The 72,089-nt window shown below is 35.8% G+C and overlaps 2 protein-coding genes across 4 annotated transcripts; both read right to left on the reverse strand.

Annotated features, from left to right (window-relative positions):
- Positions 1-6,670: 6,670 nt before the first annotated feature.
- On the reverse strand, positions 6,671-32,219 carry LOC140867702 (exocyst complex component SEC8). 3 transcript variants are annotated; one of them, XM_073272747.1, is made up of 27 exons: positions 32,150-32,219; positions 31,958-32,015; positions 30,256-30,468; positions 28,200-28,373; positions 26,612-26,716; positions 25,960-26,069; positions 25,346-25,525; positions 23,730-23,904; positions 23,535-23,641; positions 21,664-21,971; positions 21,401-21,564; positions 21,164-21,279; positions 20,526-20,596; positions 19,475-19,605; positions 19,321-19,370; positions 16,594-16,694; positions 12,914-13,026; positions 12,705-12,812; positions 11,954-12,151; positions 11,722-11,807; positions 11,065-11,260; positions 10,877-10,954; positions 9,490-9,591; positions 9,313-9,387; positions 7,419-7,514; positions 7,260-7,309; positions 6,671-7,181 (listed from the first exon to the last, which is right to left on the reverse strand). In XM_073272747.1, exons 2-27 carry the CDS (start codon positions 31,997-31,999, stop codon positions 7,094-7,096), a joined length of 3,237 nt encoding a protein of 1,078 aa, XP_073128848.1. In that variant the 5' UTR covers positions 32,000-32,015; positions 32,150-32,219; the 3' UTR covers positions 6,671-7,093. The 3 variants fall into 3 exon arrangements, with proteins under 3 accessions (XP_073128848.1, XP_073128850.1, XP_073128849.1); XM_073272749.1 differs by lacking the exon at positions 25,346-25,525; XM_073272748.1 differs by lacking the exon at positions 32,150-32,219 and having other exon boundaries at positions 31,958-32,143.
- Positions 32,220-34,569: 2,350 nt separating this feature from the next.
- On the reverse strand, positions 34,570-39,660 carry LOC140863456 (serine carboxypeptidase-like). The gene is made up of 9 exons (XM_073266905.1): positions 39,284-39,660; positions 38,635-38,803; positions 37,774-37,893; positions 36,755-36,898; positions 36,531-36,681; positions 36,187-36,275; positions 35,420-35,678; positions 34,972-35,105; positions 34,570-34,876 (listed from the first exon to the last, which is right to left on the reverse strand). The coding sequence occupies exons 1-9, from the start codon at positions 39,598-39,600 to the stop codon at positions 34,748-34,750; spliced, it is 1,512 nt and encodes a 503-aa protein (XP_073123006.1). The 5' UTR covers positions 39,601-39,660; the 3' UTR covers positions 34,570-34,747.
- Positions 39,661-72,089: the final 32,429 nt, after the last annotated feature.

The raw sequence follows: 72,089 nt of genomic DNA on the forward strand, positions 1-72,089 counted from the left end.
TCAAAGTGAATTTTTTAGCAAGTAAAAATAATGGCCATTTTTCGAAAGCCCTTTTAACTGCATAAAATTCCTTCTCGTTGATATGCCATCTGATAGCTTCATAATCTGAAAAAAGACTGCTACAGTATCTGCATGGTATTTCTCCATCCGGAGTGATCTTAGTAAGCACTGCTGCCCACCATTCGTCACTAGCATCCGTAAATAACACCAAATCATCTTCATCCACGGGTATAGCCATTTTTGGGAGATTCTTACATATCTCCTTTAATTGGTTCACCCCTTTAGTATGGTCATCGGTCCATATAAACCTTGCATCTTTTTTTAACAAAGGGTTGAACACCTTTCTGTACATTGTCAGATTGTTTATGAACATCCCTGCAAAATTAACTACTCCTAGAAAACTTTGGAGTTGTTTTACATCTTTGAGTTTATCTGGAAATTTTTTTACCTTTTCTACAATATGGGGTTGTAGAATTATTCCAGTTTCATCAATCTCAATCCCAAGGAATTCAATTTTCCTTGTTGCTATGACTGCTTTCTTTTTAGATAAAACCAGTCCTTCTTGTTTACAAATTTTAGAGAAAATCTCTAAATGTTTAACATGTTCATCTATGTTTTTTGATGCTATCAGAATATCATCAATATAAACAAACATGAAGTTGAAATAATCTTTAAAAATATTATCCATTTTTCTTTGAAATATTTGGGGTGCATTAGCCAATCTCATAGGCATAACTTCCCAGATATAATGTCCTTGTGGTGTAGAGAAGGCTGTGAATTTCTTACTGCCTTCTTCCATTCGAATCTGGTAAAATCCAGACTTACAATCAAATTTTGAGAACACTTTAGCATTTCGTACACAGCTAATTAGATGTTCTCTATTGGGTATGAAGTACCCATCAAACTTCAGAATTTTATTAATACCTTGGTAGTTAATAACTAACCTGGATTTCCCTCTTTTTATTTCACCATGATTTTTGACCAGAAAACCTGGGCCGCTATATGGTGAAACTCCTTCTTTGATTAGACCAAGGTCCAAATGTTTCTTGATAATCATTCTCATATCCCTTTGATTTGTTATGTTCATTGGGATAGACTTATATCTGACGAATTCATACTCTTTGCCTTCCTTTAGAGTAAGACTGGCTTTGAGTTGATTTCTATCTCACCATGCCAAAGGATGCTCATTGTAACTTTCTTTGAGCCTCTTTTTGACATCTTCAAGGGATACCTTATTTTCTAACTCTATATCTCTGTGATTTAGAGTTACTTTGAGAAGCTCCATATCCTCTGTTTGGAGTTCTTGTTATGTTGTTATTTTCAACATGGTTTCTCCAAACCTTCTTAAATCTTTCATTTTTGGGTGAAAAAGTTGTCCTTTATCACCACGCTGGCTGCGAAATATTATCGGCAATTGTCGATAAAAAGCAACCTTGAGTCGTTGAACGATAATTTTATGATCACAAATTGTAGTGAACATAAGTCTTCTTGACTCGTTGTCTTGTGTGTACTTCTTAAACATTTGTAAGAAGTTATTTTCTAACAGGATATCTGCTCCTGTATCATGGAAATAGATTGGTGGTGTCTTTACCTTGTACCAGGGTGTTTGACCTGCTCCTCCCATAAGGATCTCTGCTTGTTTTATTCCTTTGCAAAGAATTAAAATTCTTCGATAGAAATCTCGTCCATCAATTTTTAGCAATTCTTCTTTATATTCTTCAGGGAAGACTCCTCTTTTTGCTGTACAAATTCCTGCTCCCGAGTCAATATAAGCTGCAAAGTATTCAGCCTTATATTGTTCATACAACATACCTATCGGAATGTATATGGAGAAAGGACTTGTCGTCATTTTTTAAAGGGATTACTAAATGGCCCCGCCATTTTTAACAGACTATGTTGTAACTCAGTAATCCGATTAAGACTATTCACCTTTAGTTTTTCTAAGGCTTCAGAAGGTAGAGTATGGTTACTCCTTTCCACTTCTTCAATGCGTTTTAGTAAATCATGTTCATGACTTACTAATTTCAACAGTTGCTTCTTTCTCTGTTTATAAACAGAATTTTCGAATCTGATTAAGGGATTGTCCCTTGTCCAATTCTCTTGGATTTCCATCTTGTAGAGTTCTTATTGAATCCTCCAAGTCTTTTCTTTTGCCATAAACTCTATTCATTTTTCAAGGCGTTTCCATGGTTTATGGTCCTCCAGAAACTCTAGGCCAAGAATGAGCTGATCCACTTCTTTTCCTGAAATTCCACAAATTTGAACTTCCAATTCTCCAATATTTATTAATGCTTGGTAAGTTCCTGTTACCTGCTGCTCTAAATAGTAAATCGAGTTACAAGGAAATTGGTTCATGTGACTTGTAATTTCGAATACTATTTTGACTTCTTTCCATCCTTCTGGAGATCTAAGTTTTCCTATTATTGAAAACTCCTTTTCTTCTGGTGGAATTTCCTGAATAAGAGATTTTTCCCACCTTCGACTTGTCATTCAGTCACCTTGGAAAGATAACCTTCGGGGTTTTATTTTAAGATCTCTGTATAGAACCGGTTTATCTTGTATTTGAATGTCTGTTTCTTGAATTAAAGGAAACTCGATTCTTTCCGGGTATATTGCTTGAGCAATTTTCCCAAAGATTTCTGGAATTTCGATAAACTCATTTCTAATAAATAATTCAGAATGATGAGTATTAGAAAAAGCATATGAAATTTGATAAGTAATAGAATATGGTCTATTACCTTCCTCCATTAATCTTTTTTCCTTGAAGTTTTGATGCAAAGTCAAGGCTCGACTAAAGTTTCTGTCAGCTAAATTGTAGGCTATTCTTGGATAAATAACTCCTACAATTTTCCCTGCACATAGATTTTCTGAGATCGTACCTAGAACAACATCTTGGATATTCCCCATTCTTTTATCACATACTACGATATCTATGGGTGAATATATTCCCTCTTTAAAAGTTGCCTTGATCATTATTTGGATTGCTCCAATATGAATCCAAGATATCGTTCTTGCTACCTCACTTTTCAGCTTCTGCAATTCCTCTCTTACTTCTTCAAAAGGAATTAACTGCATCTCTATTTGATTACTAGTTAACTCCATAGGGATTGCCATTTCCCTTCTGGATACTTTGTAAATCAAATGATGTCTTCTTTGTCTAAGCCCTAGGTTGCCTAAGATTCTTTCTACTTGTCCTGCCAAAAATCCTTGGTACTTTTGTAATGTTGGATTTTCTCTCATAATCCTTTGGACCATATTATGAGATATCGTGGTTTGACTAAAAAATCCAGCCAAACTCTCATGTGTTTCGTGTCGAAACACTTCTTCTTTATTCTGATTCTGATTCTGATTCATCTTCAGATTCATCTTGGTTAAAAAATATCTCTTCTTCGTATATACTTTCATCTGAGGGGATATCCTCAAATTGATATATTTGGACTAGATCTTGAAAGAAGACCGCATCATCCATATCTGGTGTTGCTTCAAAGAGTTTAACTCCCTTTTTCTCATTTTCTGGACAGTTTGTAGATATATGGCCTCTAGTTCCACATGTCCAGCAATTGCAATACTTGAAACTTTCACTTGCTCTCGTATGAGTTCTTCTGAAAGTTCTTCTAGATGGTGTTCTTCCCACGCTTTGTAATGAGTTTGTTGTTGGGGATGCTCGTGTAGGTCCACTTCTTCTACCTGGTCTATAGGATCTGGCCTTTTGTTTGGAACAAAATATTCTTGGTTTCCAAGAACTTTTCATTCGTTTATTGTAGGGATTATTTCTGAATTTTTTCCTCTTAAATCCCTGTGATCTATTCCCTATAACCGTAGGGAGATCATTTTCTCTACAACATAGAGGAGTATGCTTATTAATACCCCTTATTTTCTTGTAGTTCTTCTGTAATGCTGCCATATGGCACTATTCCGCCAATTTACCTTTCAAAAAGGAGGCGCGTCTTGCCAATGTATCAAGATTACCTGGAACGTATTTTTTATCAGCATTTCTCTCCACGGGCTTGGCATTTTTTGCGAAAAATAGCTGAATGGCTACATTTTCTTCAACTCCCGAATTCCATCTGTATTTGGTGAATAACATAATATATTCATCAACTAAACAGATATCATGTAACTCGAGGCTATACAGAGCTTGAGTATATCTTCTCCTTTTCTCTGTATCTTGATTATTGAAATAGTCTACCCCTATGAATTGTGCTTTAAAAAGGGTGGTCATTCTTCCTCCAATCTCGCTAAGTGATTCTCCTGCTAAGATTGATTCCTTGGTTTCTGGCAAGGTCATTTCCCAAGCTATCTTGACAGATCCCATTAGACTCATTTCCAGAAGTTTGATAAATCCTTCTTTATTGAGATCTAAAGTTCCTGCTGCTATTCTCATAGCTGATGTCCAATCATCTATGAGATCTTCTCTGTTTTTTAAGTCCAGAACATCCAGGTTTAACATAACCCCATAAGGATGTATCGGGTCTAAAACAGTTTTTCCATAATGAGTTTGATGTATTGGTATATTACTCCTTCTTGATCTGGTTTCGGCTGGATGTGAATTTTCTCCAACATGGAACTCACTATGTGGTTCTTCTGTTTTAACCACATATCTAGGGGGATTTCCTATGGGTTGTTCACCCTCAGGAAAATTCATTTTTAGATCTACTACTTTGAGATTCGCAAAAGAATCCGCAAGATCTTGTAGATCCTCGAGATTTAATCTTTCTAAAGTAGTCATCAGATAGTGTTTTTCTCTTATACTTCTTTTATAAGATTAATCATCATTTCATCATCAGTTAAAGGTTTTTGAACCATTTTGGTTTTACCTTTCTGATGTAACAGAGGTTCGGTACCAAACGAGAGTGGTAACATTCCTCCTGTATTTCCCTTTCTAGAACCAGACGTGTGTTCTAGATTTACGATTTTGGTTTGAAGATCCTTTAGAGTTACAAGAATTTCTTCTTGTTTCTTAAGGATTTTTCCAATCTGCCGAGGTATTTCATACAGCTGATTACTGTAATATTGTACCGTCTTTTGAATTTCTCTAAGATCTCCGAAGAGTTTAGAGGAATCCGGTGTGATCTCTAAAAATTGAGAATTAAAAATCATATTTCTTAATCCTTTCAGAGAGTATATAAGACTTAATTCTCTTTAAGTTTTGTAAAGAATCTATTTTAAATAGATTCACTTGTTTATGGGATTTCATATAAATGAAACCTTTCTGGTTCAAACTCTCGTTTGAATCCATGGTTTGTTGAAAATCTCTTCCTCAACAAAGAAAAATATGATTTAATGAATAATATAAAGTCTGAATAAAATTACCTAGGCTCTGATACCATTTTGAGACAAAGGAAAATTTTTATACAAAATATTAATATAAGGGTAGTATAGAAAATTTTTAGTTTGGAGGACATATCTGGGAAATTTTTTTTAAAAGAGGGACGTAATTGGCCACGAAAAAAGTGTTAGTATATTTTTGAAAAAGTTAAAAAACTTTAGGAACATAATCATTAATTATCCCTCCAAGTGAACTTTCTGTCTGTCATGCATTCATAGAACTCTCCAACATGCACCTTGGTTCCCAGCTCCTTCGCTCTATTAATGTTCAGATGCACGTCTTGCGATTGGACCACATGCATGATCCCTCCCTCGTCTTATATATCATCACAGGTTTGTTTGATAAAGCTTAATTTGCATGGTCATACTTCAACTCATCAACTCTAAAATGAATATTATGAAAATATTCCCTATTATTTTATTTATGACAATGATATTATTTCACAAATGACTCAATCATACATTAAATTTAAATTTTATTTATTTAAGAAAAAACTTTAAATAATTCTGTGCAGCATTGTAGAATAGCTCCAATTTAAAGCAGCATTTGTTTTAAGGCTTTCAATTTCATTTAAATAATGTACCACCACCAGCCACCAAGTTAAGGATATTAATTTGGTTTAAAAACTTGCATAAAAATACAGTAAATAAATATCTAATCTAACTATTAAATGCCCTTTTCTTTTGGCCTTAATTCTCATCCCCTGCTTTTTCATTGCCCTTTGGCCACCAACATGAAGACATGAACAAGGAACGGCAACAAAATAAGCTCTAAGTTCATGATGCTCAAATGCTTGAGGAACAAAAACAAAGCAAGGATATAATAATAAAATACCAACTATTAATCATAAAGTATATAAAATATTTTAATACAAAGAACATCCGTCTATGTCTAAACTGGATGGTTGACAAGAATCCGCAGCAATACAGTTATACAGTGAATAAAACCACAACCCCTTATTGATGCGATCAAAATACACCAGAAAAAATTACAATTATGTTTATCACCAAAGTAAAGTTTTTACAACTATAATATTATCCTTATTTTATAAGATATATCAAACTCATCGAGCTTTTCACCCAAAAAATAAAAAGGGAAAGGAAAGAAAAGAAAAGAAAAGAAAAGGGAAAACTAAAAACAAGAGGAAGATTAGTTCCATCTTAATAACAAGAAGTTCAATCATATCTAATGCACAAATTTTAGATAAATTTTGAATCTTTTGTATGTTTGACAAATGCCAGATTAATCTGAACATCTATAACCATGGTTCCTTCTCAGCAATGAGAATATTGAACCGCATTTATTTTATGATTTAACTTCTAATTAACTCAAAGTAATGAGTAGAGGAAAAGATTTAATTCATCTCCATAGAATTAAACGCCAATACAAGAAAGCCCTTAGAATCACAACAATATTCTGTCGTCCAAATCGTGCGTACTACACAACTCAAAAAGAAAAATAATCAAACCAACAAAAGCCTCATTGTTTCCAAACACAATACCAGGTATGAAAAAATGAATCTACATATAAAAAAAAAGGTAAAATAAATAAAGATATGAGTGGTTCAATGATTGTCATCTCCAAGGGCAATACTCACAAAAACAATACCCGGATTTCCCAACTATAATGCCGATAAGTTATAGGCGGTGAGGATTTTAATTCTTCTCATCTCTTCCACTGCATATTTCGTTTCATGCGCATCGAGCGATTCAGAGACATTAAAAGTTCACCAAAGAGATTGATATACTGGTCTGCTTTGAATTTTTAACGAGGCAAAATCTCTGCCACACGATCCTGAGCATCGTCCGGAATTTCCCTCCCTGGAACCTGGACCTTCAAAAGATTTGCATATCTGAAAGGAAGCACATTCAGTAAAATATGACCGACGATATAATTACCCAAATGAAAACCAGTTATCGAGATAACTCACTCCGCAGCTGTGAAAAAGTGTTCATGCTCTGATATAAATGCCAGCAGTGCCTAGAACAGGTGATGAGCTCATATTGTTAGTGATGGCAACATGGAAGAGGGATAGGAAATAAAAGTACAACCAACAGCAATTAGAAACTGACAGTTTAACACGATTTACCTCAAAGGGCATGTTTAGCAGTTCATAGTATGTCCGAACACGATCTAATCTCATCTGTACTGATTCACTGTCAACTGAAGAGATGGCAGCCAAGGCCTGAAAAGCTCAGAACAAAGTATCAATCACAGAATAGATTGTAACCACAAAGAAAATATTACACAAATGACATGACTTCACTTTTAGCAGTCAAATTACAGCAATAAAAGACGTGAGAGCACTATTCTATATGTCATCTAACTGGTGTCATCGGTGCAAAGATCCAGGTCCACCAAAAAAACTCCACGGAAAAAGACACGTGAACACCGTTATATAGGGGCAAAAGATTTCGGTGATGGAGATGCCTACCAGATTGGTTCAAGATATGCTTATGCATAATGGGAGAACTTCTATGTGACATGGAATTCTTAAAAGTTGTTGGAGTATGTTAGAAATTGACTTGGACCTAACTCACCTCAAGAGCTAGCTTTTGAATTGAGTTAGGTCCAAGTCTCAATTTCTAACATGGTATCAGAGCCCGGGTTCCACCGATATGTGTTGGACGGCCCATAGTTGGCCTCACCCGTTAATATCTCCACGCTCCAGTCGTTTCATTCATGGGCGTGAGAGAAGTGTGTTGGTGTCTTAGTTTGTGTCCCACATCGGTTGGCTAAATAACCTGAGAGCCCTTTATATAGACAAGGGCAACCCTCACCTTTTGAGCTAGCTTTTGAGGTGAGTTAGGTCCAAGTCAATTTCTAACATATTACATATCATTCTATTTTGGAAAAATTTGTTATTATGATCCACTAACTCCTAGTTGGATCTTCCTAATTATATTTAGATTTCTTACCTGGTAAATTGAGTATTTCAGATCATGAAAAGTCTTGCATCTTTGACAATTTACAAAGGAAATATCAACAAGAAGCACTTCCTAAATTATCTATTTTCCAGATGGTATTGGAGCCGAAAGTGTTGAGAAAAATTGTTTAGAATTGAAAATGATAGTGACGTAGTATAAAGAGGTAGAGGAATAAACAGATCAAAAACTTTTAAAAGAACCCATCTACTTAATGTTTACAGTACCTTTCGGAATAGAGTAATAATAACTCAATGTTCAAGTTTAATTCTTTAGAATAAGCGAAAAACATATGAAAATTAAGTGCAAAACTGAAATGCAGGAAGTAACAACCATAGAGATTTTTATATAATTGCAAAACTTAATTTTTACTCCTCCCTTTTCTGTTTTTAGAGGGGTCCACTACCAATCAATTTTCTAGTAAAACGTGGATGCAGCGGGATTGCTTTACATATCACTCTTCCCAGCTCGAAATAGCCAACATCAGTTCAGAGAACCGAATAGCTTTTACATGATAGTTTATGGCACTGGATAACCTTGTATAAGAAAACATTGTCGAGTTAAAGATATTTTGCTTGCTTTACTGTTGAATTCCAAGTCAAAATTATCACCGAGGTTTTCAATATGAGTAACATGTGCAGCAACTTGAGGGGAAGCATTAGAAAGAGTATCACCCCAATTTGAAAAAATATATTCCTCTATTTGCAAAACTAGGCTAGAATAGTTGTAATCATGATAAGATTGTTAGATATATTTATTTCTTAAGAATTAGATTTTTTCAGCCTATAAAAATGATAGTATTATTTTTATTTACATTTTGAAGGAAATATAAAAAAGATACACGTCACCGTACTCTCTCTTTTTTACTAGTGATTCCATTTATATTTATGATTAGCTATTCCTTTTTTCATGTGAATTAGAAATTATCTGCATCAATATGCGGAATGAGAAAACCAATGCAAACAGTTCCGATCTACAGGAATGCATATCAAAAGAAGTCGAGAGAGAGCATATTGAGGAAGAGAAAGGAGAAAGGAGGAGAACACACGAGTTAAATACCTGTTCCAGTGCAATTGAGTTACGACATATCTGCTGAACGCCAAAGAGGTTGATAGATTTCATATCAGCCAAAGCCTAACAAGAGACAATGTAAATTCCATAAACGAAAATTAAACTGACCACATTTTGGTGTCTAAATTTTACATGATTTGAACACAAGACAAGTGACAAGCAAACCTTTATGGATGCATTGGCTGCTACACAACATATTCCTCCAAATATATAATTTCGTTTTGTATCAGCAACAAATGGTAACATTTCCTCATCTCTACGTGTTATCTGTCTTGCATTAACAAACATTAGAAAAACCTTGGTTCTTCAGATACAAGTGACAAGGAAAAGCTAAAGACAAATAGCAATGCATAAGTTGGGTAAAACCTTTTTCCAATGAACACACACACCACACCAAAAAAGGAAAACAAATCAAAACAAGCATCGAGAAACACCAATTAGGTTTCATTGTCACTATTTTCGGAGGCTCAAGCCAACATGTTTAGTCTCAATTATCACAAGTCACTCAGCCACCAGGGACCCTTCAAACATTATACTTATACTTCATTTTTTTTTGTTTTTCTGATTTTGTTTTCCTGTTAATTTTGGTTTTTGTTTTCATGTGTACGTGTCTGTTATAGAAGAGGAAGAGAAAGGTACTATTGCCACCACAAAAATAAATTGAACTTGCAGCTTCACCACAAGATCTCCAATTCCAGGCATTTTTCGCACAACCGATCCCTCACAAGCCAATTCCTCCAAACCGTCTCATGTGACAACCATCAAAATCTTAAAAGGGAAAAGCTGCTGCACAATGATAACTGGAATTTTCAACATCACTATGCAAAACTCCCAACAAACAGGCTGCTTCTCGTAGAGGTCATTGATTTCAAAGTAAATCAAAGGATGTGGACAAATAAAGGCATTTAGTATGATTTTGCTCTGTGTTTTACTTCTTCAAATAATTGTAAAATAATTAACCTCTGAAACATAAGTAACTCTCAACGGTAAACAGGAGCTCTTGGTGAAAAATATCAAACTGGAAATTAGATATAGTATTGCTCCACCTATTTGGCAACTGAAGTGAGCACTAGTGTGCTACAGTCGTATAGTACTTCCAAAAATTTCTGGATGCTCCACGGAAAATGGCAGTCGAGACTGCTAGCTACTTTCATTATGGGAAATGCCAATGAACAAAGTTTCTTCAAGGAATGAGAAATTGGCTTTGATTTAGTTTGATAACTGGGGTTGTTTGCTTTGGATAATAGTTAGCCTCGGTGAACCACTAGTCCACTTTTTGTAAATCTTCTAATCTAATTTTATATATAAAATTATAGTTTCCTATCAAAAAAATATTGCATGATTATCAAAACAGAGCGATAAATAGCCTTTATCATTTTTTTCCTGAATTAAGTAACATGAACAACTGCATGTCCCCTCTTCAGATCCAGTCGCAACGCCCTAGATTCACGCATTTTTCTGCGACTGTTTTTATCCTTTTTTCCCCTAAATCTCATGTATCTGCATAAATAAACTTCATGTAACGGCCAACAAACTCAATATGAAGACTTGCCTGGGAAGTCAATGAAATAATAAAATCATCAGGCTCCTCAGCATCTTGGTCGTCCAAATACTCCCTATTTGTCATTTCCTACACATTTCAAGATTTTGACAGCAGGAACTATTAGTGAGCAACAATTTTATTTCGCAAAAAGGTCAAAGACGCATGTCCTTTCCTTTTGGGACAAGCTACTTACATACCTGGATGTGAAAAATAGTCTCCAACTGCATCTCCATGCGTAGAACCTTGAGGCAATCAATTGCTAATTTTCTATATTCTTCAGCAAATGTTACAAGGTTCTTTGGAGGCGCACTGTTTGTTCTTGAATGATGCAAGGTTTTTTCCCTTCCATTCTCTTCTACTTGATTATAAGAACTTGAAGATGATTTCCCAAGCCTAAAAGTAGAAAGAAAGTTCAATATCAGTTACTTGTAACCCTATACCCATACCTTGATAATTTTGGTTTAAAACAATGCAAAATTATAATATCAAAAGGACTTCCCCTTTGTTAATCATCAACACAACAAACTACAAGCTTGGAAATAGATACAAGCTATCGTATGAGAACACTGCTCCTGTTTATTTGTTAAATTGCTGCATCGTTATGCAATTCGATATAAAAGTCTTAGCAAAATCACCCAATGCTACGCAAGAATACAAGCGTGGACCAGCTGAGAAAGGCACGAAACAAATGTATTTGAAATCACAGCATACCATACAGTTTCCTATTATAGTGCCAAAGCTATTATCCACTACTATAATTTGATTGGACCAGGATTTAACAAAAATCATATCCTAATGTGCGATGACTAGTCAAGCTCATGAGTCATGAGTACAAGAAGACAAAATGAACTTGCCTTTCTATTGAATCTGCAACATATTCCAATGAATCACTCAATGAGGCCAATAATATAAGTTTGTTATCGTCACGAATCAGGTTCTCCTGCAAAACATTCACCAAATTTTTTTTTTACATAATAAGATTATCACGAGATTTCTGATCTGCGAATTTAACATGAAATTTTGTGTTCAGAAACGTAATATAAAAAAAGAAAAGAAGAAGACTATAGCCAACAAGGGCACAGATACCTGCTTGATAGGCCTCAAGTTTAATAATTTATCACATAATTCCATTTCAATTTCAACAGACTCAGCGTCTGAAGCATTTGTATCTCTGATAGCTTGATCTATTGAACTTGATAAGCGTGTGATATCCGGACCAAGCCGCAAGAGTTTATCAATATCATGTCTACCAATGAGCATATAACTTTGCTTCTCAAGAACTGCCTGACATTCCAAACAAAAAGAAGTGAGATATTATAGTAATGAATGCATCAGGAGCATATTCGAAGATTCAGAAACAGAAAAGGGCTATTCAGAACCTTTCATATGAATCTTCTATTCTTATCCCATTTCCGATCTTACTTGGTCATAACAATTTCATGAAATGCATGTGCAATTGAACTCAGGCTGGAAACGTACAGCATAATGTATCATAAAATATGAACATCTAGTCTATCCCAAGAAATATCACCAGCAAGCCATCACACAAATCCATAAATTTTATTCAGTCGATTCTCTCAACCTTGTATAGACCTATACAGTTGTATTTTGCCTCTCACCCAGTTAATTTCATATCCTAGTCAAACAAGATCATCCAGACGCCACACATAATCACCTTGCTTTTATCAGTCCATGTATTAAAAGATATAAACCACAAAGTATCAGATTAAAGATGACAGCAAAGGAGGAGAAAAATATGGCACAGCAGAATTATAAATAATACTCGCTACATGTTAACCAAACTTAAACAGGGACAAAAAAGATTAAGTTTCCATGCCTCCATGTATGATGTCCGACACCTTTCATATGTTCTTTCCAGGAAAGTTTGCATATAGGTGATTATATCGCCAGAAAATTTGGGCATTGCTTGCGCCCATCCAAGTACCTAAACAAATGGCAATGACCACTAAGAGAAATAACTGATTGAAATGAACTATTTACTCTAATTATGACAATGAAAAAAAATTGTGGTTATATCAAAAGAACCTCTTTAGCTAATAAATCTATAGCCAACAATCCTTGCAATACAGGCCTCCCCTTCTCAATTGATGGAGTGTAAGAAGTAGCAGTGTGTGCTCGAGGGCGAAATGCAGCTGGACCTGGTTAGAGAAGAAAGAAAAAATCAGAATAAAGAAGAATGGATTCAAATTATTCAGAGAGACATTACATGTCTGCAGAGCCTGGATTCATCATTCAACTTTGTGTTTAAGACCAGCACCCAGATCACAATCCAGTTAAAACTACAATATTATTTATGCTTTTAACATATCTTCTGCAGCATTTAACATATCCAATATTCTTGCATAAAGAGCATAGAGCATCATGAGCACAGCGCTCTCCTCCTTATGCTGGAAATTCTTACAGTGAGATGCAGAAAATAATCGAGGGAAACGACACCTTACTTTATGGCAGAATAAGAAAGAACTTGGAATGAGTAAAGCTTGATATAAATGGATGATAGGATGAGATATGATAATGTTGGTGTGTTAGTTGTGTTCCACATCGATTGGGTAAATATCCGGAGAGTCCAATATATAGACAAAGACAAACCTCCCCCCTTGAGCTAGCTTTTGGGGTGAGTTAGGTCCAAGTCTCATTTCTTAACATGATATCAGAGACCAGGTTCCACCATTATGTGTTGGACGGCTCATAATTGGGTCCACCCGTCCCATAGTTGGACCACCCGTTAATATCTCCATGCTCCAGTCGTTCATTCCTGGGCGTGAGAGGGGTGTGTTGGTGTATTAAGTTTGTCCCACATCGGTTGGGTAAATAGCATGGGAGCCTTTAATATAGACAAGGACAAATCATCCCAAAAGCTAGTTCAAGAGGGAAGGTTTGCCCTTGTCTATATTAAGGGCTCCTAGGCTATTTACCCGACCGATGTGGGACAGACTTAACACACCAACACACCCCTCTCACGCCGAAGAATGAAACGACTCGAGCATAGAGACATTAACAGGTGGCCCAACTATGGGACGAGTGGACCCAATTATGGGCAGTCCAACACATAACGGTGGAACCTGGGCTTTGGTACCATGTTAAGAAATTAGGCTTGAACCTAACTCACCCCAAAAGCTAGCTCAAGAGGGGAGGTTTGCCCTTGTCTATATATTAAACTCTCAGGTTATTTACCCAACCGATGTGGGACAACCTTAACACACCAAAGCACCTGTCTCACGCCCAGGAATGAAATGACTGAAGCTTGGAGATATTAACGGATGACCCAAATATAGGACGGGTAGACCCAATTATGGGCAGTCCAACACATAACAGTGGAACCTGGTCTTTGATACAATGTTAAGAAATGAGACTCAAACCTAACTCACCCCAAAAACTAGCTCAAGGGGGGAGGTTTGTCTTTATCTATTGGACTCCCAGGATATTTACCCAACCGATATGGAACACAACTAACACACCAACACACCCCTCTCACGCTCAGGAATGAAGCGTGAAGACATTAACGAGTGACCCAACTATGGGATGGATGACCCAATTATGGGTGGTCCAACACATACGGCGACCCAGACTCTGATACCATATTAAGAAATGAGACTTGGACCTAACTCACCCCAAAAGCTAGCTCAAGAAAGGAGGTTTGCCATTGTCTATATATTAAACTCTCAGGTTATTTACCCAACCGATGTGAGACAAACTTAACACAACAACAGATACCAGTCATACCTTCTCCACTTTCCTTTTTATAAGGAATACATTTTCAAAAGTACATTGAAAATAAAATACATGTCTATTGCACGTAGTTGCTTTTATGATTGCATCAATTTAACTACTTTCCTGACATGAACAAGAATAATATAACATTGACAGAATTGCAAAATTAAGCTATCATGAGGCACAGGGTGAACTGGGAGGTACACTGGAGAATGCTAATCAGAAATGACAATAATTCAAAGAGATTAACTATATGTTTTCCATGATTCTCTTTCTACTCCGCAAAAACAGGGATCAAGCCCCGCTGAGATAGCTTGGAACCCCAAGAATACCCCATGCTATGATACATAATTTAATGCCAGTTCCGGGAATCACCAGGTGCACTAGGATCAGGAACACAAATTTCAATAAGCCCCAAACTACTTTTAGCAACTTTGTAATGTCCAAACATTTTTTTATATAAGAAATGAGATCATATATATATATATATATAGAGGACTTCTCAGCTGTCCAACAATATTTCCTCACCTCGTCCCCGTTTTAGTTGTTTTTTTTTATTTTTCGCATCACTAAAACACGGTACCGGGTTTTAGTGGTTGAGGACGAGTTGGGCATCATTGGTTGGGCAGCTGAAACTTTCTCTCTCTCTCTCTCTCTCTATATATATATATATAGTTTTGATACCACGCACTCTAATGTGGCATATTTTCGTGAACGACCACTAAAACCGTGCGTGGTATCCTGCAACTAGGGTGCGTGATATCAAAACTATACATATGCAAAGAGGTCATGTAATAATTACAAAAAGCAGATAATTAGTGTCCACTAAATATCAACACGATACAACACTCCAATCTCTGACTAGATCTATAATCGAGAACATAGCAAACTCTTTATGAAAAAGAGAAGGATAAAGGTCCTTGAAATTGGAATCCCCCCACCACGTCTTCCCAAAATCTTAAAATGTTAACCCCCCTTTTAGCACTGCTCTCAGCGACCGGAGAAAAACAGAGTAAACTCTGGACAACACTTCAAAGGGCTTCTAATGTGACGATGTTATCAAGCCCCGCATCCCATCCATTATCCTGCATACCGTACTTGCTTACAATAAATTTTTTGAACAATGTCCAAACTACGTAACTAAAAATCTTAAGATGGTTAGAACTTTTCATTAAAATCTGTTGAGACTGAATTATGAACTTCCAAAAAAAGTATGAACTTTCAACCATAAATATAGGTGTACATTTGTGAGGCCTATTATGCATGCACAAATAGGTGTGCACAATGAACACTTCAAGCTCTGGGGCAGAAAGGTGGTAAGATAATGTGAATGTGTCATTTTAATAATGATATAGCATAGATAGTAAGGTATTTGTTTCTGGGTCCACCAAACCTCCCGCCACTCTGGCGGTGTTTTCCAAAAAAAAAAAAAATAGGTGTGCACAACACCCTTATCAGAATGCGGCATTTGGGCAATTAGCCACCTTGAAGAGTACAGACTGTCAATTTTTACGTATGCAGAGCAAAGCTTAGCCTCTAGCTGCTACTGCCGAAACTAACAGTTGGTACATCGATGTTCTCATATTCACAGTCTGATTATTCAAGCCTATGTGCATAGAATCTAACATCAATTTTGTGGGAGAAGTTTGAAATATTTTTAAGGCAGTACAATGAATATTTTTGTCACTTTCATTTAATTATAAATGAAAAGAAGAGCATGAAAACAATATGGTTTCTGGTAAAGCTGCAGACTATATTCCATGGCTTGTAGTACAACAATACCCACAAAAAATAGCAGTTCTACAGGTCTCAGACAAGGTGTCACATCGGTGATAGCCACCAGGAAAAGGAGCATATTGATTTATGAAAAACTGATCAAATGTAATCGTATATCATTTAATGCAGCATATTAATAGAAACATATATATAAAAGAAACTCACTCAAGTACTTGAACTAATGACAAACAGAAAAGAAAATAGTTTGTAAGACTTGCTTGATATGGCTTGTTGCACAGCTTTCCTATAATCCACAAACATTGTAGGTAAAAAGTGATCCTTCACAAAGTTCTCCACAAATGCGAACAATCCATCATTGCTGCGAAATTTGTTCAAAGGTCAGGTATATGATTAGCATTCAACTGGAGGTCAGAAACTCAATGGATAAGGAATCAGAAATTCGACTTGCTTCACACATTTTCCATTTTAAAACTCAAGTGCAAAAAATGACAATTGAGAGAACATTAAGTACCAGTTACGCTTTTGGCACAATTAGGCAGTGACTTTAAAGGAACAATATCAGAACCTTAAAAATCGGATGTCAACATATATTAAACTATTAGTGAACAAATGTGTAATGATTTGGAAGACAAGTTGGATTGACAATTTAGATATCTTAAAGTTGTTGAGAAATAGAAAGAGAAAATTTTAATTTATATCGAAATATGAGGAAATACTTTATTGCTAATCTTTATATCGGAAATAAGGATAGGCAATAATTAGTCTATAAAATTAGGGTAGCTAATCAAGTGTATAACGAGGTATGTTATGTAACTCGCACATTTTCCATTTTTAGTCATGTTGCCGATTAATTTACGGTATTAGTCCACTAATTTGTATTTTTAAAATCTTAATCCTTTTCCATCATAGAGCTGACATAACACGGGAAAATGACGGTGTGACACTAAAAGTTGCTGACATTGCGCCGGTCATTGATGCGTTAGCACTTTGGTAAAAAAAAACTAAAATTGAAAAAAAAAAAAATTAGTACAAATTAGTGTACAGAAACCATGAACTGACAAATAATAGGATAAAAAAACGGAAAATGTGCAAGTTACAAGGTCATCCACCTAAATCCGCTAATTTCACTTATCTAATCACTAATCCTAAAATCTCAATCATTGTGCCCTATATATAATTTTCACTTTATTTTGAGATGCATCTCTAATAAGCAACACAATATAACATAAACAAAAAAGACTGAAAATATTTTAGTGTGAAAAGAAAAAGAAAAGGTAAAAGTACCCTTGAAATAAACCTCTGAAAAATGTTTGGAGAGTTTCAACCTAGTAATGACAGAAATTATTTATTTTTACAAATAATTTGTCTCGACGCATACACAGCATGCTATTCTATTAAGATAATTTATTCCACACAAGACTTTGTGTCCTAGAGCTGTTAACTCCTTATTGAAGGTAACTAAAACTACCAGTGTTGTGCCGACCATTTTTTCCATCCAGTCTCGTAATTACATACCTCCGGTAAACCGATTACTCATAGTCTAAGCAGATTTCTACCATGCTTTCAATTTCATGCCATTATGGTCATACTTTTGCCACACTAAGATAATGACAACAAAATTTTACCCGTCATACTTAGCAAAAAATAGACACAACAGGGGATGTTAGGTGTCTAAACATACTGAATCAAAATTAATATCAACTTATATTTCATAGTCGCCCTCAAACTTATACAGTATTCAACTTAAAAATGATCTACTCTGGGCTTGGTTTTGAGTTTGAGTTCAAACTCACTTCTTTCTGTTGGAGCTGGATCAAGCAAAAACTCAATACACTAGAGTTCTAAATTAAATTTCACATATCTACAAAATATTAATAAATATCAAATTCATGGTGCACAGAACCTATGGATGAATATAATTTTTGCTTGAAGTTATAAGGCTCATATATTTTGATCTTCAAGACAAATTAAACAGTCTAAAAACTGGTTTTTGAAACCAGTCCAGTTCATTTGCATCTTTGGGATTATGCCTTGCCTCTAACATTAATTTAAAAAAAAAACCCAAAAGATGTTTCAGCTCTGGAATATCCATTGATTAAACCCTGATAGTTTTTTGCACACATAATGTAAAAGATTTTTTAGACATATGCCTCATCTTCAAATCTTATATTGTAAATACCATCACCAAATAAGTTAACCAGTCCAGTTCATTTGCATCTTTGGGATTATGCCTTGCCTCTAACATTAATTTAAAAAAAAACCCAAAAGATGTTTCAGCTCTGGAATATCCATTGATTAAACCCTGATAGTTTTTTGCACACATAATGTAAAAGATTTTTTAGACATATCCTCACTTCAAATCTTATATTTTAAATACCATCACCAAATAAGTTACCTCATCTTCAAATCTTATATTTTAAATATCATCACCAAATAATTTACGTTTCTAAAGAAAAAATGTAAATCACATAAAGTACGCATCACCTAGGCTTCTCAAGCTTTCCAAATTTTAGTTCTTATAAAATTAAAATGATGCAAAGCTGCTATTTTTCTCACTTGGAGGTTGTCACTAGAATACCAGACTTAATTGGAAGAGAGTTTATCAAAACAAACTCAATGAGGTATGGCATAATTCTTTTGCAGGATTTATTTAACTAAATAATCTCTGTTTGACCATGATTTGGAAATATAACCTTCTCATTTTTTTCCCTTGTTTTGTTTTTGCATTTCCTATGTATTTGAAGGTCATTTTGCAAAAATTTTTTGAAGGAAGGTCATAAATCAAAAAATTTAGTTGACCAAGGTCATTTTTCAAACTCTCTCTTCTTTTGCATTCCCTTTAGAGAAGCATTAAATCTATGAAAATAGCAACGATGATAAAGATTAAACACAGAAATACTTTCCTAAAAGTTGAGAAGATTAATTAAATCAAATTTATGCAATCATTACCCTGATAGTGTCAAAATGATACACTAAGCACTCACCCAAGCTGAGAATTTTTTTGAGGAAGCATCGATGCAACTTTGTCTGTAAACTGCAGAAGGGGAAACACAAGGAGAATTAAGTGATGTGTTGCTTGGAATTATAATGACCAGAAAACAGACCCGCACACTCTTCTTTCCCTCTATTCTTATATACCTGAAGAACTGGCCTGTACACTGATGCTGCTAAATATATCCCTTGTTCAGGTAACAAAACTCCAGTTCCATAACCTTCTTTGAGTACATTTGTACCCTTTTTACTCCATCCTTGGCGAACAAGTTCAGAACCTGGGTAAAACTTAATTGTACGTCAATTTATTCTCAGCATAAAATGACTGCTGGCTGATAAATATTAAATTAAAACAAATTAAAAGCAAGAACTTGAATGTGCACATCCTTACAAATAAAAATAATCTGCCAGATGTCAATAATACATGCAATTGACAATTAACAACTCCCATCAGCTTGTTCAACAAACTTCTTGAAGGTAAATGCATTGTGAACCCGGATGAACCTTGTGCCATTGGCAGTTTAACACTCCTTGCTTAATATTGTACATTATTGCCAACTGGCCCAAGTGCTTAAGCGCACTTAGACATATAGACATATAGACATAAACCAAGGTCTCATACCACAACAAAATATTCTTACGCAATAAATGCGGGAAAAGATGTTATAAGGTCCCACCTAATACGCAATGTTAGGTCATGTCTAGTTCATGGACAAGCCCACTCCACAGATCAAGGATCAGGCAAGCATGTAATACCAACAGGACATCTTTGATGCCCATCTACAATTGCCCAGCTTCAACTACCAACCCTATAAAAAGCATTTGAATATAAACCAACACCAGCCAACAGTTTCAAAATTTTAACCCATGTTTCGAGCTGTTCTTAGCATCTCATACTCCATTTTTCATTTTGCAAAACTCTTACGCTACAATAAGATAATCAGTTCACGGATACTCCATGTTACAGCATTTCACATTGAGCTAAAAAGCATTCTCTTAGTAGAGAACAAATTTCAATTATCCCATTCACACACAGGACAATGATTCTTAAGACAATGGTTTATAACTACATCATATCATCAAAAACACTAGGTACATCAAGTCCAGAGCAAGTGCCGTTTGGCTGCTCAAAGAGGAAACAAATAAAAACAATCATAATACCGACTCTAGAGATTGCATCATTATAGTTAACTCATACCCTGGTTAGGAATGGACATAGATACATCCGTAAAACGAAATGCAAATGTAAGACCATCTTCTGAACCATCTCTGCAAGCAATATTGATAATAATATATCATTGCACAGTAAAACAAGAGAAATTTCACTTTTAAAAACAACAAATAAGACCACTACAATTTCAAAAGCAAGATACGAACACAAAAATGAGTTGATGGTGGATGGGGAAGGATGATAATGTTAAAAAACATCGGAGTCCAAAAAAAACAGCTTCAGGTATCAATAAAAAAATCAAACAATAGCACATCATCTCTGCAAATAATAACTTAGTCAACTGATGAGTATTCTTAATCAATCACATTTCAACACAATGAATGCTAATCACCAGACCATATTCATGGAGTGTCCAGTAAAAGCAGAGATGGGATTGGAACCGAAAAAATGAAGGGACTGGAACAAAGCCATATGCCAAAATTGAAGGGACTGGACAAAAGCCATATCATAGGATCAATCGATAGCCATAACACAGGATACATCTCTGGCCGCAGAAAAATAAGAAGGGATTGGAACCGAAAATGTAAAAATTACATAAAGAAATAAAGGAGTCTATGGTGCGCAAGAACAAAGCCATATGCAAAAATATGACCACATCCACTTGCCTCTTCTCTTTAGTGGGGACTTTGCCGGCAAGTCTAGCTGTTTGTACAGTAGCATCTGCAGATGCAGCTTCAGGGGTTGCACGTAGGATCTCACATATAAGTTGTTGGCATTCACTCTACCATCACATTTAGGGAATATACCATCAATTATAAATGTATACATGTACCTGATCTCTAAATAACATGGAGTTGAAACAGTAAAAGCAAATTACAAATGGAAAAACAGAAATGGAAAACCTGCAAAACAGTTAAAGAAAAGGCAATACTATAGCCTCCCGTATCATGAGAAGCATCAGAATCATGACTCCAATGGATCTCAGCAGCCATCGCCTTTGGTGTGTTCAAGCCAACTTGTTGTGAAGCTTTTGATTCAATAAGCTCTCCCACAATGACATGGTTTTCTGCAAAACAAATTCTGTTTTAATGATATCAATTATAAAACAAGAAAAATACAGAAATAAAGATGCATATCATCTGAAAACTTATTTGATAGATCATACCAAGCACCCTAACAACAGTGTCCAGAATAGAATCAAGAAGTTCTTTTGCTGCAAACTGTGCTGTTCCTGCTGGAGACATCACGTAGGAAACAGGACTTACTGCAACTAAAGCTCCTGTCAATGATATATTATTCTGATGTTTATGTCTTGGTACTCGACGACCCTCCAACCGCCCTTTTAGATATTGTAGACCCGTAGTTGTAAGGAAGACATCTTGACTAAGGCCAGGCTTTGAACCATTCATGTGTTCTGCCAGAGTTTTGATCTTGGTAGTAATAATCTCATGGACGGTAGGACGTAATCTTTGACTGTAGGGGAAAAAGTAGAAATGGCATCAGAAAACTTACAGTATATTAATCCAGCAAAGAATACCACACATATTGGTCATTCTTTTTTTTTTTTTGATTGATAAGAAATGATATTATATTATTACGTAAAGGCTATTAATTACAGTAGGCGGACAAGTGATCCGCTAACGACAACCCTACTCATATCAACAATAGACAAAAGCCAATCTCTTGATAAATATGAGATTGAGACATTATCAAACTCTACATGAGACCCAATCCAAGTAGATTTTCGAATTGTGATATTTTCCCAGCACTCTACATATTGATCATTCAAGATGGTCTATCATCTCCATGTTCAAACTATTTGAGCCAGAAAGTGGAAATTCACTATTCTTAACCAAACCCCAAAAGAAAATATCCAAAACTTATGTCTTTTTCAAATCTAAAATAATGTTGGTATTCATAACGTGAAGGCCCATTATCTCTATGCCTCCTCATCAATATTCGAGTCAATAGTTATAGTTCCTCAAACTCTGATGTATCACTCTGAGCAATCACATGCTGTCAAGATAATCCACAGTTTGGACATTACGGAGCAACACTGCTGCTGAGGACAAAATCTTGATTAAAGACCATTAATATCCTGCTTATACAGGCTAAATGACAGCTTAAACCCAACCTCTAAAAATTAAATGTCACAGGAACAAAGCATCCTTGCAGGAAAAAAATAAAGAACAAAGAAACATAAGCCATTGCCTTTACAATTCATATTGATGAGGTACTGGCTAGGGTAACTGGCAGAGGCCTAACAAACTCTTGCAATGTCTTTTTATCATCAATCAAAAAATTGACATTACACAAGATAAGATAGAGATAACAGATGTTATACTCTCCCAACTCCAGCCAATAGTTTTATTTGGTTTTGGGCTAACAAAATGTCTTTGTAGCCATATGTGGGTGGCCAGAGATGAGGTGTCGAAGGAAATGTTCCTTGCGGAATAGTTGGACTAGGAGTGATTGGAGAGGGAATTCTTGGAACCTCCTAGATGCTATGTTTTCTTGGACAAACCAATATTATCCAGGTAAAATAATTCCCCGTGGCATTGATTAGTGAAAGTCTCATGGAATTTAACAAAACAATCTAAGTTTGAAAGCCAAAGAATCATTCATTCAATAATGTATTAAATAATTTAAAATGCATCATAATAAAAGCAACAAAATAACAAAAGCATCTCAAATATCATATTTGTTAGTTTAGTCTTAATCTTTCCAAATTTAGTAAAGAGGTTTAAAAAACTAAAAACAATGGTTGACTTGACCCAATCTGCATATTGACACATAATCAGTAAATTCATGGAAATAACAGGAAACTGAAAGATGGAAAAGACAAGGAGGCAGAGGTGTACTATAGATTTCACAAATAATCTAATATTAAATAGTGCTGTTTCTTTTGGTAACGTGGATAATACTTGAAAGTATAACTTTGCTGTTACTTAATGAGTAACAAAGCTGAAAATAGTAAAATACTAAAGCATTAGAAGAGGCACACAAATCATTGAACGAATATCATCAGTAGCATACCATATAATAGCACCTGCAGCAGCTACTTTTCCAAGCATGCAGAGACACTCAACCAAGGTCCGCAAATACTTTACACAAAGTGGAGCATCACCCTTTCTCATTGCTTCCTACAGAAAATTTTGCAAATGGTATTCAGCCATGGAACAACATGGACCATTCGAATTCAGAAAATGTGATACGATATGCGCATCATACAACAAACTCGTCAGGAGTGGAATCTGACAACCAGATGGGAACTTGACGAGCAACAATTTTCATCTCTCTTGTACCACTATCACCACCATTTACTCTGGCTGAAGGAGTATATCCCTCAGATGCAGCATCATTCATGTCCACTGCACCATCCTCATTGTGGCCATCGACTGACGAACTAAGAACGCAAATGTAAAGAGCAAAAAAACCTCAGAGGAAGCATAAATTTTACATCATGTTACTTTTGCCATATGATAGCATAAGTAGATCTCCTATGTTAAACACCACTTGATGCGCAATTTTTTAATTCAGAAACAAAGAATACACCTGAACCAAAAAGGAGACAACAAAGAAGTGAGGGAGGATTAACTTTTGGTGATTGTCTGACACACGGAGATGGAGGAAGACCACTCAGTTGTAAAATTTTATTCTAATTAAGATAAGCAGGCAAACAGGAGTTAGACAGAAATAAAGAGCCAGGGAAAGACCTTCCTTCTCAAATGTCAAATACAGAGAGTTGGAAAAACACCATCACTATCCGTTCCACAATAGCACATTGATATTAGATATCCATTTCACTACTTGTTCAAACTAAACACCAGCCCTTTGAGCATCCGTTTCTTAACACAAGAACGAGATCTAAAATGAGAATGTATTTATTTGAGTTTAGAACCGGAGAACAAAAATCACAAGTTGAGATAGATCTAGAACCCAGTAGGTTCTCAACGTCAAAGAGGTGGCGTGCTCATACCGATTGTTTAGCAAATTGAGGCATGAATCAATCATAACAAAATTTAAATTTTTGGATATCTGAAGAATGTAAATATGTAAAAAAGACAGTCAAAAAATCTTCGGACAGCAAAGTTCGAATTGCAAGATCACCAGCCACAGAAGGAGAAAACCATGGGATGCAGTTGTATTGAGATTAAGGCATTGGTTTGATGGGCATGGAGGGTTCAAGGGGTCATATGAATTCTTTCTTCAAGCTCGTGGACTGTGGCCTTGGAAACCAATTGTTTGGAAGACTTGCACTCTACCTAAGCACCGGATTATTTTATGGTTAGTTGCTCATGGCAGATTACTAACCAGAGATCGCCTTCCTTTTATTGAAGATAAGAGATGTGGTTTTTGTGAGGATGTGGAGAATCAGTTAACCACTTATTTTTCAAATGTGGGGTTACCGAACAAGTCTGGGATCGGGTTAAACGGTGGTTGGGCATGAGAAAGAACATGAAGACGGTGCACACCATACTTCTGGCCTTTCGAAGGGTGTACAGGGGATCTAGGACTAGCAGCTTGGCAAAAATGAGAAATTGCGCTCTTGCGGCCACGATATTTCAGATTTGGACCTCAAGGAATCGACTCCTTTTGACGGAGTCAAGCTTGACATAGATGATGCGGTTAGAAAAATCAAATTGGTAGTATTTAGAAGTGTACCAAATACATGTAATCTTCTTTCTTAAGTGTAATGTGTTAGTACTTTGAGTTGGATTTGGTGGTTTGTATTGCCTGGGGATGCCCAGTGTAGTTGTCTTTTTACCCACTTTTAATGAAATTCATTTCATTAAAAAAAAAACATCAGTTGAATAGATTCATTGAAAAATAAGATTTAATCTCACCCTCCATCAACTGAACTAGGTCTGTATAATCCATCCCCAGTACCATGTGCCCCAAAACTATTGTCTCCTTTCAACAACCTAGTTCTTCGAGAGAGAGAGTGTGAATAATTCATGGAAAATGAAATATCTGAAGTTGTTGGAATTGCGTCATCATGGTCATTTATGCTTGAGGTCACTGAACTGTCACAAGAAAGGTGACAGAAGCCATTAGCTTAACTAATGTAAAAAAAAAAAAAAAGACAAAGGAACAGATATGGATAAAAGAATCTTCCAGGTAAGAAGATTGTCTTCAAGATAGTGAAGCTCATGGATCTTAAACAGATTATGTGAAAGTGAAACATGTAAGCACTATCAAAGAAAATGCAAAAGTGAGAAGCACTCTCACAGAAAACATAAACAGGTACTCTTTTATGTCCAGACAATGAATGAGTTTAGGCCTTGAAATATGCTTAAGAAGCTAACTGAAGCCGCAGCTCTGTGGTTAATAGATCCTCAGTAAGAGTCTAAGAGCACTTCTAAAGGGTAAGGATGAAATGTTCCAATGGTTCCACCTATAGTCGTGCTAAAAACTGTAGATTCGGAGGTTTGTTGAAGATTGTAAATAAAATACATACCTGTATTCACCCTTATTGTAGAGATGGGAATGTAAATCCTCCAAAACCTTATAGAATAGTATTCCTCGCAACTTTGTCAATTCAGACCGGACATCTTGAAGAGCACCCACCTGCGACATATAGGACATCGTTAAATAATGGATTAAAAGAAATTGTTCTCTCCTTTTAAGATGTCCTTGTGGAATTAAATTTGGAAAATCTTTTTGATTATTTTTTTATGTTGGTTTCATGTACACAAATCAGTTTCCTTATCAAGATCATGGCATTTTTAGGTGCAAATCAAGGATTCTATGAAAGATATGAAACAGCAAGCATGCTTCCTATTTTCAAGAAATATCAGGGGGCATCAACTTAAGCGTTGAAGGCCGCACCAGAGTCGATATTTTCCTTTTCATGAAACAGAAAGCATGCTTCCTGATTTCATGATGAACAATTATGTTTGCAGCGGTGGATCATCTAAGCCAAACTGAAGATTAAAAAATGCAAAACTGAGTAAAAAGCTCAGGATCTTAAACAGAGCACAAATTTTCAGGCGTCCATGTCAGGAGAATTTTCAAGCACAAATTTCCAGGCATCCATCTTAAAAAGCTCAGCACTTTATGGCTGAATGACAGAAATCTTGCATGATGAGGATAAATAACCAACAACAAACCGTTTGGAGGCCTTCTCTCTCAAGCATCAAAGTTGACTGAACATGTAGTTGTACTGCTGCATAAAACTGCTTTTCAGCAATGAGCTTTTCAATACGAGATGGAACCTAAAGCAAGTTAGAAAGTTAAAGAGCAAACAATTTAAGAAGTATGAGCCTGCAAGAGATTGATGGGTAAAAGGTATTAACCTATTTTCCATCGGGTAAAATAAAGCATACGACACAGCAAAAGGAAATCAAACCATCAAAATATTTTATTTTTTTTTATAGGAAACTAGTATATATTATATGCAATCATAAAATTTTACAAAAGGCGGATAAGAAATCCGCTCATTACAAGAGAAAAGACGACTCCCTACTCATAATATCAACACAAAGCAATAGACCAATCCCTTAGTAAATCCGAGATTGCTATATTCTCAAAATCTTTAAAAGATCTACTCCACATAGCAATCCGCAACTTAATCTTATCCCAACACTCTTCCGCCGTTTCTTCCCTGTTCTCAAATAATCTTCCATTTCTCTCTAACCAAATTGACCATAAAATTCCATGAACCGCCAAAGACCACAAAATTTTCCCTTTTTTGCCTAATAGATAAGCAAGATCCAAGGCAAAAAGCTCCTGAATAGAACGAGGTGTTACCCACATCAACCCCATTTCCTTCAAAGCTCTTGACCACAATTCATACGTGAAACCATCAAAATATTATATGGCTCAATGTTGCAGCTTCATTTTTACATAACACTGCAACCTTGCTTCTTTGATTACTTCAATTAATTTGATGTCACACATACGGTGAAAAGGAACTAGAGATTGATAAATTTGCAGAAACAATAAGCTTGCAGATTTAGAGTAGCAATGTCCACAACAATGTCAATATTCGACAATCATCTTTTCATCATTTGCATAATCATGGACAACAAAGGTAAATTCTCCATATAATACAGTCCAGCTGATGAACAGGATGCAGGAAAAAGATCATATTTAAAGGGACATACAAACAGAAGAAACAGCCAGTTTTTTCTGCTAAAAAGATCGATAAAAACTGCGTGATTGCACGGAATCAACTGTTCATTCTCCACCCTTTTTTTAAAATCCGAGCTAAACTTTTTGTCATGGTGGCATCACTGTTATCATGTATAAATGCATAAGAATAGAAAACCAAAATAAAGATCATAAGTTTGCACCATATCCCAGGACATGTATTTTGGTATTAAGTTATTAACAAAACCAAGCAAACAACCAAAATAAAGATCATAAGTTTGCACCATATCCCAGGACATGTATTTTGGTATTAAGTTATTAACAAAACCAAGCAAACAAAAAAAGCACCACCAACAAAACATACGGAAGATATTAAAGCTATGGTAGGTCATAATAACAATTTTCATCTAGAAGATCACCAGATCCAAAAACAAGTTACAATCATCCAGAACAAATTCAAACCTGTTCATAAATCCAATCATAAGAACTGAAGAGGAGAAACATAGAATCAAGCTGACCCAACCAAGAAGAGGTTGGAATCCTCAAAACATAATCAACTCCACTCACAAATCTAATCATAGAGAAGAAACATAGAAACAAGCTGACCTTAGATATGCCTTCAATTTGGTCTAACAATGATATTATGTGCCGCAAAGTAACAGACCTATACCATAACTGATGCAACTGCTTATTGCGAGCACCAAGAAGTTGTTTTGCCTCAGTTAAATCAACCTTTAAGGCCCCGATACTTTGAGCAGATTCACTAAATAACCGCAGAATCTGAAAACCGAGAAGCATATTCATTTTTTAATTCCACATAATTCCCAAGAAAATATCAATTAACTCAGAATGAGCTACTTGCTTAAAAGTTCTCATACGTGAACTACACAAATAATTGTTCCCGCTCCACTGACAGTTTATCAACTTACATTGCAAGTAAACATAATCTGAGAGAAGAAAAATATTTGCGGCGGTATAGATTTCGAATTCTTGAGAATGTAGTTTAAGCTCTTAATTAGTTTCCTTCCCATCTCAATCTTGTAGAGCTATTTTTTTTATAAAAAAAAAAAAAAAAAGAAGGCTAAACAAATAACGAAATACAGCTGAAACAAACTAGGATGAAAAATTAGAATGTCATCAATAGGAGTAAATAATATTGAAACATTAACTGCTTTTTGCCTTTCATATGAAATCATCACACCAAGTGCCCCCAAAAAATGACTTTGTGACTGCCCTCTTCACTTAATTATCAGATTTCATTTCATATTCTTTTAATATGAACAAGCAAGTATACATGATAGCTTAAACAATTTTTTCATTCTAAACATCTGAGGGTATAGCAATGTTTGGTCACAATTTTTCATCAGTTTACAGCTCAGATTCGCATTGGAATTTCCCAAATGAAACAAATAATGGTTTGACGTGGGAAACTAATAGGTGGAACTTGCCTCACTCATGGCCATACTACCTATAGGAGTCCTTAACTTAATGAGATGGCAAGAGTGTTGAAAGAACGTAAATACTAGCATGCCTAGCATAAATTTCAACTTCATCATTTTTACCTTCCATTTGAAGGCCTGCATAATATTAAGCATAAGGTCTTTTGCGGATCTCTTGACCGCGTATTGTAATTAATATCTTTTACATATATAATATATTATTGTTTCCTATAAAAAAAATATTAAGTATAGGGTCTTGTATTATTGTAACGTGCTACAACATATTAGAAAGTTATATGGTTGTGTTTTTCACCATCAACGACGTAACTGATCAAAATTTACTGTCGCATCTTATAAATACTATGAAATAATAGTTTTTCAATCATTTCTTTTAAAAATTGTCGACCATTGGGAATACTATCGGTGATCAGTCAAGCTGATCAAGAATTCTCCCAGGGCAATCCAAGAGGGTGATAGCACAATAAAGAATGCCTAATTAAGAAACATTTATATCATGTTAAAATCGATTTCAACAAGAATTTGGATATTTAACAGGTGAAGAAATTCTCATAGTGCCATAACTTTTAGATTCGAGCATGCACTATAGTACTAGTGTGTTCTAGGTGCTAGAAGCATAAAAACCCCATTGAATGTGCATTGGAGGTGCTTATAAATTGTTAAAGGAGCTTGAAATCAGTGTAGCATGTCCAATGGAAAGATTAAAGAGTCCAACATGAACTGTCGGTGAAAGTGTCGCATGTATAAAAGTGACTCAGATAAGATCCCCAAGAACACCCGATGACCCTGTATCAAATCCAGATCTCTAAAGTCTTGACGTAATTTTTTTCCATTTTCTTTCTCCTTTTGTTGTCTAAATACGCATTTGTTAGGTCTATGTAACTTTTCCACATGAGTATTTACAGGATTTTTTACTTGAATGCGAATAAATTACATCTAGCCTTGTGACACTGCCTTCCATGTTTACAACTTAAATTCCTCAGATGTTTACAACACAGTTCTTTTCCAAGCTAATTTTTAATCCTCCATCTGTCATATCTATAACAAAAATCCTTGACATGCAAGGAAAACATGCCAAGAAAGAAAAAGATGGAAAAGAAAAGGTGAAAAAAACTCAAAAAACTAAGAGCCCTATTAGTAACTAAACCTGAAAAGAAAAGGCTATGAGATGAGGGTAAACAAAAAAGAATGGACTGGCAAGAAACCTGAGAATAATTTTGAATTGCTTTGTTAAAGCCACCATGATACGCATGAACAACTTCATCAACAACTTCTTCAATAATATCGCTCTGCTCATTCAAGGCATGTACATCACCTTCACGATCTTTTGATGTCAAAATATGCACAACATGAGGTAATGAATCAAATCGCGCCGCGGCCCAACTCTCATCTATCTTAGAAAGCTCTTCCCTCAAGTACTGCAATACCATGAGAGAGACATAATTAAGATGGCAATGTAACAAGAATGAATTTCGAAGGGAATAAAGGAAAATGAAAGCACAACTGCAAAAGAAGAAGAGCAATTGGTTTGAACGAATTAAACAAGAATTTAAAATTGGAAACTTCGAGTCAAAAAAGTCATGATGCAATGGTTCCCCTAAAATTCTCATAGAATAGAGGTTTCCATACTTTTTGAGGACAACTGGAAAAAAAAAATTTGGATAATTATCTAAATAAAAATCATACAAGAAACCAAGAATAAGTCAATCAACATCAGAATTTTGAATCTTTGATTATCCACTAAAATAACACAATATGCATCTAAATTCTTTTTTTTCTTTTATTTATTTATTTTGGGATGGAGGATGGGGAACTACATAGTCGTAGGCAACATCTGATTGGCTTTACACAGACCTATATAATAAGTGAACGGCAAATATCTGGATGCCTGCACTACGAATATTTTAGTTAATTTTGCACGACATAGTGCAAACACCTAAGAATGAAGCCCATCATTGATACTTTTGAGGTCTTAGTAAATCCTTGAAGCCAAATTAATGCCTTAGCTCATGGGAAAGAGTCAATCTAATTATTAAATAGTAGAGTATTTAAAGAAATTTCTAGAGACCAAGTAACATGACATCTTCGGAGACATGGAAAAAGAAAAAATCTTTTTGAAATTAAAACACTGCCATACTGGTTTGATGGTTTCACAGGGTAAATCTATTAACGAAGTCATTTTATACAGCAATGATGAAACAAGATCTCTAACCATCTCAATACAGCAAAAAAGTTAAGTTCATGATTACCAAGAACGACTGTGCTTGGAAAAAATTTCCTGTGTCTTTTTTAGCATTATCTTAAAGAACTCTGCTATATCAGTGAAGTCTTCCCACAGTAGAACTCATAATGCAAGTAAAACATCGTCCCTCACAGGGATTGTTCAAAATCTCTGACCACATTTTAACGCAGACAACCCAAGTATTTTTAGAAGATCTCCAGAATATTTGACTGAAGCTACTAAGAGTAGTTAAAATCTTGATTCTGACAAACAATATCTGAAGCAAAAATTATTGAGCCAGTAAATGGTTAACATTTATTCAGAGACAATAAATATCCATTCTTGGAGCTGAAGTAAGTACCCGAGCTTGGAGAATAGTTGTATATCAGTCAAAGATTTTTCAGATTCTATTGAACTTACAAACAAGTAACTATACAACTTAATGAAACTTCAACCTATTTCCGGAGTTCCAAACCTAATTTGAACAAAAATGAATATACACCACAACAACTAAAGACAAAATTGAACATTCAACAACCCGTCGGCAGGAACGTAAATCGTCACCACAATCCACTAAAATTGCAGCGATTGAACAGATAATTTCTACAGTCCATATAAGTGATCATAAAATCCAAGCCTTTTTCTTGATTAAAAAATATGAGATACGGATACTACTTAATACTAACCGATTTTTCCCGTGAAATGGGAAGCCCATCGAAGATTCCCATTTGAATCGCACAAATCCTGTGTAACAAATAACATTCAAATTGAGGATTGGAAAAAAGGAAATCAACGCACAATTGCTGAAAATTCAACCGCAATCGGGATAATTATTAGTATTAATAGAAATATGAATTAGGGAAAGGAAGCAAGCTTACTGGATCTGCTGAGCAAAAAGGGTTGCAGTAAATGGATCGCTTTTATTTATTCAATGTGAATAAATTTTTCGCTTATCTTTTATTTATTCAACGTAATATATATATATATATATACACACATAATATTTATTTTTAATTTTCAAATCCTTTTTGGTAAGATTAAAAAAAAAAAGCATTTTTGGCATTGTTGTAATTTAAATTAATATATTATCTAAATAGAGAAATTCCTATTCTAGTTCTTGTACTTTTCAACTTAAAATTTTTTGGTCCCTAAATATTTCCACTCAACTTTTAAGCCCTAAACTTTGTTTAGAAAAAAAAAAACAACAAATTAGTTATCACCGTTATTTTTTTGTTTAAATATCATAGTAATGAATAAATTGTGATATTTATACATTTTAGGAACCAAAATTGAACAAAAAAAAATAGGAAACTCGAATTTTGTTGAAGATAAATAATAGTAAATAGCGTATCTATAATATAATTATATATTACTACATTGTTTTTTATTATACATACGAACACAACTTTGTACTAATTTTCTACATATAAGTTATTAACACAGAGAAAATTTAGTGGAAAAGGTCAATATTGATTAAATTTTTGTACAATAAATTTTTTAATAAAGAGATTATAAATTACCGATTACTTCTTTAAATATTAGTAAAATAATTTTTTTGTTAAGATAGGAGTATTGAAACTTTCAAACTTATTAAATTTATTATGTTAGCATTTGATTATTTTAATTGAAGTGATCGAGATTAGTTTTTAAATAAAAGATTAATTATTTTTATGTTTTATTTTTTATTCAAATTAAAAAAAATTATTTTTTTATATATTTAAGTATAGTGGTATGTCATAAGTTCTTGCCAAAATTTATATGTTATAAAAGAATGTGTTCAATATTTTCATCTACCGCAAATAAATGCAAAGTCTTTTAGGTTTTTTTTTTCTAAAATCAAATTATGAATATGATGTCCTTTGAAAATATAAGCTACATTTAAATGTCTGAATTGTTTCTACCATTTCATTTACTCGATATTATTTGTATATATCTTAATTAGAATTTTAATATAAATTTTTTAAACATATTCTAAAAAATAATCAAAATTTTTATTCATTTAGACGAATGACAAAAAATTTGACTTTAGAAAAATATTTATTAATTTTTAAAAAAAATTATAGATAAAATGACATAAGATTTTTAAAATAACAAGAAAACAATATATTTTCCTCTCTAAATCACAATTACTATAAACATTTGCCTAAACCCAAAGTAGTCCCCCTAATAATTGACTTGGACTTGTAGGTTTTATAGAAGTTTGTCCGTGTTATACCTGATTATTCATGTGTTGTACACGTATCAAGAAAAAATTGTCATTTTTGGATCACCAATGAATGAACTCGAGAAAAAGAAAAAATGTGGCCATAAAATCTAAGAGATTGATATACATATAACATAACATAACATGCATCATTTTATTTCACTTAATTAGTAGATCCCATCCTGTTATTACGTACCAAGCTTGGTGTCAATAATCAATATAAGGTGAAAATAATGAAGAGACTCGATAAAATGGGAAGGGGGTCGACGTATCAGGCGAGCTTCATTATATGCAACACGATACCCGTTATTTTATTTCACTTAATTATTATCAAGTTGGATGCCAACAAGGTGAAAAATAATAATGGACCCCATCTTTAAAAATAAAATAAAATAGTACATTTGTTCGTTTTTTTTTTTTTTTTGAAAGAACATTTGATCGTATTGATACAATGTGAAACTTACATTTTAATTGTGCAGCTCCAGCTATGACTATGGAGAATGTGACGCTACCTTCGATATCATGACGTGTGTTAATTTTTTTATATATTGATCGATGTTGTCGAAAATAGAACGCTGATGCATGTCGCTGATTAGTGATTAGAATAATTATACTTCTCTCATATTATTTATCATTTGACTTGGACATTCTCACATTCTTTACCTGATAAACAAGTAAATAAGGAGATCGTCCAGCAACGCAAGGGATCATCAAGAATTTAGCCATAATTCTCGGCCTCTATCAGAGTTGCTCTAAAAAGCAATGCAAGCCAAGCTAATAATAATCAACCTCTATCAGAGTTGCTCTAAAAAACAATGCAAGCCAAGCTAAGCTAAGCTACAACAACCGTCCAAACCAACCAATCGCACCCGCATGCGACTCATCAGTCTTACCACCAGAACACAATCATTCACTTTTGTCCTAGCATCCCTCTCCTTGCCTTTTGAATTGATCCTAGTTGGGGTGTAAGGTGGTGTAATATATTTCAAGTGTTGCCTCTTCACACCTCTCTCTCTCTCTCTCTCTCTCTCTCTCTCTCTCTCTCACACACACACACACACACACAAAAAATATAATATAAGAGCAAAAAGCTACTTAATCAAAACATCATATATGTCAACAGAGAAGAATAACAGGTGAAGTGTAGCCACTGGCCCACCGCAATCGGTCCATCACTTGTCCTATTAAAACGATCAAGATGATGTTTTGGAATCTGTTAAATCATTATTTATTTACATTACTCTTTTGTGCGAGGAAGGCCGAATTTCGCAGATCATATTGAAGAAACCAAGGCTTTTGGGTCAGCAGTTTGTTCTTTGAGTGAACCATCCATCCACCTCTTCAGCATCTCTACGGCAGCTTTAGGCTGATCCATTGGAACCATGTGTCCAGCATCATGGACCTGTGTGTGAAAGTGAAGTTCGAGTCAGGGGGAAAAAAAATCATGATAAATTTGAAATGGAATAGCCCGAAAAGAGGAGGGGGTGGGGGTTGAACCTTTAAGAAACTTAGAGGCCCATAGCTTGTCAATAATCCAGATTCAGCACCATCAACTTCGAAAGGAACTTCGGTCGACGCTGCAAATTCTTCCTTACCACTCCACTCCATAGCATGAACCCATCTAGAGTTACCTGTATGATGGAGATTATTATTAACATAGACGTGAAATTAACTTTGCATTTGCTGGATAAACAACCTCTAGGGTATTGTACGATCACCTTGGAGAGTGAACAATTACAACAATTACCCTAAGATTTGTTAAACCTTAAACAAGGAGCACTGAAATTTTGCCAGACTCACATCCGCTGCACGCTTGTCGTAGTTTTAAGGTTTACCAAATCTCATTGAGCTATATCTTGTGTGGTAGCAGTGTAATTTACCCGGCCAATATATCTGAGTTCACAACATACAGCATCACTTAGATTCAAGGATACAGAAGCCTTACCTAACCAGTTGCATATTAGGTCATATTCTCCGGCATACACCAGCAGCTTTACTCCATCCTCAAGGAGAGCAGGGATACCAACTTCAAGATCTCTCATCCAATCCATAAGCATAGCCTGGTAAACAGCAGTGCTACACGAGACGAACTCTATGTCACCCACTCCAAGTGCACTTCTGACAGAATCTTGGTTGAGGAATTTCTCCAAGTTGGAGAAGTCATAGCAGAGACTGCCTACACACTTCTTTCTAATATCGTAATACTGCCACAAAAAGATCAGAAACTCAACTTTGAGAACTATATTCACCATTTTCTCAATTTAGAAGAAGAAAAGGTGAAAAACCTCTAAATCCAAATGTTAAGTTTTTAATCATTTGACCGTGAAATAGAAATTCCACAGGTTTTTGAAAAGACACTGACACTTGAAATTATACAACGGCTGATAATTCTTTATCTAATAAAATGGGTTCACAGGCATTGATTGCTATGGTTCAATAAACAATTTAATGTATAGCATATACCTCGAGACTGAGGCAAGTTAGCAACTTGCAAGCAGGTTGGCTAAGGGCATTTGTTAACCACTATACTCTCCATGTCCTTCAAATTCCTAACATCTATCTAGCAGTCATGGTTTAAAAGTAATCTTGTGCATAAAAGGGAGGCGTCTATTAACTGAGGATTCAGGATTCATAATGTTGGACATATTAACATGGGCTTTCGAACTGGTTAGCACATGTATATAGCAAAATACTAAAAATTTCTCTCTTTACATTCACATCACCAGCACGTGCAATTACGGAACTGAATATCGAGTTGCAGACGATGTAGGCTGCCATGCAAGATAATGTCCCCTCGGTACCTGAGGTCATCAAATGCATTAATGCCAAGAAGTAGCTTCAGCAATAGAAATCCAACTCGCAGCTCAAATAATGTAAACATTATAAGTAGCTGATTTACCATAGAAGCCAAACTAAAATATTCTGACAACAATATCTTAGAAACCTTTTTGCAGAAAAAAGATTTAATGGAACATAATTTCAAACAAGAACATTACATGTGAATGAATGTACATAAGAATACAATTCGAAATAGCAGTAACTAGATAAGTCACTACCGCAAAGCTTTACTGCTGATTCACAGAGTGGAAGAATCTTGTTGATACGATCATGCTGAGACTGCGTGATCATTCCCATGTCCATTGCATAATCAGCGTACGCTCCGTACTGAATTGCTGGATCAGTGAGTCCATTTCCAATAGCAAATCCCTACACAATAACTTGATGTAAGACAAATAAAGTAGACCATAAATGTAGCCTTCATTAAGTGAATAGGAATTACCTTCAGATTTACATGGATTCCTTCATTTGCTTTGTTTCCTTGATAGACGCGGGCAGCAAAAGCAGGAATATAGTGTCCAGCATATGACTCCCCAGTAATGTAAAAGTCATTTTTGGCTAGCTCAGGGTGCTCCTTGAAGAAATCCTATATGGATAAATAGGTCAAATGAGAATTCTTTTTGTTTAAAAGCAAATTAGATCCAGATACGACATTTTCCTCTCTCTCATATTTGGTTAATTTCTAAATACATAGACTTTGTGAGAGAAACAAAATTAGGTAAAACAAATTTATTCTTATGTAATATGTGGAAATACTATGGCAACCAACGACAAAACCAGTGTTCGACTGATTTTCACCCAACTATCTGATGTCAATTTTGAAAAGAGAAAGAAACTATGATTTGACTAAGATGTATTTCCAAATTCATAAAACTCAGCGGATTTCAATTTAAGTTGAACCCTCTAAAGAGTGACTTTATTCTTTGCAATGGGTATACGCTTTAAAAATTCAAGAATCCAAGTTTCAATCCAATCCATATTTGACATGATTAAGAAAATAGTAAAGGCTACTAAATTCTGAAGTAGTTTGTGAGCATCGTCATGCCAACTTGTTACGATTCGCATGGTGGCAAGTTGGTATAGACTGCCACCAACTAAAAACCTCAGAGGAAGCAACAATACTTCAGCATTAAAATTCCACTCATTTAACTGGCATTTTTAAAATTCAGAATATTAACTATGTCATCATATAAATTGGCTCGCCATTTAACTCAAGGTGAACAGTACCACCAGGTCAACCATGTTACACTTCAAACATTAACTAATACTTCGAGTTTCTTTTAACTCATTTCTCTTTTACGTCTTTACACAATACTTCTCTCCAAAGGATCTACCTAGCCATAGAGTCATTTATTTTTATCCACTTTCTCTATGATTTGATAACATAGTACAGTATTAGTACTACAGTAAAAACATAGGTTCATTCATCGTGGTTCGTGGAAGAAAAACAAAGAGAATTACCTGTATAAAGTCATACAAGTCATCACTGACACCCTTCTCATCATGGCGAATGTCTTTTCTATTAGAACTATAGCTAAAGCCAGTGCCAATAGGCTGATCAACAAATATAATATTAGAGACCTGCATATAACATAAAAATTATATCAGTTAAGTTAACAAATTAACATCGCCAAAGTAGAACTCATTTCATTTGACATGTGAATAAAAAAATGTGCCCAAGGCAAAGAACCTAATCCATAGTAGAGTTCGTAAAAATGTTGCATGATTTAAAAGTTAGTTCCATGCAAAAACCCAAGTTCAGGCGCCTTCAAAACCCATTTCCCGTCACATACAATTGAGATTTGAAATACATACCACGGAAAACACCCAAACATAATTTTACAAAATATTTCTGGTTGCACATGATTTCCAAACTCTATCACAGTGAGCATTCATGACAAGGTATTCCAGTGGCATACAAAAGTGTTTTATATCTGTTCAACACAAATAAAATATCCATCAAACACAAAGCAGATTAAAAAATAGCAACAATCAGAGGACCCATTAATCTGCAAATCACCAGTGTTACTAAAAGTAAATCAACTTTTATGTGTAACGTGATTGCTAAGAACTACAAATGACGTGCAAGTCAAGATTTTCAGAAACAGATATGAGATATCTAGATGAATTAGCAACTAATGATTTGTACTTTGTAGTTGTGCCATGCAAACTTAAATTGATGCACACACAGTTAGTTAACTCTTTTGTTTGAACTTTACTAGTAATTCCTTATAAAATATTTTCTGCATATCTCATTGTACTTTCCAGTGAAATTTCTCACTGTCTTTAGAAACAATAGCTGTTTTCACCAAAATAACGTACCTTGTCCCAGCCGTACTCATTTCTCACGAGAGACAAATTGTTGGCAATAGTGAAAGGCCCATTTTCATAGAAAAGAGCCATCTCACTGCTACAGCCTGGTCCACCAGTCAACCAGATGACAACAGGATCTTCTGTGCTATTGCGTGACTCAAAGAAAAAGTAAAACATCCTGCAACGTGAACAACAAGAAAATAAATGTATGTAATTCATACAAGAGGAAAATAATAATCTTCAAAGCAAACTCAGCTAGTTGATACATACATGTTTTTCCCTTACATGCTTTACGTGAAGAAAATAATATAACTCAATCATCCAAAATAATCAATGGATTAATCAGTTTCCCTATTTAATCTACAGTTTCATCTTGAAGTGGCAAATAGAAATGAAATGCCATCAAACATAAAGCCGATTAAGACCAGCCAAACAAATGTCAAGCTCAATCTTTCCATTAACACTCAACACCATCTATCACCATGCCCAGTGAGCGCAAATGCTATATGATAGCTCAATAAAGCAGCTGATAATCGGCTGATAAATCACTTGCTAAAGTCCAAGTTTCACAAATTCGAGGTGCTACAAAACTTACTAATCCTCAGAAAGAACTACGAATTGAAAAAAAGTGCTTGAGCCTAGAGTTATAAAATCAAACCTGGCGGAATGGGAATGCTGAATCTTATAGTAACCGGCGTGGTGACCTAGGTCCTCGACCGAAACTCCGTCAGAATCGACCAAATTCGGGAAACGAAATCGTCTCTCCACGAGCCTCGGAGTATCGGCGAGCGAATCATCGTGGACGATGTTGATCGGTTCATTGGGGAACAAGTTGAGGTCTCGGATGAGCTTCTCGGCAGAAATCAACGGAAACTCCGACGGAAGCCGGAGCAAGGCCACGGCGGTGGACGGCGGCGATAGTAGGAGTGTGAAAACGAGAAAGAGAGGGTAGATTGTTGGAGAAGATTTCTTCATTGTTAGCGTAGATTTTACAATTCACCTCTCTTTCCCTATCCCTATGAAGTGAAAATATGGAGGAGATTCTCGAGTAAATGGAGTGGGGGAAGGTCAGATCTAACGGTCAGCAGATTTAGAAGGTGGAGTACGTGGCATGCAATTTTGCTTCCACGTGGAGTTGATCCATTCAAGTAAAATTTCAGCTAGTTACTGTAATAAAATATATTTTCATTTTAAAATATTTGATTTGATGTAGTTTTGATATTCCATAAAATTATATTTAAAATATATATATATATAACATAGGATTGAACAGCATAAAATTTTATGATATAAAATAAAGACAAAAAAATCCTATGAGACGGTCTCAAGGGTCATTTTTTTTAGACAAATCTCTTATATGGGTTATCCATTAAAAAGTATTACATTTTATGCCAAAAGTATTACTTATTAGACAAAAACTTCTATGAGACAAACTCAATAGTCATTATTTTGAGACGAATCTCTTATATGGGTTATATATTAAAAAGTATTACATTTTATGCCAAAAATATTACTTATTATTATAAATATGGGTATGATTGACCTGTCTCACGGATGAGACGACATCACATGAGTTTACTCTACTTATTAATATAAATATGGGTAGGCTTGACCCGTCTCACAGGATTGTTATATTATGGTTTATGTGATATCAAGGTCTTGGGTTCAAAATAAATTCTTAGATTTACCTACCTAATTATATCAACATCCTCCTAGCTAAAAAATATATATATATTATTACGTGTTTTTTTTTAAGTAAACATGTCCCTCTTTTATTTGGCATATAGTTTCTAAATCCAGATAACAATTAGATAAATAAAATTATATTAGAGACATATTTCAATCGCACCTAAAATTTGTATTAACCGCTCACCGAATTCCATCTTACCGTACCATTTATTATTTTTTTTCTAAAACTACGATTAAAAATAATCATAAACTGTACTGCACAGAGCTGTCAGGCGAGCAAATCCATGGCGGGACGGACCGGTCCACCAAAAACCCGTCGTTTGACCCGACGGACTGAAATCCTCAACCCAACCCAACCCAACTCAATCTAAGGTGGGCCGCAGGTTGACTCACAACAAATAAAAAAAATAAATAAAAAATTATTATAATTAATTATAATTTTTATTTCATAAATAAATATTAACATAAACATATTAATAAAATTTCTAATTTTTTATTTCACTCATGTAAATTTTATATAATGTAATTAATTTAATACAACAAAATATACAACTTTCTTTAAAAAAATACATATATCATCATAAAGTGAAAAAAAAAATTAAAAATTTCTCCAGCCGTCGGGCCAACCCAAGCCCGTCTAGGCTCACGACCCGCCCAGGACTGCGACCCACGCGGGTTGGCCCGCCTTTAGTTGAATTGAAAAAATTTCAACTCAACCCACTTAAATTATGTAGCAGGATGGGCCGACTCGACGGGTCTAACCCTATGACGGCTCTAGTACTGCATACATAGTGCGGTTATTTTTTTTTGTGAAGAACTGCATCAAATCGCTCCGTCTAAACACTTTGTCATCGTATTTGATATAGACTCTGTTTGGTTTGAGTGATATGATGAATAATATATAAATAAGTAATGTAATGTAATAAAAAAATAAATAAATAATGATAGTTAATATAGTATTTAATTTGATTGATAGATTATAGTTTATTTGATTGGATTGATTAAATTTTATATAAAAATGATAAATTATCATTTTGTCCTTTTAATAATAAATAAAATATGAATAATATTTTTTTATAAGGATAATATAGTAATTTAAATTCAATGATTTGATTGATGTAAGATAAATAATTAATGATTTGATTGATGTAAAATAAATAATTAATAGATAGATAAATAACATGACGAAAAGAACGCGAAATCGAATAAAATAAATTATACATAGATTAATAATGTAGGCTACTAAACGGAGCCCTAGGGTTATAATAATATGTAAACAACATACTCAATCAAAAAAGTTGTCGATCACTGTATCTCAATTCTAGTTCAAAATTATCTATCACGTTAAGAAAACTCGTATTCTTTTTAAATATTCTTCAAAATAGTCTTTTTTTTTGTTTGAGTATTATTCATATCGCTTACTACAAATATATTATTTGAAGTTAAAAAAATGATAACATAGTGTAAAAGTCATTTTTGTTGTGAGTTTTTTGTTGTGCTTAAATATTTACTTGGTTTTGAATCTTGATAGTTATTTTATCTAGTTTTATTTTTATACACTTTGAGCTATATTTTTATTTGAAAGATAATCTATATTATTATTGATTTTAATATATGTTCTAATATTTTGTATTTTACTCGGAAAAAAAACCCGCAAACCGACCGCAACCGCCTGAAACCGCTAAAACCGCAAAACTAATTTTGCATGTAAAACCGCAATATTTTTTTAAAAAAACTTAGCGATTGTATATGTAAATTCGGTTTAATTTTTTTTGAAAAAAACAACCGCAAAATCGCACCGTGATCATCCCAGCCTTATTGTTGAAGTATGCTTCTATCAGATTGAATAAGAATAGAGAAGAGATCGGATCGAATAGTATAGTTCAGATGAGCTCGGTGATCAGATGAGTTCATGGTCAGATCGAATACTGGGATCAGATCGAAGTGATGTCAGATGAGTCTTCGGATGAGTTCATGCAGATATATTGCTCGAGTATTGTGACTTGGTTAGAAGTCAAATGGAGTTTCCGTATAGCTGGAAGCTTGCAGGCAGATCGATGCAGATCGAAGTATAAGAGCAGATCAGACTGATGAATGAAGGCTTATCGGGTTGGACCATGTTGACTTTATAATTGGGCCGTAAGTTACTGTTGACCTAAAGCCCAAGATAAAAGTCGGTGTAATTCTCTATATAAACAGATGGAAGATAGCCGCAACAAAAATAACAGAAAATCAAATTATTCAGAATATATTGAGAGAAGAAAAGAGAGATTTCGGAGGAGAGAAACAAACTAAGATTGTGACGGGAAGAATTCAAGGCTGTAATGCTTGAATTGAGTCTGTGTCTAGCTTGAGAGTTTTTTGTTGTCCATCTCTGTAATAAGCTTTGTTCTTGAGCTTGGTTGTTTCTGTTGGTAATTAATAAAGTGGTTGTGTTGCTCTCCCGTGGACGTAGGCAAATTCCTTACCGAACCACGTAAATACTTGCGTTGTTTATTGCTTTCACGTGAGTGTTTGAGTTTGATCTGTGTGCGTTGGTCTCATCTGTTCTGGGATTGTCATATTGTTCTTGTGTATTCGTCTGCGTGGTGAATTCTTGATTATTAAATTTCGGATTGATTCCTAACAAGTGGCGCCGTCCGTGGAAAACTAAGCAAAGATGGTGGGATCAATGAAGTTTGATATTGAGAAGTTTACGTGCAAGAACGATTTCTCGCTCTGGAGGATTAAGATGCGTGCAATCCTGATACAACAAGGATTGGTAGAGGCTCTTAAGAAGAAGGAGGAGATGTCTGATGAGATAAAAAACAAGGATGAATTGCTCGAGAAAGCACACAGTGCAATTATTCTCTGTCTGGGAGATAGACCTCTTCGGGAGGTGGCTAACCGTCTGTACATGAAACAGAGGTTGTATTCTTTTGTGATTAAGGATGAGAAGCACCTTGAAGACCAGATCGAAGAATTCACAAAAATATTGGATGACTTGGAGAATATTGAAGTAAAGCTTGAGGATAAAGATCGGGCTTTGATACTTCTGAATGCTCTTCCAAAATCATATGACAATTTCAGAGATGTTTTGCTATATGAAAGAGAACAGCCGATAACATTGGAAGAAGTTATGTCTTCTATTCAATCCAAGGAACTTCAGAGAAAATTAAATACAAACACTGAATCACATGGAGAAGGTCTTACGGCGAGGGGCAGAAGTGATAAGAGGACATCCAGTGGGAAAAACAGGCCAAAGTCCAGATCGAAGAGTCAAGGAAAATACCAGAACAAAAACTTGGGTAATATGAAGTGTTATGCTTGTCAGAAGGTTGGACATCTGCGAAGAGATTGTCCTGAAAAAAAAGGGAAGCAACAGGAAAAACCCAAGGATGATGGTACTCTGGCCGTAGCTACAGATGGATATGACTCAGCAGAAGTATTAGTGGTTTCTAAAGATGATCAAAAACCACGAGTGGATACTGGATTTAGGATGCTCCTTTCACATGTGTCCTATAAGATCTTGGTTTGAAAAATTAGAGAAATCGGATCAGGGTATGGTACTGTTGGGGAACAATCAATCATGCATAATAAAGGGCTCTGGAATTATAAGAATAAGGATGCATGATGGGATCGACAGAGTACTCACCAAGGTGAGATATGTGCCCGAGTTGAAAAGAAACTTGATATCACTAGGAACACTTGATGCTCAAGGATACTCATTCAAATCCGGATCAGGTAGTATCTCAGTGACTAAAGGATCTCTGGTTGTTATGAAGGCTGTCAAGAGGAACCTCCTATATGTACTACAAGGTGAAACGATTATTGGAAGTACAGCAAGTATTCAGGAAAAGCAAGACAGAACCAAGCTATGACATCTAAGGCTTGGACATGTAAGTGAGAAGGGATTACATGAGCTGTCTAAACAGGGTCTATTAGGTGGAGATAAGATCGAATCACTGGAGTTGTGTGATAGCTGTGCTCTTGGGAAATCAAAAAGAGTATCGTTTGGTCAAGAAAGTCACACAACTGAGCAATCATTGGTCTACATTCATTCAGATCTATGGGGTCCTTCTCGGACAGAAACTCATGGTGGAGGCAGATACTTCATGTCATTGATAGATGATTACTCAAGGAGAGAATGGATATTCATCTTAAAGACTAAGAATGAAGCATATGACAAGTTCAGAGAATGGCTGTGGGGACCTCGGGTTGCTAATCTCATCTTAAGGGCGATTAACGATTAATAAAAAAATTAATCAGAAATTAAAATAAATAAACCAAGAGCTAAAAAAAAAAATTAAAAAACCAAAGCCTCGCTCGATCGGGCAAAATCAGCCGATCGAGCGAGCAATAAAATCATGTTCTTGGTCTGCACATAATTTGGCCTCGCTCGATCGGTCAAATCCTACCGATCGAGCGAGCCCAAAATGCTCGATTCTCTGCCAAAGAAAAACAGGCCTCGCTCGATTGGTGAACTTTACCCAATCGAGCGGGCTCCTTTTCCAGAAAAATACAGCAACTTCTTCTTGCTGTCAAGCTTGCACCATCAGTCCAAATGTATTCAATATCAACTCAATTCATGGTTTATAAATTCTAAAACATGCATATCAACATGTATAAAGTTTCAAGTATCAAATCATGCATTTAATACATCAATCGAATAACATATAAAGCACGAAACTATAAGCTACACCAAGTCTCAAAAGTGAGCTTCTAAATCATAAGTTTCATGTCAAATTCAATGCTATCTAACTATCATTCTTCAGCTTAAAACCCGAGTCCACACTTGCTAAATCTCACTCTCGAGCTATCAATGTCGTCTCAGACTAGCTCCTGCCCCACCTGTTGCAATGCACACATATAAAACAAAGCAACAGCCGGATAAACTCCGGTGAGAAATCATCTCAGTATAAGTAACATATAAAGCGTTAAATAAATCATAATGACTCTATTCAATCGACTCAACAAATAGAGTAAATAACGCTTCAATCGATCGATCAAGAATTGATTCATATATCGTCGTTGCCATCAAGATTCGTAACCGATCTTGATATGGATATCCATCTATCGTAATCATTCCGGATTCGAAAATAAGGTCGTCCTCCGACCTCGGCATAGAATCAATTCATATCATTATCATATCACAATCATATCAAATCAAAATAAAAGATCCACTACCTGTGATGGATCGACAACACCAAAATCTAATCAAAATAATAAATACGTATGTGGTTTTGGTGGGATAACTCAAGAATAGTCATTCTTGAGTTTCAAAGTCTTTGACTCGCGATGTCGTCATTATACCTTCGTATTTCTTCGGTTGTGAACACTTCAAGTCTGAGATATATAACCAAGAAATATATTTCAACTTCATTCGATCTCATCATATCCAAATCTGCTCACAATCATGGTTAGAACTTCAACCAAAAATGGTTTCAAACCTTGATCATTTTCTCTTCGTTTCGAAGCAACTTCTCGAGCTCGTCAACTTCAAAATAATCTGAAATGAAGTGTTTTCAAGTTATAATTATCACTCACAACTCAAGGAATTTCCAGCTTAATCAATCTAACTTCAAAGTTGATCAAAACCTTGAACCGACGGCGTAACGGTACAAAATCGGTAACCGATAAGATATCGAATCAATTCTAACAATCTTAACCATAATATATCAGCATCATATCATCCTAAACCAGCATCTCAGCAGATATACATCTCGAAATACATGCTGGAAATCATGATTAAGTTCATTCAACATCAAATCGTCGATTCAATTGCAATATCAGAATGAATAAACATGCACGAACACAAAACTAACATCAAGTTCTGATCTCTGCTCATAACTGATTTTGAAATATATCAAACACATCATAATACTTACACGAGATCGAAGCCCTCATTTCAAGGATTCCAGAACATCTTTCGGAATTGAAATCGGACGAACGGATCAAAAGTTACGGCGATTTGAAATCACAAATTCAAAAGAAAAGGGAAAGGCTTCAGCTCCTCTGTTCACAATTCTGAATGACATATATGAAATACACGTTGAAGCTGACTAAGACATGTAATTTCGGATATATTCAATCAATATTGAAATTTAGTCCCTCAAGTCTTCCTTAATTGCAATTCAATCATCGGCCTTTTTTTAATTCAATTTCAATCCTAAATAATTTAAGAATATTAGAATTTAAATCAAAACTCTAAATCTTTCCAAATTAAATATACTCGGACTAAAATTAAATAAATTTGGATTAATTAAATAATCATGGCCTTTTGCACTTTAGCCCTTCAAACTTCGATATTTGCAAATAAGTCCCTGATCGGTTGAATCGTCAAAATTAATCTTCTTTAATTCCCGGAACATGGAATTTAATCTCAATTTCCATAAATATTCAATTTGAATATTTATTCCTTTAATTTAAGAATATCCGAGTTTAATTCTCAAAACCCGTAAATTCTCAAATTAAATATTTTCGGCTCGGAAATTAAATCTATAATTTCTTTCGCTTCTCAAATCAATATTAGCCCATAATATGGAATTTAATTCTCAAATCCCATAATTAATAATTTAATATTTTCGGGTCTTACAATTCCTCCCCTCTAAGGAATGATTTCGTCCTCGAAATCGTAATCAATCGAACTATTCAATCTGATAGACTGAATGATTATCTGAAGTAATTCTCACTTCAATCATTCAACTCTGATCTTCGTATCTCATCTCTTCATTTCTTATCAACCTATTTCTTCGAATTTGTTTCTATTTTTTTGTACTTTAATTAACCGATAAGAATTCTTTCTGAGTGGTTTCTTTCCTCAATTAAGGATCTGTCGAATAATCGACTTAACTCAGAATCTTTTCAATATCTATATCATCGGATTAAAGAATGTAGGAAGAATCGACTGATACTTCCTTCACATAGATACGTGAAACAAATCAGATCCATCATATCAAGCTGAAAATAATAAATCGTTCAATCAAATCATCAACTCTATCTGACATCTCAGTCAGTGAAATTCAGCTTCAGTGACAACTTGTTTCTTTCTCTATATTATTCCATGCTCTGCATAGAACATATATCAAGTCTATGCTGTCATTCAGTTCATCGCTTCAAAATCAGTATTCTCATTCCTATTCTGAATATGTAAAACAACTCTGCTCTTCCTCAATTCTGAATTGAATGATGTTTCAGAATAACTTTTCCGCTTAACTAATCAGTTTCAGCTTCAAAATTTATATCTATCAGTCAAGTATGAATTCTGTTTCTTCTTCTCTATTTTCATTTCGTACAGATTCATCTTCAAAATCTTTGTGTGTCTCAAATCAAATTTGATCTGATATCGACAAATCATGTCCGAGCTGATAGCATATACTTCAGTAGTATCATTTCAACACAAATAAATCGGATTTCTTTTCATCATATCATCATAGCATTATCTCAAAATAGACTCAATAGCTGTTACAGGAATTATAATCATCAAGTGGCAACACATCAAATCAAGTAATACCGAATCAGGTATTAAAGTTCAGAGAATATTCGCAACATCTGGAAAATCAACTCAGATAATCCATCAATCGAAGAATGGTATAATGCAATCACATATAACCAACTCTCAGAACATCAGTCAATCAATCGATGCCATATAAATCTAAAGTCTGAATCCTGACAATAGATTTTAATCATTCCTGTAATTTCATCATATCTCTATCTTCGTCACAACTATCTAGTCATATCTGTATCACATCTTATACAACGTATTTTAAAATTCTGATTAGTCTATTTGGACTATCTATTAATCAAAATATAATACGTTGTATTCATAGATTTCAAAGTATTCAGAGTTGTTGATAATCGATATCATATCAGGTAAAGTTCATTTTCGAAATTCGATTCATCTTCTCTGACTATTCTTCAATTCAAGAATAACATCTTGAACTTTCACATCCAACAAGTACTCAGAGCCTTCTGATCGTCTGTATTTCAATTCACTAGTAAACCTAATGTCTCAATTTGAAACAATAATTCTTGGCTTACTGTGACATCTCGCACAATTCTGATCACGGATCTGTGATTCATTCGTACAGACAGATCATCTTATTCAGTAACCTCAATCACTCTGATCATAAATACCACATGTTTACCTCATATATATACTGCTTCATCATGGTAGTTTCGCAAAATATTCTTTCAAATCATAATCTCGTTTCAATTTTTGGAGTGTTACGCCTTAAATGCATACAAATCTCGTGTGATGAGATTAATGTTTTTAATGCATTAACAAGTCTCATAATATTATGTTTTGATGATTACAAAACTCGATTAATTGTTACTAACCATTTAAAGTGAGATTTTGCAGATTAGATTTATTGACAAATAAATTATTGGAAGTTATTTTGAAGCTATAAATGTATTTATGAAGTCTCAATTTGCTCATATAATGGACACAATATTATGTGGATGTCATGAAACATTGTTAAGAGATATTTAGAAAAAGATAAGAAGAAGCCAAAGTATGGAGTAGCAACTTCCGAAAATTACTGGAACTTTTCTATGAAACCAAATCGGATCTTCACCAGTCATAATCTAGATAAAGAAGTTTTACATGTACTGTTTAAATTTGAGAGCAATCCAACGGTTAGAATGAGAGATATGAATTTTTTTACATATGCTGCACAGTACCCACTTCTGCAAGGAACGAAACCATGAAGATTCGACTTCAGAAAATAACGGGGAATGTTTGAGAAATTTAAATCCAATCTTCACCGATCAGATATAATCTTATGATGTTATTAAGCTTCTGTCCAAATTTCAGGTCAATCCAACGGATGGATTGGGAGATATGAATTTTTCAAATTTGTTGCACAGAACAAGTTTGAAAACATGATGAAGCAACTTCTGAAAAATACTGGGCATGATTTATTCCTTCAAATCAAATCTTCACCGTGCAAAATGAAGATCCAGATGTTTTAAAGCTTTGGTTTAAATTTCAGATCAATCCAACGGTTAGATTGTGAGATATGATTTTTCCACAAAATCCGCTCAGTGCTGGGAAAAAATAGGCAGCGGCGCCGAACACTTTTTGTCACTCCTTGTCTTCTCAACACACGCCTCATGCACTCAAATCAGATTCAAATATTGCCAACTATAAATAGAGGCCATCCAAGGTCATTTGGAGACCTCCCAACTCATCTCTTCTCTCCTTTGCAAGCAATTTCACACTATCAAAGTGTTTGTGTGATATATTTGAGAGTGTTTGTAAAAATAGTTTGTGAGTTGGTTGTGCTATTGTTGTAAACACTTGAGTGTGAAGCCAAGTGTGTTGTGCTATTGCTGTAAGCACTTGAGTGTGAAGCCAAGTGTTTGTGTTGAGGCTATCCTTGGAGCCCTTAAGGCCAAGAGTATCGAGTTATATCGGTGCGGTGATCGTGTCAAGTTTTACGGCTATCCTTGGAGCCATCAAGGCCAAGAAGTTGAAGTGCTAGTGAATCCTTGGTTAATCGATCTTAACCAAGAAGGGGAGACGTAGACGATTTATCGTCGAACTTCCATAAACATATCATATCTCATTTATCGCTTTATTTCTTTTACGCATTTATTTACCGCATTTATTTTTGATTGCTTTAAGTCTTCCGCTTGCGTATTTGCATAATCGCTTTAAATTGCTAAAGTTGCCAATAGAACCTAAATCCCCCCCATTAGGTTCTAACAAGTGGTATCAGAGTCACACTTTTGAAAAATATTTCAAAAAAGGCTCTATGGCAAATCTAGCGAGCGATTATGCTCAAGGGCAATCAATCAATCGTCCTCCTCTTTTCAACGGCATAAACTACGGATATTGGAAAAATCGAATGTCCCTATATATTCAATCCGTAGATTATGATCTTTGGAAAGTTACGGTAAAAGGTCCCTACAAACCAATGAAAGAGGTTGAAGGGATTAAAATTTCTAAGGGAATGGATGACTTTACCAAGGAGGACATGCAATTAATTTCTCAAAATGCTAAATTTATGAATATTTTGCATTGTTATTTAGATATGAACGAGTACAACCAAATATCAATGTGCTCCTCCGCTAAAGAAATATGGGATAAATTGGAGATATGCCACGAGGGAACCAACCAGGTCAAGGAAACAAAGATTGACCTCCTAGAGCTCAAACATGAGACATTTGAGATGGAAGCCTATGAAGATAGCGATGAGGAGGAAGCCAACATATGTCTCATGGCCAAGGATGATGACATCGCCTCCGACGATGATGATGAGGTACCATCTTACGATGAATTATTACAAGCTTATAAGCTTATGTTTGACATGGCTAAATCACTTAGAAAAGAAAATAGAAACCTCAAAAATGAATTAGAATCTAAGGAGCATGAAAACCTAAGATTAAAGGATGACATAGCTACCTTAGAAAAATTATTTTATAAATTCAATGTTAGTAGTAACAAGTTGAATAATTTACTAAGCATGCAAAAATGTAGCTTTGATAAGAGTGGAATAGGGCATGGTAAGAAATCAATAGATTTTACTAGCCTTATTGCTAAATCCAAAATGAGATCACCCCCTGCATGCTCTTATTGTTGTAAAATTGGTCATGCTAGATATAAATGTAGATCTTTAAGATTTCAATATGATCAAAAGAGCTATATAAAATGGAGGCCTAAGAGTACTTAACAATTCATCAGTCGGCATTATGAGTGAAAGAGTGGGTGCCCGGTTAGCCAACTTGTGGCTAAGGGATTTTATGAATCTATGTAAAACAATCTTTTGTTTAATATAATTTACACTTTTATAATGTCATTGACTTTATCTTTCTTCATATTGTTATATTATGATATACTATTGTTGTTTTGATAAAGACCTTGAATATACTATAGTGTATGTAAGATGTGGTAGCACATGGGGATGGCTATCATGAAACACATCTTATAGTCACTGTATATTCTAAACTGTTCCTAGTCAATTGAGCCGTCCGCAAATAAGGATAAGGATCGCTCGAGATTGAGACTAGCATTTGCGATGCCGATTACCACGTTTCATTGGTATGGAACATAGAGATGTTCAAAGCATGCAAATGAATATTCATATGATGAATGATCGAACTACCCTATTCGGACTTTCCAAGTGGTTATCACTTATCGAGTGGATAAAGTCCGCGGTTTTGGTTGTACACCATTAGTCCTTATTACTTGAAACATCATTGAGACTCTATATGCTAGTACTGTACTTTGACTCGTTTACCGACTCTATTGGGGTCATCAGGTGTCGGGATTGGGTACAGTTATGACACATATAGGAGTCGATGCTTTGTTGTCAAGGATTCACCACGTACTTGCGAGTGTGGATATCCTATGCAATCTGAGGAGATATTAGTGTGATGAATCTCTGGCCAGAGTACATGATGTGTTTTAGGTTAATGGGTTTTCCTAGTAACACATGCGATGTCACTAATAGATCTCCAAGATGTTATGCATAGTTATCGAATCTCGAACAACTCTCGATATACCAATGGTTGTTGATTCGATCGGGATATATGGATGAAGGGACCGTACTGTACGCTAACCAAAATCTACGGGTTCTTGCAGGCACTATCAGTAATACCTAGGGAATCATGGGGCGATGTTGCTAGGCGCTCTTACCATGATTCGATGGGTAAGTCGAAAATTGTTGTTCCGAGTCACAAGGAGTTGTGAGCCCACGGCTAGCTGTATTCCTGAACCATTGAGGGTTACACAAGTAATGGATTACTAAAACCCCGTAGAGATAGTTAAATTTAAAGAGTTAAATTTAATGAAAGAGAAGTTGGACTTCTTAACTAAAGGGAGTGAGATTTCCTAAAATGACATAGGGATGGGCATTTTTTGAAAATCACTGAATTCGGATTCGGAAAAATTATCTTGACTTTAAAAGATGCAGAAATGGTTTCTGTGCACATTGGTAAAATCAGTTTATCAATCGGAGTCACGATGAATTTTATATTAATTTTTAGAACAACGGGCTTGGCTTTTTGGGCTTAAGTTATGGATTATGGGCCCTAAGGAGTTAGAGTCCAAATATAATTATAACTTAATCCAGTCTAGAAATTATCTATAAATAGGACTGCAGTGTTCGAAAATCAGAAAGCTTTTCAATCTAGCAATTTTCGAAATTTCAGTCTATATTATTAAAGAGGATTTTCGAATTCTCTGTCCCTTTCGGAGAAAATTCGGTCTTGTGATTTTTGTGAAAAATTACAATCCGGATTAACAGATCATATCTGTTTATTCTCTATGCAAACTTCTGATTGATTTCTAGTGCAGTCATTTAGAGGGTTTTGTTTTCTATTCGTGGACCTGATTGAAGAAACGTTCGTTCATCAGTTCCTGAGATATACAACAAGAGCAGATTAAATTCTGTTGGTGTCCATAATCTCGCTTCGAGATTTTAAGGTAAAATATTTAATAGTGATTATTTGTTTTACTTACACAAATTTAATCGTAAAGTTTTGATACCCAGATATGGAATCGTTCCATATTAATAAAATAAATTTTTAAACTTCCGCTGCACCGGGTATCAATTCTAATTGATCTGAACACAGTTTTCCAACAGTGGTATCAGAGTCAGGTTGCTTAGATCAAACGATTAAATTAATCGATTGTACAAAATTTTTAAGCCTCGGTTTTTGAAACAAAACGAAAATTTAAAATTGAATTTTAATGGGCAAATCGGGCAGCGAGCGTCGCTGCCCAAGGGCAGCGATTGGATCGCTGCCCGGGATTGTCCCGGGCAGCCCGGAAAAATTATTTTTAATTTTTAATTAAAAATTTAATTTTTTGAAATTCTAGTTTTTGATCCGATCGAAAATTGTTTTGATTGGTTCACGAGGCATCGGATCGAATTGTTCGAGTTCGAAAATTTTAAAATTGATTTTTGGATAAATTTGAATTTTTGGAAAATTTATAAATTTTATCCGTTAAATTAAATTTTATAAAATTAATTATTTTGGTACAATTGATGATAAGATATGATCTTATGGATGGATAAGATAAAATATGATTTTATCTTTTAAATTATGATGCATTTGCATGTTTATCCAATTATTTAATTATTGAATTAATTATTGGATAAAAGGATGATCGATTGCCATGACCAATGTTTTATGTGTATGTTAGGTGAATTACATTTGTCTTATTGTTGTTGGTGTTTATTAATGGGCTTGGTTTATAGCCCAATATGATTGTCATATGTAATAAAAGTGGGCCTGGTTCATGGCCCGTTTCCACCCCTAAAAATGTATCCCATATTTGTCATCAAAATTTATTGTAAATTTATTAGACTTAGTGGGAGACAAAGATTTGAAGAAATGGTGGGCCCAGCAGACAATGAAGACCGAAGAAATGTAGATTGGAGGCTCAATGTAATAGGATTGCATTGCATACTTGCATATCACCTAGGATTGGACTTAAACTCGTGATTGGCAACCACAGGTCGATTAGTAAATGAGATCGATCATCCTTAAATAATATATGATATTATTGATGTATGCATGTTTAGACTAAATTGTATGAATCCCGCAAGCATACATAAATTTGCATGATGAGACAAATTTTCAAAATAAAATCCCTCATTTTAAATATGATTTAAAATTGATATCAAGATAAACAAAAGGGAATTTTAAATATTGTTTAAATATTCCTACCTTCCATCAACGATCAATGTATGTGATACTACCCGCGGATACAGTCTGGCTCATATTATTGGGGGGGCCCATTCGTCGGAAAGCTGTACATTGGATCGACACATGTTGTAAGTTGGGTGGAACTCCCATAGGATTGGCTCATATTATTGGGGATCCACATGGCGACCGTCCATCACAACTTAATATTGATGGGTCATCTTGACATATCACAATAAACGGCGTCATATTATTGGGCCCTTATTGGACATGAGGTAAAAACATGGAGGTTGCTTTGGAAGCAATTGGGTTCTACCTTTTGAAAATTATGGTTGGCTGATATTATTCGGGACCATAGTTTGTCAATTGGACTCCATGTTCCCACTAAAGAAAATGTTTCTCATTTTCACTATAGGGTAGTGAAATCGTCAAAATAGTGGGAGTGTAATTCATAAAATAAAATTCGCCATATTTTATGTCTTAGTAAATTAATTAAACAATCGTTGATTATTGTCTGTTTCCTTTTCAGTATACTATTACAATGACTTCTCGCAATCCACTGTTTTCAATTCTCGAACAAAACAAATTGACTGGCGCAAACTATACGGAATGGTTCCGTAAGTTGAAAATTATTCTTACTTCGGAAAAAGCTTTCTACTTGTTAGAGAAGCCGCCTCCGAAGGAAGCCCCGGCTAATACAAGTCCGGAAGAGTTGGCCAAACTTGATTTATGGTGAGACCATGATATCAAGGCCAAATGCTACATGCAGGCTTCGATGTCTGATGAGCTTCAAAGGAGATTCGAGGATGCCGTGAATGCTGCTGACATTCACAAGAACCTCAAGGAACTCTTTGGAGCTCAGTCAAGGTCGGAGAGGTATGCCACCGTCAGAGAGCTCATGACGAGCCGCATGCGAGATGGAAATTCGGTCCGTGAGCATGGGGTGCACATGATTGGGCTCATTGAAAAGTTGGTAACACTCGACTTGACTTTGGAGCATGAACTTGGCGCGGACTTGTTGCTTCTATCACTTCCTTCATCGTTTGACGATTTTGTGATGAACTTCAATATGAACAAGATAGAGGCCACCCTTGAAGAGATGGTCAATATGTTTGTCACATATGAAGCCACACTAAAGAAGGATAAACCGGTACTCTTGGTTGGCTCCTCTTCTAACTCTAAGAAAGGACCAAGTGGAAAGGGTAAGAAATGTTCTGCCCCAGCCAAGAAGATTGTACCAAATAATAAGGGAAAGGCCAAGGCTTCAATTGGGATAAAACATGAAAACGTTTGCCATTACTGCAAGAAACCCGGTAATTGGAAACGTAACTGCAAGGAATACCTCGAACAGTTGCGAACTGCAAAGGGTATGTTTTACATTGAAATAAATGTTTCGCTTAATACTTCTTCTTGGGTATTGGATACCGGATGTGGATCTCACATTTGCAATGATTTGCAGGTGATGACAAGAAGTCGTAAGCTAAGGATGGGTGAGACCCAGCTAAGGCTCGGGAATGGTTCTAGAGTCGAAGCCAAAGCCATAGGAGACATTTATTTAGTTTTGCAGAACAATTTTAAGTTATTTTTGAGAGATGTTTTATATGTTCCGGATTTGGTCAAAAACATTATATCTATTTCTATGCTTGATAGAGATGGTTTTTCTTGCAATTTTGTGAATGGGATTTGCAATATTTACAAGAATGAATGTTTGATTGGAAATGGACAACTTGAAAATGATCTATATAGCTTAAAATTAAAAGACGTTCCAATTAATTATGTTGATAAACCGGTAACAACAATTAAAAAAAAAGGACGATAGTCAAAACCCGGCAAACCTTTGGCATGCTAGGCTAGGTCATATTTCCTCAAGGAGGATGAACAAGCTAGTGGGAGAGGGCATGTTTGATATGTCTGATATTAACTCTCTACCTACTTGTGAGTCCTGCCTAAAGGGAAAAATGACTAAATCTCCTTTCAAAGGGAAACCTGAGCGTAGTCAAAATCTGTTGGATTTGATCCATACAGATGTTTGCGGTCCATTTAGGATTGGTACTAAATGTGGCAACACCTACTTCATTACCTTTACTGATGATCATTCTAGGTATGAGTATTTATATTTAATGAAATATAAGTCTGAAGCATTTGAAAGGTTCAAAGAATTCAAGGCTGAAGTAGAAAACAAACTAGGTAAAAGTATTAAGGCACTTCGATCGGATCGAGGTGGAGAATACTTAAGTACCGAGTTTTTGGACTATCTAAAAGAGAATGAGATTCTCTCTCAGTGGACTCCTCCTATGGCACCTCAGCTTAATGGTGTTTCGGAGCGTCGCAATCGAACTTTGTTGGACATGGTTCGATCCATGACGAGCTTCACTGAGCTCCCACCTTCGTTTTGGGGCTACGCGCTTGAAACGGCGGTATTGTTGTTAAACAACGTTCACACTAAAGCAGTAAATAAAACACCATACGAGTTATGGAATGGCAAAGCTCCTAAGTATCCGTACTTGAGGATTTGGGGATGTCCTGCTTACGTGAAGCAGATAGTGGGAGATAAGTTGGATAGTCGATCCACCTTATGTTATTTTGTAGGGTATCCGAAGAATTCAATCGGATATTATTTCTATCATCCTGCTGAAACAAAAGTGTTTGTTTCAAGGAATGCCACCTTCTTGGAGAAGGAGTTCTTATTGGATAAGAAAGGCAAGATGATGGAACTCGAAGAAATTCGAGAAGAACCCGAGATACAAAATAGCGATCCTACACCTCAAGAATCATCACAAGACACGTCTATTACTAGGAGATCCGAGAGGACTTCTAGGCCTCCTATTAGATATGGTCTTCTTCTTGAAGGGGATCAAAGTGAACCCGACATTGGATGTGATCCAAGAAACTTCAAGGAAGCAATTTCTGATGCGGATTCGAATTTATGGCTTGAAGCTATGCAATCGGAAATAGACTCGATGCATTCTAACCAAGTTTGGTCTTTAGTAGATCATCCCGATGGAATTGTTCCAATTGGGTGCAAATGGATCTACAAGAGAAAGCTTGGGCCTGATGGAAAGGTATTGACCTACAAGGCACGATTGGTGGCAAAAGGTTATACTCAAAGACAAGGAGTTGACTATGATGAAACCTTTTCACCAGTCACAATGTTCAAGTCCATAAGAATCCTTATTGCCATAGCAGCATGGTATGACTATGAGATATGGCAAATGGATGTAAAGACTGCATTTCTTAATGGAAACATTAAGGAAGAGATCTATATGATGCAACCTGAGGGATACACATCCATGGGAAGCGAGCATAAGGTATGCAAGCTTCAGAGATCAATCTATGGTCTCAAACAAGCATCAAGAAGTTGGAACCAGAAATTTGATGAAACGATAAAGGATTTTGGTTTTATCAAGAACCCGGAGGAACCATGCGTGTACAAGAAAGTAGTTAAGAATGCGGTAACATTCTTAGTACTTTATGTTGATGACATCCTACTCATGGGGAATGATGTAGGGATGTTGCAGTCAACAAAGATATGGTTATTAGGTAGATTCTCGATGAAGGATTTAGGTGAGGCATTCTATATTCTAGGAATTCAGATCTATAGAGATAGATCTAAAATAATGATAGGACTCACTCAATCAACCTACATCGACACCATATTGAAAAGGTTTTCTATGGATGAGTCCAAGAGAGGACATCTACCTATGTGTCATGGAGTTTCTCTATCCAAGTCTATGTGTCCCAAGACTGACGAAGAGATAGAGAAGATGACACACGTGCCATATGCGTCAGCCATAGGTAGTATCATGTATGGGATGATATCTACCAGACCGGATGTGGCCTATGCTCTGAGCATCACGAGCAGATACCAAGCCAATCCCGGTCAAATGCATTGGAAAGCCGTGAAGGATATTCTTAAGTACTTGCGAAGGACTAAGAAATTGTTCATGGTTTATGGAGGGAGAGAATTGAAGTTGGAAGGCTATACCGACTCTAGCTTCCAATGTGACGTGGATGACTCGAAATCAACCTCTGGATTTGTATTCGTGCTCAATGGCGGTGCTGTCTCTTGGAAGAGTTCCAAGCAGGACACCACATCGGATTCCACCACTGAGGCAGAATACATTGCAGCATCAGCTGCTGCTAAAGAGGCGGTTTGGATAAGGAAATTCATCCAAGAGTTGGGTGTAATTCCTATAGCTATTGGTCCAGTCTTGGTGTACTGTGACAACACGGGTGCCGTTGCTCAGGCAAAAGAGCCAAGGTCTCATCAGAAGTCCAAACACGTACTGAGGAAATACCACATCATCCGGGAGATCATGGAAAGAGGAGACATCAGTGTCGAGAGAGTGGCCTCTACAGACAATATCGCTGATCCGCTTACTAATCCCTTGCCAGGACCATTGTTTGACAAACATCGCGAAGCAATGGGATTACGTAGTATGACTAGTTGGCTTTAGGGCAAGTGGGAGATTGAAAGAGTGGGTGCCCGGTTAGCCAACTTGTGGCTAAGGGCTTTTATGACTCTATGTAAAACAATCTTTTGTTTAATATAATTTACACTTTTATAATGACATTGACTTTATCTTTCTTCATATTGTTATATTATGATATACTATTGTTGTTTTGATAAAGACCTTGAATATACTATAGTGTATGTAAGATGTGGTAGCACATGGGGATGACTATCATGAAACACATCTTATAGTCACTGTATATTCTAAACTGTTCCTAGTCAATTGAGCCGTCCGCAAATAAGGATAAGGATCGCTCGAGATTGAGACTAGCATTTGCGATGCCGAGTACCACGTTTCATTGGTATGGAACATAGAGATGTTCAAAGCATGCAAATGGATATTCATATGATGAATGATCGAACTACCCTATTCGGACTTTCCAAGTGGTTATCACTTATCGAGTGGATAAAGTCCGCGGTTTTGGTTGTACACCATTAGTCCTTATTACTTGAAACATCATTGAGACTCTATATGCTAGTACTGTACTTTGACTCGTTTACCGACTCTATTGGGGTCATCAGGTGTCGGGATTGGGTACAGTTACGACACATATAGGAATCGATGCTTTGTTGTCAAGGATTCACCACATACTTGCGAGTGTGGATATCCTATGCAATCTGAGGAGATATTAGTGTGACGAATCTCTGGCCAGAGTAAATGATGTGTTTTAGGTTAATGGGTTTTCCTAGTAACACATGCGATGTCACTAATAGATCTCCAAGATGTTATGCATATTTATCGAATCTCGAACAACTCTCGATATACCAATGGTTGTTGATTCGATCGGGATATATGGATGAAGGGACCGTACTGTACGCTAACCAAAATTTACTGGTTCTTGCAGGCACTATCAGTAATACCTAGGGAATCATGGGACGATGTTGCTAGGCGCTCTTACCATGATTCGATGGGTAAGTCGGAAATTATTGTTCCGAGTCACAAGGAGTTGTGAGCCCACGGCTAGCTGTATTCCTGAACCATTGAGGGTTACACAAGTAATGGATTACTAAAACCCCGTAGAGATATTTAAATTTAAAGAGTTAAATTTAATGAAAGAGAAGTTGGACTTCTTAACTAAAGGGAGTGGGATTTCCTAAAATGACATATGGATGGGCATTTTTTGAAAATCACTGAATTCGGATTCGGAAAAATTATCTTGACTTTAAAAGATGCAAAAATGGTTTATGTGCACATTGGTAAAATCAGTTTATCAATCGGAGTCACGATGAATTTTATATTAATTTTTAGAACAACGGGCTTGGCTTGTTGGGCTTAAGTTATGGATTATGGGCCCTAAGGAGTTAGAGTCCAAATATAATTATAACTTAATCCAGTCTAGAAATTATCTATAAATAGGACTGCAGTGTTTGAAAATCAGAAAGCTTTTCAGTCTAGCAATTTTCGAAATTTCGGTCTATATTATTAAAAAGGATTTTCGAATTCTCTGTCCCTTTCGGAGAAAATTCGGTCTTGTGATTTTTATGAAAAATTACAATCTGGATTAACAGATCATATCTGTTTATTCTCTATGCAAACTTCTGATTGATTTCTAGTGCAGTCATTCAGAGGGTTTTGTTTTCTATTCGTGGACCTGATTGAAGAAACGTTCGTTCATCAGTTCCTGGGATATACAACAAGAGCAGATTAAATTCTGTTGGTGTCCATAATCTCGCTTCGAGATTTTAAGGTAAAATATTTAATAGTGATTATTTGTTTTACTTACACAAATTTAATCGTAAAGTTTTGATACCCAGATATGGAATCGTTCCATATTAATAAAATAAATTTTTAAACTTCCGCTGCACCGGGTATCAATTCTAATTGATCTGAACACAGTTTTCCAACAATGAGATCATGATCTAAGGGAGTTCATCATAGACCGGTTTAAACTGCCTTGACTTGCAACTGGTCTTCCTGATGAACGCTGCTCTGTCCAAGGAAATATGTTTTTAAAGAGGCCATAGCCCTACCTACTACTGGGAACACTCTTGGAAAGTGGCGATGATGTCGCTATGAGAGACTGAACTCTTAGAAATCTATTTTGTATTTCTCTTTTCTAACACTGTGGATCCAAAAGAACTAAAGGGTACCAAAATCAATTCTTGCAGGGAAATAGGAAAAGTGTTCTTCCTAGCATATGGTATCTAGACAGTGGATGTTCTAGACATATGAAGGGAAACAAAGAGCTACTCCAATCCATCAAACCAAAGGAGAAGGGATCTGTCACCTTTGGAGACAACAGCAAAGGAGTTATCGAAGGAATCGGCTCAATAGGTATTTCTACATCCTGCTTGATTGATGATGTACTCCTAGTGAAAGGGCTTAAACATAATCTACTAAGCATAAGTCAATTATGCGATAGAGGTTATGAAATCAAATTCACTCCTCAACACTGCACTATATCACTCATGACTGACAAATCCATAAATTTCAAAGGATATAGAAGTAAAAATATATACAAGGTTTCTTTAAATAATTTATCTTTATCAAATATTAAAAGCCTTGTATCCTTGAATGTTGATGACAACATTCTTTGGCATAGACGACTAGGTCATGTTGGTCCTAGTACCATAGAAAAACTTTTTAAACTTGATTTAGTTGTTGGTATGCCAAAACTCAATTTAAAATTAGATTCTGTTTGTGATGCATGTAAACTTGGCAAACATACAAGAGAATCTTTTAAAAGCAAAAATTTTGTATCAACTTCTATGCCCCCTTGAACTTCTCCACCTAGATCTATGTGGTCCCTCGAGGAACGCTAGCTTATGAGGGAAGCTTTATGCATTTGTCATTATGGATGATTTTTCACGTTACACGTGGACATTTTTTTTAACCCACAAAAATGATGCCTTTGATTATTTTAAAACTTTTGTCAAACGAGTTGAGAATGAGAAAAATCTTTCTATAAAACAGATCCGTAGTGACCACGGAACTGAATTTCAAAATGAGAGTTTTTCAAACTTTTGTGAAGAGAAAGACATCGGTCATAATTTTTCTTGTCCTAGGACTCCTCAACAAAACGGGGTCGTTGAGAGGAAAAATAGGACACTTGTGGAGATTGCAAGGACCATGATATGTGAGCATTCTCTAACAAAATATTTTTGGGCTGAAGCAATGAACACTGCTTGTTACATTATCAATCGTGTATCAATAAGGCCAATTCTCAAGAAAACTCCATATGAATTATGGAGAGGGAGAAAGTCTAACATTTCATACTTTCGAGCTTTCGGTTCCAAATGTTATATTCATAATAACGGTAAGGACAACCTTGGCAAATTTGATGCCAAATCCGACAAAGGTATTTTTCTTGGATATTCTACTACAAGTAAGACTTTTAGAGTATTTAATAAACGCGCTTTACTTGTTGAAGAATCAATGCATGTAATATTTGATGAATTTATGTCTATAGTTCCTCGTAATACTAACGATGATGTAGAATTACTCGAAGAAGAGATGGCCTCCTCAAGCTTAAATGATATAGATGTTTCTGTTGAGGAAACATCACTTCCGAAGGATTGGACGCTTCACAAAGATCATCCTATGGATCTTATCATTGGAAGTCCTTCGAAGGGAGTAACCACTCGCTCTTCAATGAATAATATTTGCAATCATCTTGCTTTTGTTTCGCATGTTGAACCTAAGTGCAGTGATGATGCTTTATTAGATGATTCATGGATTATTTCTATGCAAGATGAGTTGAATGAGTTTAGACGCAATAATATTTGGAATCTTGTTCCTAGGCCGCATGATAGATATATCATTGGTACTAAATGAGTGTTTAGGAATAAACTTGATGAGCATGGCATTATTAATAGAAATAAAGCTAGGCTTGTAGCGAAATGTTATAGTCAAGAAGAAGGTATTGATTATGATGAGACATATGCGCCTGTTGCTAGACTAGAATCCATTCGCATGCTACTTGCTTTTTCATGCTCTAAAAATTTTAAGTTATTTCAAATGGATGTTAAGAGTGCATTTCTTAACGGTGAATTGAAAGAGGAAGTTTACATTGAACAACCTGATGGTTTTGTTGATTCGTTATTGCCTAATCATGTGTATAGACTAAACAAAGCTTTGTATGGATTGAAACAAGCTCCTAGAGCTTGGTATGATAAACTGTCTACTTTATTGCTTTCAAATGGTTTTTCAAGAGGAAAGATCGACATTACTTTATTTACCAAAAATGTCAAAGATGATTTATTTATTGTGCAAATTTATGTTGATGACATAATTTTTGATTCTACTAACGAAACTCTTTGTCAAGATTTCTCCAAGCTTATGCAGGAACACTTTGAGATGAGCATGATTGGGGAACTTAACTATTTCCTCGGATTGCAAATCAAACAGTGCAAGGATGGGTTCTTTGTGAACCAAAGCAAATACATCAAGGAGATTCTAAAGAAGTTTGTGATGGAGAATACAAAATCATCATCCACACCGATGAGCACAACAATCAGACTCGACAAGGATGAAAATGGTAAAACTGTAGATCAATCTTCCTTTCGTAGTATAGTTGGCTCCTTACTTTATGCTACTGCTAGTAGACCGGACATTATGTTTAGTGTTTGCTTGTGTGCACGATTTCAATCATGTCCAAAGGAATCACATTTGTTCGCCTTAAAATGCATTTTCAAATATCTTTCAAATACTCCAAATCTCGGCTTGTGGTATTCGAAAAATTCTTTCTTTGATTTAAAAGCTTACTGTGATGCCGACTTTGGTGGATATAAGGTGGACCGTAAAAGCACTAGTGGAACTTGTTTCTTTTTAGGAAATTGTTTAGTTTCATGGTTTTCAAAGAAACAAAATTGTGTTGCGTTGTCAACGATCGAAGCCGAATATATGGCTGCCGGTAGTTGTTGTGCGCAAATTCATTGGATGAAGCATCAATTGCTCGACTATGGTGTATCTTTTTCAAAAATTCCTATTTTTTGTGACAACACAAGCGCCATATGTTTTACAAAGAATCCGATTCAACATTCGCGCACCAAACATATTGACATTCGTCATCATTTTATTCGTGACCACATCGAATGAAATGAAGTTGAACTTCAATATGTTGACACAACTAATCAAATTGCTGATATTTTTACAAAACCACTAGATGAAAATACTTTTATTCGTTTGCGTGGTGAACTTGGCATGATTGAGTTGTAATCGCTTGTAGACATAAGTTTAAATTTAATGTCATATTAAGAGGGAGCTTAATATTAAATTCGAGCAATTTAATGTTGGATAATAAAAATTAATTGTATTTATTCAAAGTTATAAAGCTCACATTTTATGTGAAATTTATGTGTTGCTTTTTAGAAATTATATTTAAATTCTCTTGCTTTGCATTTACTTTTCCAGTCTTTTTGATTATCACAAAAAGAGGGAGAATTAGTTTGGTTAAATATTTTAACCAAGGGAGAGAGTTAGTTCGGTTAAATGCATGTAGAATAAAATTGGTTATTTAATAAACATTCTCTTCTTAGCTAATTATTTAATTTAGGGAGAATTTTATTCATGCAATTATATTGTGCAAATTTAAATTGTTTGTTTAATATTGTACATTTATTTCTCCTATTTAACCAAGTTTTGTGATCATCAAAAAGGGGGAGATTGTTACGCCTTAAACGCATACAAATCTCGTGTGATGAGATTATTGTTTTTAATGCATTAACAAGTCTCATAATATTATGTTTTGATGATTACAAAACTCGGTTAATTGTTACTAACCATTTAAAGTGAGATTTTGCAGATTATATTTATTGACAAATAAATTATTAGAAGTTATTTTGAAGCTATCAATGTATTTATGAAGTCTCAATTTGCTCATATAATGGACACAATATTATGTGGATGTCATGGAATGTTAAGAGATATTTAGAAAAAGATAAGAAGAAGCCAAAGTATGGAGCAACAACTTCCAAAAATTACTGGAAATTTTCTATGACTCTAAATCGGATCTCCACCGGTCATAATATAGACAAACAAGTTTTACATGTACTGTCCAAATTTGAGAGAAATCCAACGGCTAGAATGAGAGATATAAATTTTTTCATATATGCTGCACAGTACCCACTTCTGCAAGGAACGAAACCATGAAGATTTGACTTCAGAAAATAACTGGGAATGTTTGAGAAATTTAAATCCAATCTCCACCAATCAGATACAAGCTTATGATGTTATTAAGCTTCTGTCCAAATTTAAGATCCAACAGATGGATTGGGAGATATAAATTTTTCAAATTTGTTGCACAGAACAAGTTTGAAAACATGATGAAGCGACTTCTGAAAAATACTGGGCATTATTTATTCGTTCAAATAAAATCTTCACCGTTAAGAATAAATATCCAGATGTTTTAAAGCTTTGGTTTAAATTTCAGATCAATCCAACGGTTAGATTGTGAGATATGAATTTTCTACAAAATCCGCTCAGTGCTGGGAAAAAGTAGGCAGCGGCGCCGAACATTTTTTGTCACTCCTTGACTTCTCAACACACGCCTCATGCACTCAAATCAGATTCAAATCTTTGCCAACTATAAATAGAGGCCATCCAAGGTCATTTGGAGACATCCCAACTCATCTCTTCTCTCCTTTGCAAGCAATTTCTCACTATCAAAGTGTTTGTGTGATATATTTGAGAGTGTTTGTAAAAATAGTTTGTGAGTTGGTTGTGCTATTGTTGTAAACACTTGAGTGTGAAGCCAAGTGTGTTGTGCTATCGTTGTAAGCACTTGAGTGTGAAGCCAAGTGTTTGTGTTGAGGCTATCCTTGGAGCCCTTAATGCCAAGAGTATCGAGTTGTATCGGCGCGGTGATCGTGTCAAGTTTTACGGCTATCCTTAGAGCCATCAAGGCCAAGAAGTTGAAGTGCTAGTGAATTCTTGGTTAATCGATCTTAACCAAGAAGGGGAGACGTAGACGATTTATCGTCGAACTTCCATAAACATATCATATCTCATTTATCGCTTTATTTCTTTTACGCATTTATTTACCGCATTTATTTTTGATTGCTTTAAGTCTTCCGCTTGCGTATTTGCATAATCGCTTTAAATTGCTAAAGTTGCCAATAGAACCTAAATCCCCCCTCATTAGGTTCTAACATGGAGTTTCTAAACTATCACTGAACTCATCTGGTCAACGATTTTCAACTTCATCATAAACTCTCTATACGTTTAACTTCGAAAACGTACTGATTCTGTTACATCTGTTTGCTTTATCTTCTGATAAACCAATTATTGAACGAATATTGAATTCATTATTGTGCAATTCTTCAAATTCTGATATCTCTTTTCGAAAATATCAGGCACAAACAGATAATCAGTCACAAATGAATTCATCCATTCTGATCTGAGGCTTCAATTCATATCTCAATCTGGCATTCTTTACTGAATTCTCATCGCTTCAGTTTACTTTCTGTGTTTCTTTTATCTTCTGAACAGTTCTGGCTCATTTCCAATCGAAAATAATTTTGTTTGGTGATATATTCGTCTGAATATTCAAACCAAAATACACAGAAATCTGAAATCAATTCATCGGATGTCTATTTCATTCCTCATTTCTATCTCCAAATACCGACAATTCATATCATCTAACCCAAAAATCATAGATCATATTCAAATTCTTTTATCAGTTACGAGTCAACAATCTTAAAATACGCTGAAATATCATCAAAGGATCAATAATTCTCAAAATCAAAAGAAATAAATCAAGATTGAGAAAATCTCTCAATCAAGGTCATCCAAAATCAAATCTTCTGGATAACAAACTCTGCAAAGTGAAAACAACTCACTTGCATCACCCAACTCAGAATGAGTGAATCAACACAGGCTCTAAACGAAAGCAATGTGCCATGAGAGCCAATCAATATTCAATCATTTCAAGAATCATATTTCCAATTGATGTAATCGATTCAGCATAATCAAAGAAAAGACTCAACTGTAACTGATTTTCATATCATCGTCTATCTTGTAAACCTCAAAAGCAGCATTCAATTCATCAATTCATCAAGTCTCAAAAAAAAATTCCAGTTCACAACTTAAACTAAAGTCGAAATCTTACTGGAATATATCTGTCATCTCTATTCATCGGCATATCTATCAATGCTGATTTAGATCTTGAACATATCTATTGCATCGAATATACAGATTTCGGAATATTTCTATAATCAACATCATATATCAAACCGAAATCACAGAATCTTAATTCGAGATTCTATATCATATCATCATATTCATATGCACATTATGTTCTGGCTGATCTAATTCAATCATTTCTTATCATAAATTTTCTAATAATCTGTAATAGGTTATTGCATCATCATCTATCATGCAATCTAAACAGATATCTCAAATATGAACGAAATCATATTCAGTTTCATTTCTTCGAAGAAAAATCATGTTCAGTCTCATTTCATCAATTTAGTAGTTCCATTCTTCAGTTCAATTCACAAATTCTCTTTTCTGATACAGAGATCATCATATAATAAGTTTTCCGCTATCATATATCTCTTACACCAATAAAATAACAGGTTAAAACAAAATAAATCTGTTACCTGCAATTTCATTCTCAGGTGCATTTTCATTCTAATACTCTGTATATTTCTGGAACTGTTCTTCATTCGAATCTTCTCTCAAAATATGTTTTGCTTCAAATATAATCTATCACATCTGCTTGACATATCTTTACACTACTTGTTCGAATAACTCCCTCTACAATGAGTGTAGTAATCTTTGACATACTCTGCCTTCAGACCCAAACACATCTGTATCGGTCTACTAGAGTTAAAGAACTACTTTCATATCATTCACTTCATATCTGTTCTAGAATAAAAATTGTAGATAAAGTTGTGTGTATCTCACATACTCTTGCATGTCTACAATTTCATTCTCCTAACTCGTCATTCAACTTCAATTCTCTTAGACAGTGCTATGTCTTTCATAAAATGTTTCAGTCATCAACATATATTCAAACACAATCGTCGAATTCAAGCCATAATTAAACAACTCAATCATGAGCTTCATCATAATCTACAATTCAAAGAATTATAGTAGGCTTGAAATTATAATAATATATTCTTCAATATTCAACATAGTCTAATTTGAACTGGTATATTCTTCTCTTTCTCATCATTTCTATCTGTTGTGGCAAAGAATTGTTAATCAAAATATGTTCTGAGCACTTACCAACAAATAAATATACCTTAAGTCTGTCAGAATTTCTTCATCAAAATCTATCAGCTGATTGCGAGGTCTTGAAATTGATAAACAGTCAATCTGATACGTCATTCATTTGTATCTTTCAGGTATTTGAACAACTGGTCAAATTCTTCAAGCCAACTTCTACCTGCAATATCATTTATTCATTTGCTGATATTCTGTTTTGTTCAATCAGAGATACTTCTTTCAGCTGAGCAATACTGTTCTGTTCAGTCTGACCATACCATTCTGTTTAGTCTGGGGTGCTTACATGTTGTGACCCTGCATGGAATCACCTACTAACTAGCAACTAATAGCATGCATTAATCTTAATACAAAAAAATACTTAACAGAGTAAAAATGTGCGGAAACAAAACCATAATTTACATATCAGCTTAGTAACATAATCCAGGCTTAAATCTGTAGTGATACAACCAAATCGAAATCTTAAACAGTAAACATTATACAGCTATATCAGATCCTTCTGTATAATAAAATCCTCAAGGCTCCTGCTCCCTAGTCCTGCCTTGAACTACCAGCTCCGTCCATCCTGCGACCTGCCCCATGGAATAGGGTGTCCAAGATAACAACTAGGACGTGAGCGCTAATGCCCAGTACATAGACATGAGTAAACATATGTATATAATGCATGCAACATGATGACTGGTACAAGGTCATTTGAAAAGTCATGCTCAGTACCGGTGCCACATGAGTGCTTCCACCGCACGGATCAACCTCTGGGTGCAACCACACTCGTCTAGTACACCAGAGTAGACAGACATAAATGCCCCCGCCATCGCGGTACTCTCAGTGACAGACTATCGAGTATAGAGCTGAGCGGCTCTATAGTCAGGTATAACAAGGTATAGGCTCAACGTGTATATGCACATGACATATGAATATAGAAAGCGGTAAATCATATATCATGCCATATAATAATGCCAAATAAATGCAACATATAAACATGTATACTCGCTGGCAATCTCATTCAATGTGTACGTACCTCTAGGCTAGTTCAAGTATAATAGGATCCTAGGTTCCAAGCCTATATTCAAAAGTTTACCGTATCACTACATAAATTCTATAAGCCTTAACTAAGCTAATAAGTACTCCCAAAACTTAAATAGATTCCCGGACCATACCTTCGTCCGTAGTTAGCCCTTTGAAGTCGCTAGTCTCGGATGACTATAACCACACCTTGGTTGTAGTAGCCCGTACCCTAATTGAGTAATTAAAGGATTAATGCTAATTAATTGAATTGGGTATCGGACGGATCGGAAGCTCCGAAGGCACGATCGGAAGCTCCGAACAGGATCGGAAGCTCCGATGAGCGATCGGAGGCACCGATGTTATTACGTCAGGCATGACGTGTGGTTGGATTGGAAGCTCCGATCAGGACCGGAAGCTCCGATCACCCCTATCCGGAGTCAACAAGTGATATTTTGACACGTGACAGATCAGGATCTTCGGAAGCTCCGATGGCAGGATCGGACGTTCCGATCGAGGTTCGGACGTTCCGATCGTTGTCTATAAATAGAAGGCCGAGGCTTCACTTTCATTTGCCAATTCCGAGTTCTCCTTTCCTTTCTAATCCTTTTGGAGCTGTTTTAGTCTTCTTAGGCTTGGTCCGGAGGTCGGCGAGGCGTTCGGTAGTCGTAGCGGAGTTGTGCCCAAGTTCTGGAGGCATCGACATCAAAGGGCTAACGACGGACGAATGTATAGCTTTTGCTTCCTATAAATATTTAGGAGTATGCAGTAGCTTAGTTAAGGCTTTTAGAGCACTTTGATGATAGTAGTATCATTTGGCAGTGTAGAGCAGACTATAGGCGTGGACCTAGAGTTGGTAGAGCTTGCACTGTATTGAAGTACGAAAGTACTGTTCGAGATATCCTGACTGAGTATGCATGTATTATGTGACTGCATGATTTATATTCCATGATATTATGCTGCATTCATTTGCATCTTGCTGTATCTCTTTCGAGATGTCTGTTAGTAGGGTTGTACCCTATCCTGTTAGTGGATGGACTTCCATCGATTTGGGTCCGGCGTATCCACGGTTATCTCGGTATGGGAGCCACCTCCTGAAGCGACGGCACAGCGTGCTACATACCAGGGCCCGGTCTGTCTCTGTTATCTGATCCTTGACCTCGAGTCTATAGGGAGTTCACTTTGCATGCATGTATACTCATACTCTCGCACTGAGCGTTTTATGCTCACGTCTCGTACTTTGTATTTTCTGGACACCCTATTCCATGGGGCAGGTTTGCGGTTGGACGAGGAGGGTGGATCCAGGAGGGGCTAGTCAGTGGTTGGCCAGCTGGAGCTTCGCTTAGGTTTTATTACTGTTGTTTTCGGTTTATACAGCTATTCGATATGGTTGTATTTTATTGGATAATTACAGATTCCTTTACTTGGGATTGTATAATGTTTATGGTTTCCGCAGTTTTATTCTGATATCTGTTTAATTAAGTTAATTGCATGCCTAAGTTCTGTTTAGTAGGTGATCCGGGTAAGGGTCACTACATTTATGGTATCAGAGCATGCAAAAGATTTCTTGGGATTTAGTCTCATCTTGAGGTATTTTTGTAGATGTCTAATCGTGACGACCAGAGTTCTCATGGTAGTGTTGGTGGGCGTTGGGGTGATGCCGACCGGGAGCCTCGTCGAGAACGGCGTCATCGTCACCATGACGACGAGCGTTTCACTGTGCGTCGATTCTTAGTTATGGGTCCTAAGCCCTTAGTTGGAGGTGAGTCTCCGGAGGATGCGGAGAACTGGTTAGACCGCATGGAGACGACTTTTCAGACTTTCCAATGCACCGATGAGCAGAAGGTGGAGACCCTTGGCTATCTTCTGGATGGGCATGCGCGCAGATGGTGGAGGTTTACTTCTGCACCTTTTGTTGCGGCGAGAGGAGTGGCCACCTGGGCCGAGTTCCGCACAGCTTTCCAAAAGCGGTATTTTCCTCCTGCACTCCGTCAGTCAAAGGCAGGCGAGCTACTGAGTCTGCGACAGGGAGCCATGTCTATCGATGAGTATCAGCAGAGGTTCTTTGATCTGCTATCCTATTGCCCCGAGATTGCTGATAGCTCAGAGATGAAATATAATCTGTTCCTTCAGGGCCTTAACCCTGAGATCCATGACCGTGTGGCGGTTGGTGACGACATGTCCTACGAGGGTCTGGTGAGCCGTTGTCACCAGGCGGAGGACAACATTCGGCGGAACAGGTCTTTCTCTCAGTCAAGACCTGCTAGTTCTTTGGGTCCCCATGCCCAAACTTTCAAGAAGTCTGGATCTTCTTCTTCCTCTGGTTCTGGAGGTGTTGTTCGTTACGGTAAGAAGGACAAGTGTGATCACTGTGGGAAGAACCATCCATCCGACAAGTGTCGTAGAGCTTCTGGAGCTTGTTTCCGTTGTGGAGAGACTGGTCATATCCAGAGAGATTGTCCACTGTCTGGGGGAGGTGGTTTTGGTTCTGGTTCAGGATCGGGCTCTCAGGCCACCGTTCAGCAAAGGTCGCAAGGACAGTCTGCTGGGAGTTCTCATTTGAGGCCACGAGCTTCTGGCCAGGTGTTTGCCCTGAGACATGATCAGGCTGTGGAGGAGAATGAGAAAGTCATCGCAGGTACATTTCTGATTTATGGTATACCTGCTCTTGTACTTATTGACACTGGTGCATCTCATTCCTTCATTTCTGCACGTTTTGTTAAGAGGCATAAGTTACCATGCATTGCACTAGACGTAGTGATGTCTGTTTTTACTCCGACGGACCAATCTGCTTTGGCTAAGCGTCTAGTGATGGGTTGCCCTTTAGAGTTCGAAGGGAACATTCTGTTAGCGAATCTCATGGTCCTGGCGATGGACGACTTTGATTGCATTCTGGGAATGGATATGTTGACTACCTATCGAGCTTCAGTGGACTGCTATCAGAGATTAGTACGCTTTCATCCGGAGGGAAGTGAGAGCTGGTTTTTCTATGGTGAGGGAGCGCGACCCCCGATGCCTTTGGTATCAGCTTTAAGAGCCTGTAGAGCTCTAGAGTCGGGCGGGGAAGGCTACCTTATCTATGCAGTTGATTTGTCCGCTGAGAGTATTGGGATAGAGAGCATTCCTATTGTGGATGAATTTCCAGATGTATTTTCTGATGAGATTCCGGGTTTTCCTCCTGCTAGGGAAGTCGAGTTTGGCATAGAGTTGATGCCGGGTACTTCGCCTATTTCTAGAGCACCGTATCGTCTGGCTCCGTCAGAGATGCGAGAGTTGAAGAATCAGCTACAGGATCTTTTGGACAAGGGGTATATTCGTCCTAGTGTATCTCCTTGGGGAGCTCCTGTTCTCTTCGTGAAGAAGAAGGATGGGTCGATGCGGCTGTGCATTGACTATCGGCAGCTGAATCGAGTCATTGTGAAGAACAAGTATCCGTTGCCTCGTATTGATGAC

The sequence above is a fragment of the Henckelia pumila genome, chromosome 4 (assembly GCF_033568475.1).
Source record: "Henckelia pumila isolate YLH828 chromosome 4, ASM3356847v2, whole genome shotgun sequence".
In the NCBI taxonomy this organism is placed as follows: Eukaryota; Viridiplantae; Streptophyta; class Magnoliopsida; order Lamiales; family Gesneriaceae; genus Henckelia; species Henckelia pumila.

Bases quoted from the DNA above. Each gene is read 5' to 3' on its own strand.
- LOC140867702 (XM_073272747.1), bottom strand. From the start codon at position 31,999: ATGGGAATCTTCGATGGGCTTCCCATTTCACGGGAAAAATCG. The intron at 11,261-11,721 runs GCAAGTTCATTT...TTCTACTTTTAG, and splicing joins GTTGCAGATTCAATAGAAAG to GCTTGGGAAATCATCTTCAA. The intron at 9,388-9,489 runs GTTTGCTTGTCA...GTCTCTTGTTAG, and splicing joins CAGCCAATGCATCCATAAAG to GCTTTGGCTGATATGAAATC.
- LOC140863456 (XM_073266905.1), bottom strand. From the start codon at position 39,600: ATGAAGAAATCTTCTCCAACAATCTACCCTCTCTTTCTCGTTTTCACA. The intron at 38,804-39,283 runs GTTTGATTTTAT...TTCACGTTGCAG, and splicing joins CAGCATTCCCATTCCGCCAG to GATGTTTTACTTTTTCTTTG. The intron at 36,276-36,530 runs GTAGTGACTTAT...TGATGACCTCAG, and splicing joins ATCAGCAGTAAAGCTTTGCG to GTACCGAGGGGACATTATCT.